The sequence below is a fragment of the Medicago sativa genome, chromosome 2 (genome assembly GCF_051527215.1).
Source record: "Medicago sativa cultivar Bolivia chromosome 2, Bolivia_mono, whole genome shotgun sequence".
Lineage (NCBI taxonomy): Eukaryota > Viridiplantae > Streptophyta > Magnoliopsida > Fabales > Fabaceae > Medicago > Medicago sativa.
Window position 1 is genome coordinate 6647250 of NC_140750.1, and position 72089 is coordinate 6719338.

Consider the following 72089-nt stretch of genomic DNA (forward strand, 5'->3'; position numbering starts at 1 on the left):
TGATCTTAATGCAACAGTTGAACGTCCAAACAGAAGAAGACAACTTTGAGGTTATGACAAGTGGTCATCAACCACAAGACAAGTTGATCAAGATCTTAAGCAATCAAGCAAATTCTTTAGTCAACACATTGTCAACAAACACATCATATGTGTGAAGCAGTTTAAGCCATCATTTTGACCTGATGATTATTTGTGTGGTCAGTCACCTTCATGCCTACTTGATTAATTGACCAAGCAATCATCTTGATGGTTGATATATTCAAATATCAAGACAATCATTTGGATCAAGTATTTAAGATCACGTGCCTAGCTCTGATTTGGCTTGAAATCTATTAAGATCTTCAAAGTACAAAAAAGTATTTCTCTTAGAGTATTTTAATAGAGATGTCACTTCAACGATACATTAGAGATGCAATAGATGCTTGTACATCTAAGTATGTATCCTTGTAACCACTATATCTCTTGTTGTATACTCCAACAAAAGGATTCTCAATGTTATATAAAGAGAAACTACTAGTTCTGAGAGTTGTTGTTGTTGTTGTTGTCGTAGTTATTGGTGTGGAAGTTATTGTTTCAATCATCGTTTGTGTGTCAAAACATCATATCCTTCTATGTGAACTCAAGACAACTAATGTGAGTGTTATAAACTCCTTAATTAAAAGATAGAGATGTGTTCTTAGTGAAATATCCACTCGAGTGAGAGTTTATCTAGATCATTTGTAAATCAATCAATAAATAAATCATAAGTACTCTTGAGCTGATACAAGATTGAAATTTTAACATTTACTCAAATAGGTTTATCCTCCTACTATGCCTTTGTATCAATCAAATACAAACTCAACCCCAATATTATAACCCTGCCCAGTAGTGGCAAACTGGAAAGTGAAGAGTGACTATAAACACTTAAGATAATCTCCATAGACTTTAAACATTGTTCCTCATTGGCTGTGAACTGACAAAGTACACATAGAAGTCAATATCATTATTAGGTAAACTTGTCATGGTCATGTAGTTGGGTAACTGGCATAGATCATCATGGTTGGGAAAGGGCAAGTGATGAAGTCATCATGGTCATGCCACAGTGTAAGTGATGTGAATATCATGATCTAGTAATCAGGTAGTGACGGGGGTAATGGATTTGCTAAGATTAATGTTTCATGAAATCTTGGGGTGGATCATAGTGAAAGAAGTCCATCTCGGTTGAGATTAATGTTTCATGAAATCTTGGGGTGGATCGTAGTGAAAGAAGTCCATCTCGGTTGAGATAACAATGACACTCTAGATTGGGACGACTAGACTAGCTATCAGGTTGAGAATGAACCAGGATAAATTTGATCCTTCTCTCTCCCTCTCTATCTTCTATTCATGTTTATGTAAAGTTCTTTATGGTTTAACTTCACCTTGTTTCTTTAGTTTTAAAATTAAATTAAATATTTTGATAAAGAACTATTATGTTCAACATTTTCTAAACAACTGCCTTAAAAAGGACTTAGTTAAACTTGGAAAAAGATTTTAAAATCATGAAACACAATTCAAACCCCCATATCTTGTTTTTCCATCCACCTTCAATGTGGAACCCTGGTAACGACAAGTGAGGGCGCATGCAGTGGATGCTAAATTACATATTATGAGGTTTTGGACCTCTTGAACTCGTTGCTAGTGTTTATTTGTGCAAATTTAAATTAAAGATAGAGATTTCGAGCTTGGTTTTTCCTTAGTTAAAAGCTCTTACATTCTAAGATTAAACTTAGTCACTTTTTTCACTCATATCTCACTATGCCTGAGCTCTAATTACCAAGATTGCTTAGAAGCTTAGAGAGAATCCACCCTAAATTTGGTAAAATTCAATGATCAAAGTACATTATGGACTCTTATCTATATTAGAAGGAAAAATAATAAAATTACATGCAACAAGCCAAGTGGCTAGAGAATCATGTTCAATAAACGCAAGTGTTATTCATGCAATAGACCAAGTGTATCACATGCAATAAGCCAGGTAAATCACATGCAACAAGGTTATGTGTCATCTCATCGAATAACGACAATATGTCAATTATAGACCCCACAGTGACTTGGGCTTGGATCATTGGGCTTGGTTCATTATTTATGCCTATATCATCCTTTATTAGTGTTGTTGCCCCTAGACCTCACACAAAACCTAGCAGAGTGAGAGTTAGTCTTCTCTTCACACACACTCAAAGATCTGAAGGAGATCAGTGAAATACTCATCGACGTTCGCATATTTAGGTAATCTAAAACCTCTAATCTTTCTTTTTTGGATCATTATTTGTTAATTTTGGATCATTATTACAAATTGTATAAAGTGTGTTTACAATTATATCAATTGGTAACAAGGCTTACTAGTGCCAATTGTGACTGAAAATTGTAATTCAGAACACAATTTCGTATGATGTTTTTTTATTGGTTCAAATCATGTTTTTAATAGTTGGCTAACAAGAACACGACATCAAAATCGTGTTAGATTTTCCTTTTTCATTTGATCTGAGCTTGTTTTCTCACAATCATTATTTGACTAAAAGTGTAGTTTACACATTGAATTTTTTTTTTCCTCGATCTCGTTTTCCACGCGTTTGAACAACTATGCAAATGAATTAATATTGTATTTTTTCTCCTGTCTGAATGAGGATAAAAATTTCAACATATGACATAGAATCAGGGCACCATATATGCGATTCGATCTATGTTGATCTCTTCTACCCTTTTTTGTCATATTGCCCATTTACGTTGATCCAAACAACTTGTTTGTGCTGCCATATGCAATCAAGGTATTTGAACGGTCGAGATCTGTGTTGGACCATTGTACCACAACAGAGGATCCAAATCCCGATAATCGTAAGAGATATCATAGCAAAACTATTGCCCATAAATCGGGTCGAAAACGACCCGAATACCATAAACTGTTTAGGGTGGATGAGTCTGAAACCAATTAATTTATATATTTTTAGAATGAATTATGTGATATTTTTTTTTGACAAGTGAATTATGTGATATATGTTGATATATTGAGCAATTGTTTATTTTTTGCCGTTGAATATTGTATTTGCATTATTATTTACTTCTTACATAGTCTCTTGATCATTGATTATTTACTTCTTATGAATAACTTTAGTCAAATTTTGAAGAGTGGCATGTCCATATAATATCTTGTTTTTTTTTTTTTTAAGTATTGATTATTGATGAGTGATAGAAATATAATGATAAATAGAAGGTTTCATATTAATTCCCTCAAAAAAAAAAAAAAGAAGGTTTCATATTAAGAAAGTTTTATTGAATTTGATAAATTTATTATAAAAATAGGTTTTTATTGTGCTTGTTAAACTCACGAAATTTTTTACTGCAAAAAAAAAAAAAAAAAAACTCATGTTGTTTTTAGAGACATCTGAAGATGCTAACAAATATACTACTTTTAAAAAGTTAAAAAGAATCTTGAAAATGATGCATTTAACGCTTTTAAACATTAAAAATTGGTTTTTTCTTCTATATATATACTACTGCTTTTTACTTCTTGTAAGGTGTTCAAAGGGGATTTTTTTTAGCACGGCCCTATTATAAATTGTAAATTATTCATTGTATTAGATGATATTGCAAATGAACTAGGTGCAAATAAATAAATATATTCACTAAAATTTGTTCTTTTATTTATATTTTATATGTGAACCCTTATAAAAGTACTCTTAATCCTCCTATAATGCTTTTTGGGTTATGCAGTTGTGGAAAAACTATATACATGAATTGATTTTTTATTTTTTTTGGGTAGAATATACTATGTGAATTTACATTAGTGATGGAAAATATACATGTGTAGAAGTAAAATAGACAATAAATATGCCTCCCTCGATTCAATCCAAAAACCTTAGTCCTTACTTTGCCCAAAATGACCCAAAATACTTGCAATTACTAACCCACCACCGTTTTCCAATCAAAAACTAGTACACACCCAACCCAATATTCTTGACTTTGAAAGTTTGAAAATCCTCCATCCCCTCAACCCCTATTTATTCCTATACAACAACCTCATCCATTAGAATAATCCCACACTTATTATTTCTACACAATCTCATTAATAACACACAACTCACTACTCTTTCCTTTTCTCTTTCCCTTCCCCCATGGAAATGTGTTAAAAGAAAGAGACAAATTGTTCAGATCACACACACTCCACACCTTTTTTTTCTTCTAAGTGATGAAAGCCCTAGCATTAAGACCTTTTTTTTCTCTGCCATCTCTGCACCAACAAGATTCCTAATTAAGTCCCCAGCATGTATTCTTTTCCTTGTTCCCTTTGCTTCTCATCCGGGGGGAATTTCCTTCTACTTTAAAACAACTTCTTTTTATTTTTTCACTTTCCCTCCCTACTATTAATGCAAAAGTAGTTTTCTAATCAAAAAAAGCTATACCTATTGTACTGCAAGGTATGGGAGACACGGTACTCTCTCTTACTCTTCATTCCCTTTTTATTTATTATTTCCCTTTCTTGTTTACTTTTCTCACAGGCGATTCTTGTTGCCTTTCTTCTATTTTTATATATTCCATATTTATTAGTATTATATATATAAACTTTTCATCTTTCATTTTAATATGTTAAATGTTAAATAAATTCTTATGCTTGAGTGAGAATATTAACTTTATACCACTAATGAATTATTGTTATTATATTGCAATTATAGAATTGGTGAAACGCACTAGAGGGTAGGTGAAGAGGCTATATAAGAAGGTTTTGTTGGTTCTGTGGGTTTCAGAAAGCAAGAGAAAAAAGCTTCTAGATTGTTTTCTCATTTTGTTTTTTGATATCTATCTAGCTTTCAGTTGATCATCAGTGATTTATCATCATCATAATTATGGCTTCATCAAATAGACACTGGCCAAGCATGTTTAAGTCTAAGCCCTGCAACACTCATCACCAATGGCAGCATGACATCAACTCTTCTCTCATCTCATCTGCTTGTCACAGAACCCCTTACTCCTCAGGTAATTATCTACATTTTCAATCTAACTATACTAATATTTGACTATAGAAAAACACTGATTCAACTTTTGTACGTAAAATATAGTTAGAGACCCTAATGTCTAATTTGTAACAAGTTATTATAGACATTTTTTTTCTTCTTCTTTGTGGAAATAGGTTGTGAAGAGAGAAGTCCTGAGCCAAAGCCAAGGTGGAATCCAAAACCAGAACAAATCCGCATACTTGAAGCTATCTTCAATTCTGGAATGGTGAATCCACCAAGAGAAGAGATAAGGAAGATTAGAGCACAGTTGCAAGAGTATGGTCAAGTTGGTGATGCTAATGTTTTCTATTGGTTCCAAAACCGCAAATCAAGAAGCAAGCATAAGCTTCGCCATCTCCAAAACCAGAACAAGAATCAGAACCAGAATCAGGATCAATCACCACAACAAAACCCTAATTCACTTCCTCAAATTTCTGCTACTGTACCTTCATCTTCTTCATCTTCCTCTGAGAAATCTCCACCAAAAGAATTAATACCTGCCAAAGTATTTTCCCTTGGTTTCCCTAACATCAATGATGTTGTGCCTAATTCTCCAACTGCTTCTGTGAACCAAAACCAAACATATTTTCAGCCTCAAAATGTAACTACCCTTCTTCCACCACCACAAGTAACTGCACCAGCTACTGAGACTTTCTTCTTCCCAGTGCAACATCATGGACAAGGAATAGTACTTCCTAACAATGTTACATCACAAGGGTTTTGCTTTTCTGAACTTTCCAACATGGTTCCTGCTCAATCACATGGTCAGCAACACCATAACACTGGTAATTGCACTACTAGTTTCCTGCTTAGTGAGATCATGAACAACCATGGTGTTAATTCCTCAAAGAAAGATCAAGAACAGGATAAGTCTGTGAAAATAATGCACCAAATCCCCCCACATCTGAACATCTGTTTGCCACCCGCCACAACTCCTACTACTGTTTTACATCCTACTACTTCCTCCACCATCACTGTTCAATCACCTATCATTTCTCAAGTGCAAGGTAATTAATTACATATATAGCATTTATTTACTTATGCAGTTACAGAAAAAGTTGAAATAATGATATATAGACAAAAATAAAATAAAATTTGACCCCAAATTATTTAGTTTCTTTAACACTACAATTCCACATATTTTCATCTCTAAATTTTTGTTGCTATTTTAACATGTATAGTATTCAAAACTTCTATTCTGCATAGTAATTTTTATTGTTTATATATTTTAAGAAAAGTTTTTATATTAACACATCTTGTAAGTGCAAGAGCAAAACCACAAGATCTTGACTAGTTTATTTTTTTATTTTTCTTTTAGGTTACTCCTATTATTTCATCTATATACTTGTTAATTTTACACCGCCTATAGAACCTAAGAACATAGTTTTTGAGATAAAAATGGTAATGTATGTATGGAAAAGAAGAGAAAGTGGGTAATAAGATTAATGTGAATAAGACGTGGTTAGTGTACCATGGTTTTTGGGTCACGTGTGCATGGCTCTATTGGCTTAAATATAGGCTTTAGTATTAGTTTGACTTTTGGTAGCTATAGTTAAGGTTTGTATTTAGACTTGCACATGAGAAATGATTGAGTGTATCTCAGGCATTGGTGAACCAGGTGTTGCTGCAAAATCAGTGGTGTTCATCAATGATGTGGCCTTTGAGGTTGCTTCTGGACCTTTTAATGTTCGTGCGGCATTTGGGGATGATGCTGTTCTTGTACATCAAACTGGTCAGCCTGTGTTAACAAACCAGTATGGTGTCACTCTTCACTCACTCCAGCATGGTGCATGTTATTTTCTTGTAAGCACGTAAACATACATTATTTTATATACTTACTTGTTTAGTTAATCTTATCAAATTAACCTTCTCTAATTTATTTTTCATATATTTTGTTTTGCAGATGTAGGGGAAAAAATGCTGGAGAGTGATGAGGTTTTAATGTATGGTGTTTTATTTGGTTGTTGTCTATTTTGATGACTTTCTGATTTCTTCTTTCTGTTATCTTATGTCATTGTACTATTGTGTTTGCTATTAGGGTTATTATTCAATAGAGGTTTATAGAAGAACACTGCTCATGAGAATGACTTCAGATATCTGTGCTGTTCTAAAGTATGGATATCATCATCATGACTTTGTTGACATTAATATGTAACTTTTATTTGCTCTTATATCAGTTTGAAGAACTATGTTTGTTTATTTATAGTATAATTACAATATTATGAAATTATATTATATGGAATTATTAGCTATATGGATGTGTTTCTATCACTAATTTTGCTATTCCAAAAAGATTATTATGAAATTTGATTAAAGTATCATGTATTTTTAATTTGGATCTAAAAAAATGTTATGGAGATGAACATTTAGCATTTTTAGTAAAATACTATATTTATTCCCTTTTCATATTTACAAATTCCATTTCTTTTACTAAAAATAAAGAAGGTTCATCTTTAAACCATATTAGAAGCACTTGGTATGTGTTTGTTACTGGTTTTCTTTCCTCTAGACGCGTGGCAATCCAAAAGCTACCTTTTGTAGCTTTTAAATTTTCACGTTAGAAGTGCATTAGGACGCGATATTTCTCAATTAAACGCCAACCCAAACACTACTGAGATTACTCAACTTGAACTAATCAACCATAGTTTTGAAGCGTAATTGAGATGAGTAATTAAATAGCAATATATTCACATTCCAATTGTTTTCAGAATACTACCACAATATGGTGAAAAGGGGTGAATTTCATAGAAGCGTTGTCACTGTGATTTAGGAAAATATGATACAAATAAAAAGTTATTAAATTTTTCTCCAAAAAAAAAAAAGATTATTAATTTGAGGGCCAAGTCTATATACTCTACTAGTAAGATATTGTTGTATCATGCATTTGTTTTTTTTTTTTTTATTATCATTTTTAAAAAAAAGTTGAAATGAAATATATTAATAAAATAATTGGAGTTCCGGCACAAGAAATACCAAAAGAACTAGGAAAAAGAGCATAGTTACATCAAATGACCAAGGTCAAGATGACGATCCAAAAATGAGAAAAACAAAAATCGTTACAAAAAGACTCCCAAACAAGAGAGTGGATTAAACCACACATATAATATAATAATCGCAAGCAAAATTGTTTATCATTTAATCAACATGTCTCGTCATATCTTACTTAATTTAATGGTGGTAGTAAATTTGTGCATGTACAAAACTTACCTCACTTGTGCATTATACATGAAACCACTCTAATTTGTTTATCCTATTTTATGAAGCTTGATCTAGAGGTTAAGTAATTAAATAAAAGCATTTTGATGCCTAGCTAACTGAGTTTAATCTGAATATTTTATACCAAAAAACATGTAATAATGGAAAATTTGAATTTTGGATTGTAAAACATATTTTGTACCCCTCCAAACTATCATCAACTTTGATCTAAGGCTTCACATAATATTGCCAAGCAAACCGTCCAAAATAAATGTGTATGTATCAATTTTTTTGTGTAATCCTCAAAGTTATAAAAAATATTGTTACTTCTCATTGACAATTTTTTTTTGTTGCTTCTCATAATGATTTTTATTTCCCCGCACACAATTATAATATATTTTTTTAGTGAAAGCAATTTTGTACTTTTTACTATTATAAATTAAACTTTCTTGGAGCATTTACCTAAAAATTAAAATGTAAACTAGTTGAATATAATTTTACAAGTTATCAGATTTTATGTGTTTTGTTTGATCAAAAAAAGGTGTCAACCTGTTATAGTGTATGGCATTTAAAAGCGTATGTAGTTAACACGAATCAGAAAGGTCTGACCCAAAACGGAATGGTACCAACGTTTTCACACAAACTGCCAAAATTTGTCTTCATATGAGGAAAAAAAAAGCACACTATGTTACTATGTAGTACGAGTATGTATGTGTTCACAAATCATTTCTCAAAAAACAATACTACTACAACTCAATAGTCACTGTTTCCTTTCCAATAAATCCAAGAATAAGAAGAGTTGTTAATTGTTGATGAGAGGTCACAAGCAATTCATCACATGGAATGGAACAGTTATGGATTGGTTTACGTGTTGTTTGATAACAACAGTGTTTTCAATCTCATGTTACCTTGATTTGACACTGTGATTTCGATATGTCGAGCAAGACTTCAGTTAATTTATATCTGTAGTACACTGAAATAATAACTTTTTACTTTTCTTCTAATCTATAATTATTAGATCTTTTTGTGCTATGTCATTCCTATCTTTTATGCAATGTCACACCCTATACATCCATTTACTCTCTTTCAACTGCATGAACCATCACAAAATTTAATCATGACCATGAAGAATTCAGTTGTTGATGGATAACTTCAATCATCTTTAATTCTAATTGGTAAACTCATATATATGATGTGAATGGTATTTTCTTTGATCTGTCTCTCTTTCATTTGTTTGGTTGATGGATGGAGAGGAAGCTTTGGTTGATCAGGGAATAAAAAGTATATATGTCTTTTGAAAGGAAAAAGTATATATGTCTGTCTAGTCATTTTGTGGTCACAATTTGATTGGAGCTAGATTCTTGTGTTGTTCATCATTTGTAAGATTTAAACAATTCATTATTTCATTTTCAGTCCACTAAAAATTTAATAATTATTTTTATATTTCATCCATCATATATTTAATAAAAACAATTAAATCCATAATTGTTTGGTTGGGACAATGCATAAAATATGCAAGGTCCGGGGTTCAAATCCCAGCCACTACCAAAAAATCCATAATTGATTGTTATATTAAAAAAATAATAAATGTATTATTTATATTAAAAAAATAATAAATGTATTATTAATAATGTGAATAAAGATTAGTAGTCGGAGGTAATTAGTGGTCGGAGGTGATTGGTGGGGGCAGCCGGAGATGGTGGTCAATAGTGGTAGGTAGCTACTGATGGTAGTTGTCGGAGGAGGAGGGTGGCCGTGTGATGATAGGATGTTTATTTTATTAAATTTTATTAAATTAAAATAGGTCGGAGGTAATTAGTGGTCGGAGGTGATTGGTGGGGGCAGCCGGAGATGGTGGTCAATAGTGGTAGGTAGCTACTGATGGTAGTTGTCGGAGGAGGAGGGTGGCCGTGTGATGATAGGATGTTTATTTTATTAAATTTTATTAAATTAAAATATATAATTTTTAAAACAATTATATAAAAACATTTTTTTTATATCCTTAAAAAAAACATTTTTTTTATTTTATATTTATCGAATAAATTTGTGATACAACGTAAGACAAGATATTAGATTTAGAAAAAATATTTGAAAATTAATATCCACCAATTATATTATTTCATCCATTATATTTCATTAACCCTTAAACCTTTCTCAACGGTTTCTATAGTTTTTTCAAGTCTTTCTCTGTCTCTAAGAATTTGATTATCTTCTTTCTGAACTAATCTCCTTAATACAAAATTTATAGATATTTTCTCTGCATGTCTAAACTATGTAAGCCTATTTTCCATCATCAAATTAAAATTTACCCTTGGTTGGAAACTTGAATCGTGTCATCACTCTAGGCGAAGAGTGGTTTGATTTGGCCTTTATTTGGTACTCCGGTTATAATATCCCAAGGAACAGTCACTTTGACTTTGATTTGATTTCTTCAATTGCATTTTCTAGATAAATGTTGTTCCACGCCTAAGTAAAGGCATGTATGCTGAGTCTCAAATTCTTTTGAATTTGTTGTTGAAAGGTTTGTTTCCAATTTTCCATCTTACTGAAATCCAAGATATAAGTAAATTCGATTGTGGAATCCTCTCATTTTTAAAATCGTATAAAACACGTAAGTCTATTTTTAGACACCGCAAAATATTCACCAATCTCTTTTTCTTTTTAGTTTAAAAAAGAGTAGAGATCAACATGGTTGGATCTAGCAAAAGAGATTAAACTCCTATGACGTAACAAAGTAAAGTTGACACTTTTAATGCATGACAATACAATTTTCCCTTTTATTGAATAGTGGGGATATGTTGTGAATTTGTGGTTTTCTATGTAATTGGAAGATGTTGTGAATTTGTGGTGGAGCCTGAAAGAGTTTCGGTGACAGCTGAGCTCCAGCTGAAAGGAAGAAGGGTGGAAATCCAAATATTAAAATTAGCTGTGTTCATCAACAATTGTCTGAACACATCACTAGGTTATTCCAGCAGTTTGAAAATTGAAAAAGAATAACAATGTGATCCACCACTTCTCATTTGAATATAATGTTATTTCTCATGGACCACCTCATGCTCCAAACTATTGCCAGCCAAATCAAATATCTTGCCCTTTTGGCTTCATTCCCCTTGACCAACTTCTCAGTCAACCCCAGCTAGTTTGTTTATAGCACAAAAACTTAGGCATAAATAGTTAGTACAAAGATCAATAGATTGTACACATTAATTGATATAAGATGGCTAGCTAGGGTGAAAAATGAAATGGGAGCTTGATATTTATCTAGTGAGTTTGAAAATTTGTTGAAATGAATTGAGTTAAGAAAAGTGAGATAGACATATTAGTGTCGAAGTCAGGAAGACTGTTTTTCGAAGTTTTTTTTGGGAAGAACTAAGTCTCCTACTGAAAAAGTTTATAAAGAATGACATTACCATTCCTGGTTTGAGTTAAATGATGAAATGGGGGTTTGAAACCTAGCAAAGGAGAAAAATGTCAATATAACATTTACTGACCTACTGGTAACATTTTTCATTCAACAAAGAAATTCCCTTTAAGTTTAAATTTAGTTCCTCAAATTTAAATATCATGGCATTGGTCTTTTTACTGTTAAACACGTGACATTATGTGAGGACTATGTGACCAATTAATCCTACATGACAACCATGTACTATATATTATTGATGTTCTAAAATTTCAAATTTCAGTATTTGTCTCCTTCACTTGTCTAATGCGGTTCAAGTCATGGAGAAAGAAACTGGCATACTTCATTGACCAACACTGCAGGAAATTATAGGACAAGTCAGAGTAGCATACTGTGTCGCACTATTTCCCCATTAAGAATTTGCTTAATGTCAACTCCAATCAAATAATCCAAAGATCATAGTTGTGACAATAACATCATCAAGGTAGATTAGAACACATGTAATGTAAGCAGTTATAGTGCGCCTTTGTACAAAGAGAAAAAAAGGTCAGATTTACCTGAGGAAAATCCAAATTGCAACAAAGTAGTAGAAAACTGGGAAATATTTGTATTATTAGAAATGAGATGAAAGGGTTTTTTACAAACCATATTGATCAAAATAATATAATCTTCATAAATTAATAGAGGCTTCTTGAGACTTGAGAGTATCTCATGTGAGCAATAATGTCATTTAACAAAACTAGTAGACCGTGACTCGAGTTTTGGTTAAATAGGTGAAGTTAAAACACAGAAACAAATACAAGATATTATCAATATGAACCAAACAGAACTACAGAAGGAGTTAGCACTTGATATAAGGCATTTAGGCTGTGCTTTAACAGCAAGTTTTAAGTATAATTTATCATGTGATCCGATAGGCTATGGATCAAAATATTGCAAAAAGGTTCATCGCTAAAATTTTGCCCATGAGTATGCTGTGTTGGTTAGACGAGGCTAATTATAGATTACTGATCCTCTGGTGCATCATTACATGACATATTATTGATCAAAATATAAATTAACTTTGCGATTATTGGTCCTTGGACCGGAAACCGGGTTTTCTAAAAAAAAAAATCCCATGATGATGGATAGCCGAATAGAATCAGGCTGTGACAAGTACAGTTGGCAAGCAAGGCAAAAACCACCACGATGAATGCCCACAACCACAATTTCCTGTACCTTTTCAAACTTCAAACTGAGAAGGACCAAAATTAGAACAATTGAGGCAGCACCACGAAACTAAGATTTGTCATAGAGAAGAAGAAACTTGAGCAATCGGATATGCTTCATGAATTTAGCTTGTTCAGCTAGCAGCGCTTCTATGTCAATCTACTCTACCATGATAAAATAAAATAACAATTATGCCATATTTCGATATGCTATATTTCGTCATGAATTGGTCTTTGGGCCGGCCTTCTGAACTCACAATGTCGATATGCTATATTTCGTCATGTAATGATAAAATAAAATAACAATTATACCATATTTAATTATTACAAATAAATATGTGATCACATTATTCAAAGTACAGCTGAGAAGTGATAATTTAAAATAAAAAATAAACATTTTACAATTAAATCATCAAACTCAATGAGTGAAGTCCAATCGTTCATTGGGCATACAATATGCCGAAACACGATGCTATGTTGATATGATTTTAACGATATTAAGGAGATTCTTGTACATGGAGTAAAACCTACATGCACTGCCTTACACTACATCACAAAATGTAAGTGCAGTATCAGAAGATAATCATGTAAGAATCTCATGACAAGTTAATGATCAGGCAAATGCTGGAATCACATAAATTGCTAAAAATCACCGGACTAAAGGTTACACCAAGAGAAACAGTGAAGCAAATCCTTGCTCAGAGCTCACCCACCCCTAACTTCAACAAATCTAAAAAATGCTTACTTAAGCCACAGAGACTTTTTGCTGGTTATGCCAAGCTACAACATCTTTATAAGCCAAATTCCCCCCAAAAATGTCCAAGGCACTGCCAACAGTAACATCCACATTATCCATTCCAGATGTTTTTATCCTCTCCAAATCGTCCATTACTGTCACACCACCAGCATATGTCACAGGAATCTGACAAAATAAAAATGTATCAATAATATGCACACCTAAAAGTTGACATTTGACAATAAAATTAAGAGTTGGCTACCAACCGGTGAGTGCTTTCCAAGCAGAGCTACAAGCTCTTCATCAATTCCCAACCTACAAGGAGTGATCATTCACTATCAGAAATATTTCAATGGATAAATATGGAGTTTTGTTTTTCACATTTTTTTTTCATATGAATTCTATCAATCTTGAACCAAGCCCGTGATTGCTAGGTGCATTCTTCAATTAAGATTTCACATGATCTATCAGAGCAGATAACTTAACATACTTCCACAGGACCTTGATTGAAGTACAAAATAAAGATTTTTTGTTTAAACAGCTGTTAATTCAACAAGACATAAAGATGTAAATAAATGCCAAATACAAAAACACTTCTTCTAATTTGATCTTTTCAAACATAACTTTTTGTCTCATATCCATTAGCTAATAACACAGCAAAATGATCTGAAACATTATCTCTATGCACTGCATGAATCATATGAAATGCTTCAATATCATTAACTAAACTACTTTGATGACATTTATAGATTATAACAGCTCGAGTTTGAATTTGATATTGTCAAAAGTCTTGATAAAAATACTCAAAAAGTATTTGATTAGTCCAATGCACTTAATATAAAACTTCAAATGAATTGCTGGATTAAAAAAAAACACTAGAAACACAAACGTTTTTTGATTAAAACTGATAGTCTAAATTTAACAAATGAAAGTAGGGGCCTCTGAAACATTAGAAATAGTGCAATGACCAAACCAAGAAACAAAAAACAGAACAAGCTACATACAGAACACTTTTCTATTTCTTTCTGAAGTAGATTGTTAATTATTCTATCAAATATGTATTTCTCACTCTCCCAACTAACTCAATAACAAGAATGGCTCCCTTGTATGCAATTATCTTAAGACATTAAAAGTTGTTACTTACTTCTTTCCTTCAACATCAACGCCATGAACCAGAAACTCATCAGCAAAGTTGGCAAGAAACTCCATTACTTTGGCATCAAGTGACACATCACTGAACTTCTGCCATCTATCAGTGACGATTGCATATTTACCTTCCTGAGCACTGGAAATCATAAGTGCTTAAAAAGAAATGTCCAATTATGATCAAATGCATTGAAGTATTGGGACTCTTAACATCATGAAATTGTTTTGAGGACATGTGAATCAAATTACGAACTCGTGAAACTACTTCTGGGTTATTGATTAGTTCCCCCCACACCATATTTTATGGCATTGCTCTTGAGAATTTGAATGCTTAGCCTGTTATTTTAATGTTTCATCTTTCTAATTTATTCATGCATAACCTTTTTCTTGAATGCAATTCACCTTCAAATATAAAGAAAACAATTTGTACCTTTTTTCTGCAACTGAGATCCAACACAAGCCTTTCTTTTCCAACAATCCGAACCAGATCTTTTAGCCTTTCAAGATCCATTTGTCCATTGTTGAATACATACTGTAATAATTGAATCAATAAATACATGGACGGAATAGCTTTCTATTAACAAATACAATAGCACATATTTTTCACAGTAGGTTGCGTAGTTACAGATCAAGATTGGAGAGCCAAGCAAATTAATGTACATTTCTTGCCGCTTGAAAAACATATGTTCTTTTCTTTGTTTTCATTTTTTAAAGTTTTCTCCATTACAGTATATTAATATATGTTCGAAGAAGGTTGGAGTAGTAAGACCTATCTATACACATTTTGTAAAGAATAGAAGAGAACAATGTGAATATTACTGAGAATAATTTCTAGATCAATGTGACCTAGAGAGAAAAATACAGGGTACAATCCCTAGGGCTGATTCAGTGATTTGAGACTCCCTTCAACTCTCCTAGCTCTGACTTATTTCCAGATTCGTCTAATTCTCTTCTCTCCCTCCTTATAACATCACATCCTAACCCCTTTAACCAACTAAGGCTAGCTAACTAACTATGATTGGCTAGTTAACTAACTAGGATTACCTATCATAAAAGTTGAATACCCAAAAGAAAGAGAGAAGGGATATAACTTACAGATGTCACAATGACATGGCTTGCTCCTTCCTGAATGTAACTCAAACAATTATCAGAATTTATTCCACCTCCAACTTGCAGACCACCTTAATTTTACCATTCATCCACAATAAGTTTAGTAGAGGAAAAATCTACAAGTTAGAAAGACATCATCAACCATGAAAATCAAAGAAAATGCCAAATAAGTCGAAGGCATTCTCCCAAGTTATATTGATAAATATAGTCATGAAGTCAGTCAAGGCATTTTCAAGGCTAACCGCTGTACAAAGTCCAATATCAACAAAAGGTCGCTAGTCCATAAAAACACCTGATAAAAGCTCTCAATAACAATCATAAAAAATATGTAATTTGACATTAGTCAGATCATTTATATAATGCAGCTTCTTCCTTTTCAAGATTTGGAGTTCAAATTTGATGCATGGTCATTGATCACTCTACAGAGACAAAAAAGGTGAGATGGATCACCTTACAGATTTATATATAGTCACTAAGTTTCTTACTTGTAGTAAAAGCTTTTAATTGTTCATTACATATGTGACATGACACCATATGATTAAGTGAAAGTGTAAGACCTCTGAGTTAACAACAATCAAGCCTTATTCCACTAAGCGGGGTCGACTTCATTGATCAAATTACGCCAAAGTGTTCTATCATAAACTTCTAGACTAAGTAGATCAAAATTAATCCTTTTTCAATAAAGTTCTAGTGGCATTTGTTAAAATTGATAACCAAGAAAATAATCAAATTTTTCTTCCACCTAGCATCACATACTAATTCTATAATAAATGATTGCACAAACATGAAACAGAAAAGTAAAAAAGTGGTGGAATCAAACTAGAATACCAGGATAAGCATGCAATGCCTCAAGAGAAGCAGCTTTACTCAAAGGATCAGCACCAAGCATGATAACATGACCACCTTTAAGTCCATCTTGTTTGTAAAGAGTAGCATATTCAGCTGCTGATTTATCAGACTCAAAATTAGTTATTGGATCTGACCCATCATCATCTTTCAAATCTTTAAGGGTTGACCCAACAATTTGTTTCACTTTCCCCTACAAAAAACACAATGACCCACGTCTTAAAATGTCATTCCCCTAAAAACCCACATGTAAAAACCGCTCTTTTTGTAATGAATTGGCAAGAAGTTAATATTGATTGAAAGGGTTACCTTGTGAATATCGATGCAGGGGCGGAATTGAACGGAGCATTGAATTGAAGGTGGAGATTTTCGTGTTGGTGAAGAGGAGGGAGGATTGAGGCGAATAAAAGGGAGATGGTTGTGGCGGAGGAATGGAGAAGATGCGAAGGCACCACCACGGATGGAAGGAGTGGAAGCAGGACTGCGCATTGAGTGATGATTGATTGAGTATGGTCAAACCCAAACCCGATCTTCGGTTTGAGTATGGTAAAATAACCACCCATTATGTGATTGGGTCGGTTTTAGGGGTGGCAAAACGGGTCTGACCCGTCGGGCCGGCCCGTTTGGCCCGCTATTTTTTGCGGGTTGAGTCAAAGTTTTGAACTCGCTTTTTATAGTTGGCTCGGCTCGTCTCGTCTCGTTAAAATACGGGGCGGGCACGGGGCGGGGCGGGCCGGCCCGCTTAACTCGTTGGAAACGGAACGGGCACGGGGTGTGGCGGGGCAGCCCGCTTAACTCGTGTTTCAATTTGTTATTTTGAGTCTTATTTTATGTTTTTTTTTATTTATTTTGGTTGTTAGATATATTTTGAGACTTATTTTATGCTTTTGGATTTATCTTGGTTGTTGAGTTTATTTATTTTGAAACTTATTTTATAATTTGGTTGTTGGATTTATTTTATGTTGCGCATTTGCCTTATTTTGCTATTAGATATGATGTTGAATTCGACAATTTGATAATTATCTTATTTTTCACAAATTTACTTGTTACCCATTCTTTTATATTTTTTTACGATAAAAGCAACATAGTTTTTTTTTGTAACAATTAAGTTGTAAAAAAAAAAATTTAAAAGTTTTTGCTTGGCGGGCCGACCCGCGAACTCGTAAGCCCGCCCCTAAACGGGGCGGGGTGAGATTTTGGACTCGATCACAAAATTTTACTCGGCTCGTCTCGTCTCGTTTTTAGCGGGCTTAGACGGGGCGGGCCTAAATGGGGCGGGCCGGCCCGCTTTACCATCCCTAGTCGGTTTAGGTAAACCCACTAATTTACGGTTTGGGTTAGATTGGGTAGTGGGTTACTCAATTTTTTTTTGGTAATATTAAATGACTAAATGATGATTCCTTGTGTTTTTCAATAAAAAATACTGAATTTTTTTTTTAAATTGTGTAACTTATTTTTACTATATTTTAATGTATAAAGATAATAAATGATAATATCAAATGATAATATCAAATGATAAATTTCTTCGTAAAATATTTGCAACAAACTAAAGTTGAATGACATAAAATTGTGTTAGTATCAAAATAACCAAAAAATGCAACATCGATCCGAAGTTGTAACTCCAACATGTTTTGATTTTAAATATTGAATGTTGTGTCAATTTTGAAAATTAGACTTGGTTTATGACCAAAGCATTTTGTATTCTCCTTCTTATCAATAAAAATAAAAATAAAAATGTTGACATTATTGGGTAAGTGGGTTTATTGGGTTTGTGTCTGGTTTTACCCAAAACCCATTATTTTTTATGGGTTTTTCATTTTTAAAACCATACTCACCCAATTACCCAACCCAACCCACTTTTTTGGTTTTTTTTTGTGGGTTTTCCGGGTTGACCCAACTCATGTACACCCTAGTCTCTCGCATCCAATTCATCTAGTAATTTTTTTTTTTTTGCATTAGTCAAAGTCGCTTGTATCAAAATTTTAAAGTAGTTCTTGATTGTTCACTCCATTAGTTGAAATATTCATTAACGCTAATTAAGGGGAGGGATTGAATTCAATTAGGGTGTGTTTGGTTCTAAGGAAAGGGAATGGACGAAGCTAGCTACACCCTCCAGTCACAAATATAAGCAAAACTCCAATTTTTAGGTTCATTGAATAAATGATGTATGCGGACTATTAAATAGACCATATACATAATTTATTGAATGAACGTAAAAAGTAAATTTTTATTTATATTTGTGACCGGAGGGTGTACCTAGCTTGGACACGATCCATGAAAAGATATTTAGGAGAAAAAACGAGTTCCAATAGTAATTTGTTGATGAAAGCATTGATGTACTAACTTTAATAGATCTGAGTCGTCAAACTTGGAAACGATGCACAAAATTGATTTATTCTTGGATTGCAAATTTAATGAGTCGACAAATTACAAAGTCTCCTTTACATTGAAAATGTTCTTGATGCCTAGAAAGAATTTAAGGAGAGGTTTTTCTAAATCAGATCGAATTTGTGTTGCACAATTAAAATTTGATATCAACAAACTAAAACAATGTTCTCAAGAATCGGAGAGCTAATGTCCTCTCCATGCTTGCATTTGTCCTTATCGATGTGTTTTGTCTTTCAATGCGCAACGTCAGAGATTTTAGACTAGAGGATCAAGTAAATCAATATTTCACTGGCTTAAATGATCAATTTTTTGTTTTACAAACACAACCCATTTCCCTCCTTTAACAATGTCTACATGAGTTTTTAAGATGAAAGTAAAACATTTTTAGAACCAGCTGTTGTTGATGAATCCAACATCCTTGCTAAAGCTCCAGATGCAAGCAAACCTTAGGAAATAGGAAAATGAGGTAATAACAGTTGAAACAACAAAGGCAAAAGTAGAACACATTGTGGAAGATCAACGAGCATCATAACAAAGTCCAGGTTCTATGTTCACTTAAGAATAATATGACAGTATCTTAGCTTTACTTCAACAATATGATATGATAGATCTTATAGCATAAATCCAACCATCACTGTTACTCATTTTGGCCATAAGCCAAATGAGAACTCTAGCTCAAGTATGAATCATTTTATGACCATATTTGTTCCTCCCTTACAATTTTAAAGAAAAATTGTCTATTCACTCTCGTTAACAATTTTTTTAAAGAAACACTTGGTAGGATTTTTATTTGGTGGCTCGGAATTAACAAAAAAGTAGAAGGGCAACCGCAACTTCAGCTTTAACAACCCCTGCACTGTCACAACTTCATCAGATTTAGTCACAAATACTATTGCCACGACCAAACATGTTGGTACAATTTTGTACTGGAAAAAACCAGCTCAAGTAATAAGGTTCAAATTGCAACATTGACACATTTTTCCGACCACTTTCAATAGAGTTGGTATTCATGCTTGTATTAGGGGTGATCAAGGACCATTTATGCTTGATAAAATCGAATGGATTGCTCCTATTCGCTAGCTGAACACTTAGAGCACCTCCAATGGTGAACTCATCTAAAGAAATTTTGTAGGTCCAATTAGAGCTCCACCATCTTGAAGCAATCCATTTATATTTTGCTCCAATAGTGCAACTCTAAAAAACCAATGCATGGTCCCACAATTTTAATTCATATTAATATTTTAATAATATGCAAATATCATTTTGTACCGGGTGTCAGAAAATAACACTTGATGAACGCTGCTTCATGAAGAGACGATTGTTACATGTTGTCAAAATATCATTTCTCGTCAAAATATTGCACAACTCCAATGGTAATTTGTGGAAAAAGTGGATGACATGTTGGCGGACGATGCTCAAAAAGTGTCGCTCGAAAGTGGACTCGAAGAAAGTGGTTCATGCTTTTCACATTAAGATGAAAGATATATCTGAATTTGGTCAAATCATAGGCAATGGTAGAAGTTCATTTAGTTTTTAGAGTCATGCTAACATGTGCTACACATATACACTTGGATTCCATAAATGCAAATATTTATTAAAAAAACATTAATTTTCAACTTTTTGAAAAATAAATTGACATAATTTACAAGTAAGAAATTTCACTTTGAATTCTTAACATATGTCTTTAAAACACGATTTTTGAGTTAAGATCATCTTCATTTGCTAAAAATAAATGGACAATACCATTTAGTGAGATATAGACACAAAAAAGTATGTAGTGGTTCTATCACTAAGTAAGTTCTACTACTATTAATTATTTTCAAACTTTTTTGTGTCTTTATCTCTCCAAATGAAATAAATGGAAAAACTAATAAATGGAGATGATCTTAACTCTTAAAACACATATTATACTCACATGTTAATTTTGTTATGAATGCGAGGCAAACCAATAAAATTGTTTATACTGCTTTTTTTATACAAGAAATAAAATCGCTCATACTTTAATACAAGTAATCTAAACTCTAGATAAGTCCAAATATTTATGATATTCCAATATGTGTTCAAATATCATCATGAATCAAATGCTATAAGGACTTGAGTCCAAAAATGATTATAATTAAAAGAAATTGGAAACACGTGATTTTTTGAACGAAAACACGTGATATTATTCGCTTTAAAAAATATAAATTAAAAAAATAATGATTGATATTTAATAAATATACTATGTTAATGTGTAATTGTTTTACACAGACTTGATAAACCAATTAAATTCATTATTATACGTACACCATCAACTATTAATTTATGAGGAAATTACACTCCTCTCCCTTCAAAGATGCTTGAATTACACTCCTCTCCCTTGTAAAGTAAAATTTATACTCCTCTCCCTTATAAGATGCTTGAATTACAACCCCCTCCCTTAATAATTAAATATGATCTACACTTTAATCTGAAGGTGAGAAAAACACAAGAAGGGGGGTTGAATTGTGTTAGATTTTTCTTCATTTCTCCTAAACTGAAGCACACTGATCAGAAGCAAAGTGAGACAGCTTCTGAAGTGATATTCAGGATCTAAATGCAGCGGATAAAAACAGAGAGAGAAGAAGAAAGACACAAAGCAATTATACTAGTTCCTTCCACAATTCGGAAGTAGTCCAGTCCCCTTTGCACTTCCAAGGAGAGTTCACTAAAATGTAATATCTTATTACAATTGCTCAAGCACACAGCAAGAGACTTCCTTTGCTCAAGCACACTTTGCAAGAGTCTTCCTATGCTCAAGAACACAATCAAGAGACTTCTATGCTCAAGCACAACTGCAAGAGACTTCTAATCAAACAAGATTACAAAGAAAAATGTTTGAGGTTGAACACTTAATATACAATCAGTGGTGTTCACAATAGAAATCAGATAAGACTCTTAAGACTTAAGAATTTCTAAGATATGAACTTGAGAAACAGAAATTCTAAGTGAACTTTGAATGCAGAACAATTTCAGCAGAGTTTTGGCACTTGTAAAATGTTGAGTCTTGTGTTCAGCATTACCAAAACCTAAGTCTTCACTCCTTTATATAGAGGTGTGAAAGAGACGTTGTGAAATTGTCAACACATCAAAAGAGTCGTTGTTGAAGCTTGATCAATCACCAATGATCTTTTGCCTGATATGGTTGTTGTCCTATGAAGAACCAATTTGAAATCGATTCCTATTGTGAAGGAACATTGTTGTAGGCAGAGCTGTATTCTGGAGCTGTTTTCTTGTCTTGTTGCGTGGACGCTGCAGAGTAGTGGAGATAGTGGTTGTACACTTCGTACACTTTGTACTCTGTCAACGCTTTTTGAAGATAAGCATCCAATGCCTTCAAATCCTCACAAAATGACCATTGCATTGTATTTCCAATCTTTTGCATTGCTTTCGAATCCAATAGACAGCTTTTGAAGTGTTAAATCTTGAATCTTCAGCTTCTGATGAGGTTGCTTCTGAGTAACTTGCTTCTGATGAACTTCAGCTTTTAATGACGTCATCATCTTCAGGAGCACTATTGACTTCAGGAGCACTTTTCTTCAGACGCTTTCAAGCTTCCTTTTCTTGATTCCTTAGCTCTCTTTTGTTCTTCAGAACCTTTATATGATGTAAATTTTTAACTATGGTCATGTACACTTGAACAAATATTAGCTAGTCCAATTGACAATTTTTAATACCTTGTTATCATAAAAAACTCTCTAAGGTTTATTGTTAAACACATTTTGTTCCAACAATCTCCCCCTTTTTGATGATGACAAACAATAGTATTTAAAATTTGATCAATTGTTGTTAATCTAATTAACAAGTTGACTTTGGGGTTCTGAGGTTTGTAAGCTCAGAGTCTAAGGTTTGTAAGCTCTAACTCCCCCTGAGTCTGATAGTCTTTAAGGTGAGGTTTGTAAGCTCCCCCTAAGTTCTATCCAAGTTAATTAAATTCATTTACGTGCAATAATATCAGAGCTTAAGAATAAAAAGAGATTATAGATAAGAAGAATGGTTCAATTAATTTTATTTGAAATTTGATACTCCTTCTTACGTTCAAAGCTTATACCTTTCAGGTAAAAATGATAGAAGTTTTTCAGAATTAATTTTCAAATAACATTAATGGGGCTCAGAGCCTTTAAATACTATCACATATACTCCTCCTTTTGTCATCAACAAAAAGTTTTTAAAGAAAACTTAAGACAAAAAGAGAAAATAGTTTAAAAGATAGTGAGAAAAACCAATAAGCATAGAGTATAAACTATAATCAGAATCTATAATCATATCAAAACATAATCAGAGCAGGAGTAAAAATTTATATCAGAGCAAACATATAGTAAAGCATAGTCATGAGATGATATATATAATCATAAGCAAAAAGAATTCACAACATAGATAAATGTCAGAAGCATGAAACAATAACATCAATAACCAACAAAAAACAAATAAACAACAGGGTGTGCATTCTAAGGGTTGGTTTGCTGTGGTTGCTGAATCAATGCCTTCAAGCTTGAAATTTCCTCAGTTTGCTTCTTCAGGAGCTCAGATTGTTGCTTCACAAAGTCTTCAAGTGCTGACTGCCTCTGCATGAGAGAATCTTCCTTAGCCTTAGATTCTTTCAATTTCTGCTTCAGCATCTTGTATACCTTTGCTTCCCTTGTTACATAGTCTGACTCTGAATAGAAAGGCTCATTTGCTAGATACAACAGTGGACCTCTAGCTTGCTCAGCCAAGTGCATATGCCTCGAAAATCTTCTTAATGCAGCAGCTTGGTTCCTTAGACATTTCTTGCTCACAACATCTATCAGGTCAGAAGCTTTGCTCTTCAAGGATATCCAACGGTCCTCATAGACAACAGACAGTGTTGGAACTCTTCTTAGTTGTACTAGAGATTGCATTTCTGAGTTGATCTTGAGTAACTCAGATTCAATGTAGTCAGATTCCAGGATGTCTAGGGGTGGTTTGTCAAGAATCTCAGTGTCAGATGAAGTTGATGGTTGATCAGAAACACTAAGAGTTTGAATCTGATTTGAAGGCGGGGGTTGATATTGTTCAAAATCTGGAATGGTTAATTGTTGAGAGGGTTGAGTGAAGGTTGTTTGCTCAAGAACGGTTTGTTCAGATAAGATTTGGCTAAAGCTAGTTGAAGGGGCCATTTGTGGGTTAATCTGTATGTTGGGTGGTTGTGGTATTTGTGAAGTTGAAGTCATTTGTGGTTCAGGTGGTTGTTGTTAGGGGCTTTCTGAAATAACTTCTTCATTAGAAACTGCTTCAGAAGCAACTTCATAGGCTTTTTGTAGGGTTACACCAGGTAGTTCACCTTTGTAGTGACTTTCTAGATTGTCTAAAACTATGGTGTCTTCAGTAGCAGGAGGTTTAGATGATGAGGGTTCAACGTGTGAGATGGTGATAGAGGGTTCTGAAATCTGAGTTACCTTGATTGAGTTATCAGCTACTGAGGTAGGCTCTGGATCAGTAGTTTGAGAAACAGATCCTGAAGCACCAGCTACTGATGGTACTTGAATCTCCTCCAGACCAATTTGAGCTTCCTCTTCAGCAATCTCTTCAACTTCACCAACAATTGCTTTTACCTTAGCAATCTTCTCCACGTAGTATTCATCACACTTATCTAACCCAAGAGCCTTGAGCTTTTCATCCCTTTACTGAATGTATTGTGCTTCCTTTTCCTTCTTCTCAGCTAACATCTTGGCAGCATGTTCTTGAGTCATTCTTTCCAAATCAGGAGTCATCACAAACATAGGACTCACAATCTGTGCAGGAGCTTGCTTCCTCTTTCTGGGCTTCTGCTCTTCTTCTTCCATTTCATCAAAAGCTTGTTTTATCTTTTCCTTGGTGATTGAGGTATCTGTTTTACCTCTTCTCTTCTTAGGAGCAGGAACAGGAGCGCTGTCATAGTTAGTTGCTTCAGACTTAGCAACTTTCTGTTTCTTGGCCTTGCCAGCAGCAGCTTCTGATTCAGTAATGACTCTGGCCCTTTTTCCTTTGATTTCATCAGGAGCAACTTCATCCTGAATGTTGGCACCTGATTCTCTGTCATGGGAAGCTACATATCCAGCCAAAACCTCATGATTATTCTCCTTTAAGATGGAAGGAAAATCCCTTATCAGTTCTGATTCAGCTGTGGATATTTCCATACCCTTTTCATTTTGAGGAATTTTCTTGATAATCCCCATATAATACAGGGTCCTGCTATTGATAATCTTGTCAGCAGTAGAAACATTAAAGCATTTATCAGATGTAGCCTTGGATCTCATCAGAATCTCCAGCATTTTACCTTGGTGGAAGATTTCAGACAACAATCTCCCACATGGTACTTGCTTTCTATTTTTGTTGATACCTTCTTTGATTACCCAGCACAGATGATGCATGAGGTATCTAGGGAGATTTATCTTCTCGAAAGCAGCCATGAAGTATATTGCCAGCTTGTGGTCCTGATTAGGTTGGTCAGACCCTCTTCCTCTCTGAAAGAAGCAGTCTGTGCAAAACTTCAGGAGCAGCCTGTGATTATTCTCCATATCCACAGACTTAGCATCTGGGTTTCCTTTAAGTAGTAAGTTTGTGTAGCTTTCCAACAAGATATCATTCTTGCTGACATCCCACTGAAATCTGCCTTTAGGAGCCACCCTGCATGCTTTGGCAATCACTTCTTCTGTGATGGTTATAGGAATACCTATCACTGCTGACCTTATTTCCGTACCCTTGAATGGTAAATCAGCATCTAGCTCTTTCTTCTTCTTGTCAAACCCAACAAACCTTTTGTCACTGTGAGGAATATCCAAACCTCTAGTCTTCCCTTTCAGACTTGAATCTCTTGACATAGTTTGTCTTCCTTCTAACCTTGCAGCTTCCAAAGGGGGCGCGTGTATAGTACATTCAAAGCTTATAATCATCATCGCCCTTTCAAGTTATACACCAATACAAATAAGCCACGTCAGAAGTTCTCAGAGAAACTGCCAAGTTAGTGGGCCAGGAGTTACCAAAAAGTAACTTCCACTACCTCTGCTATTCAGAAGCACAAATCCAGCTTCTGGACTTCAGATGCTGACGTCATCATCAGAAGCACATTTTTCTCAGAACCTCAATTAAGAGCTTCTGATGGACCATAGCTTCTAAATTGACTTCAGAACCTAAAATCCTATTCAGGAGCAAGCAAGCTTTAATCAGACACAAAATGCATGTTCAAATTTTTCTTTATAAAATCAAATCTTTCAATAGTTAAAGACTTAGTAAATATATCAGCCCATTGATTCTCAGTATCAATGAATTGTATATCTAAAATTCCTTTTTGAACATAGTCTCTGATAAAGTGGTATTTGATTTCAATATGCTTAGCTCTTGAATGCAAAATTCGATTTTTAGACAAACAAATAGCAGCAGTATTATCACAATAAATGGGAATACTGTTAGCAATAATTTGATAATCTTCCAACTGATGTTTCATCCAAAGTAGTTGTGTACAACAACTTGCAGCTGAAATGTACTCTACTTCTGCTGTAGACATAGCAATAGTTGCATGTCTCTTGCTAGCCCAGGATATCAGATTATCACCCAGAAATTGATAATTGCCACTGGTTGACTTTCTTTCAATTCTATCACCAGCATAATCAACATCACAGAATCCAACCAACTTATAATCTAAGGATTTCCTATAAAGGAGTCCAAGATTAGTTGTTCCTTTCAGATACCTGAAGATTCTCTTGACAGCTGTCAAATGAGATTCTCTAGGATCTGATTGGAATCATGCACACAAGCATACACTGAATAAAATATCTGGCCTAGATGCAGTGAGGTATAACAGGGAACCAATCATACCTCTGTACAGCTTCTGATATACTTTTGCTCTTTCATCTTCTTTGCTTAAGGTGCATATAGGATGCATTAGAGTGTTCATCGCTTTACAATCATCAAGCTTGAACTTCTTCAGAAGCTCCTTTGTATACTTTGTTTGATGAACATAAACTCCATCTTTGCATTGATTAATTTGAATGCCAAGGAAGAACTTCAGCTCTCCCATCATGCTTATTTCAAATTCATCCTGCATTAACTTAGAAAATTCCTTGCAAAGAGATGCATTAGTAGAACCAAATATTATATCATCAACATATATTTGCACAACAAGAATATCTTTTCCAAGGGTCCTTCTGAAGAGTGTTGTGTCAACCTGTCCTCTTTTAAAATCATTTTTGATTAAGAAATTACTTAGTCTATCATACCAAGCTTTTGGAGCTTGTTTCAAGCCATATAGTGATTTCTTCAGTTTATAAACATGATCAGGATGCTTAAGATCCTCAAAACTAGGAGGTTGTTTGACATACACTTATTCTTCTATGACACCATTAAGAAATGCACTCTTGACATCCATTTGATATAATATTATGCCATGATTGACTGCATAGGAAAGAAGTAACCTGATTGCTTCCAATCTTGTAACTGGAGCAAATGTTTCAGTATAATCAATGCCTTCTTGTTGACTGTAACCCTGTGCAACAAGTCTTGCTTTGTTTCTAGTTACTTCTCCTTGCTCATTAAACTTATTTCTGAATACCCATTTTGTTCCAATAATGTTCTTGTGCTGAGGTTTGGGTACCAGATCCCACATATCATTTCCTTGAAATTGATTCAACTCTTCTAGCATAGCTAAGATCCAACCATCATCTGAAAGTGCTTCATCAACTGTAGCAGGTTCAATCATTGATATCAGTCCAATCATAGACTCTTCTTGTCTGAAATATGATCTTGTTCTTCTAGGACTATCTTTGTTTCCAATGATTTGATCCTTAGGATGTGAAAACTTGTGCTTGAATTTGCGTTGGGGTTGAATAGCTTGCTGAGAGCCATCTTGAGCTTCATCAGAAGCAACTTCATCATGTGCTTCTGAGGTGGGTTCAGCTTCTGGACTGTCTTCAGATTCAGCTATCTGGTCAGGTTCTGGAGTATCTTCAGGAACCTGTATCTCTGCTAAACTTTCATCTTGCTTTGGAGTTTTATCTCCAATGTCATCAAATTTAACGTGCATAGATTCTTCAACACAGAGTGTCTCTGAATTATACATTATGTATGCCTTTGACCTTTCAGAGTAACCAAAGAAGATTCCTCTTTGGGCTTTGGCATCAAATTTCTTTAGGTAGAGCTTGTTATTCAGGATGTAACATGTACATCCAAATTGATGATAGTAAGAGATATTGGGTTTTCTTCCTTTAAAGAGTTCATATGTTGTTTTCTCCAAAATAGGTCTGATATAGATCCTGTTCTGGACATAACATGTTGTATTCACTGCTTCTGCCCAAAAATGTTTTGCTAAATTGTTTTCATGAATCATGGTTCTAGCCATTTCTTGTAAAGTTCTATTCTTTCTTTCTACAAGCCAATTTTGTTGTGGAGTTCTAGGAGAAGAGAATTCATGGACAATTCCATGTTTTTGACAAAAATCTTCAAATGGCTCATTTTCAAAACTCTCCACCATGATCACTTCTAATTTTCAAAATCTTTGTTTCTTTTTCAGATTGAATTTATGTGCAGAATTTACTGAATACATCACAAGCAACATCTTTACTTTTCAGGAATTTTACCCAAGTCCATCTGCTATAATCATCAACAATGACTAATCCATATTTACTTCCATATAAGGATGCAGTACTGACTGGTCCAAATAAATCAATATGGAGTAGTTCTAAGGGACTGGAGGTTGAAACAATGTTTTTAGTTTTAAAAGATGTTTTCACAATTTTTCCTTTCTGGCATGCACCACAGAGTGCATCTGAATGATAATCTATATCAGGAAGGCCTTTGACAAGTTGTAACTTACTAAGCTTAGAGATTAATCTCCAGTTAGCATGTCCCAACCTTCTGTGCCACATCCATTTCTTATCATTCATTGACAGAAGGCAAATAACATTCTGGTCAACCAGTTCAGAAAAGTTGATTTTATAGACATTTTCCACTCTCTTTCCCTTGAACACAATGGATTTGTCTTCTTTGTTGATTACAGTACAGATGGCTTTCTCAAATAGCACATTATAACCATTGTCACAGAATTGACTGATGCTCAATAGGTTATATTCAAGCCCATCTACCAACCATACATTATTAATTGAGGTAGAGGAATTACCAATGGTTCCTATACCAATGATCTTGCCAGATTGGTTGCCTCCAAAATTCACATTTCCTCCTTCTTTCATTGTTAGGTTGAGGAACATGGACTTCTCTCCTATCATGTGTCTTGAGCAACTGCTGTCTAGGTACCATGATTTCCGCTTTGGCATTGCTCTTAGACATGTCTGCATTTTTCACAAGTTTAGATTTAGGTACCCATTGTGTTATGGGTCCTGGAAGGTTAGTACTGGAAGCTTTACTCTACACTTCTTGTACTTTAGGGTGTGATTTAGGTTGCTTCTGATTAACCATCACCTTAGGTTTAACACCTTTTGATTTTGGTATTTCAGAAGCAGACACTGTTTTGTTCTTCTGAACTCCAGACTTCAGGATTTTAGATTCTGGTTTCATCAGACTCTGAGGGATAGGTTCTGATCTCTTCAGAATCCTAATCTTTGAGGTTTTGGGTTCAGAGTTAGTCACAGCCTTAGACTTAAGATTCTTTGGCTTTGATGCAATCTTAGCCTTAGAGTCAGGAGCTTCAGGTTCTAACTGAACTACACTTTCACCTTTCACACCTTCAGGTATAAAAACTGTTTTTAGTCATTCCTTGATGCATTCACAGCAGGATTTAAGATTGGTTTTATTAGTTTTCACTTCTATAAAACCAATTCCTCTGCCATTGTTCTTGTAAATGCTATAAATCATAGAAGCAACTCTGGTTCTGTCAATGCCAGACATGATAAAATCTTCAAGCGCAATCTCATGGTTGCTTAAAGGTTTTCCATTACAATTTTCTTGTAGCTTCTGACACAAGAACCTGAGCTTGTCTTCATAAGTTTTACAAATGAAGTCAAAACCTCTAAGTCCTTCTTCAGAAGCCTTCAGATCCAATAAAGTTGATTCTTGTTGTTTCATTAAATCAACATATTTTTCTTTTAAATCCTTCAACTCATTGGTTCTTACTTCAAAATGTGTAAGGAGTTCTTTAAGAGACTCAATCAACTCTTCTTTGGGAATTTTAGAACATACCTCATTTTCTTCTTCTGAGTCTGATTCTGATCCAGCTTCTGAAGTTGTTGTAGCTACTAACCCAACAACTTTCTTTGCACCTTCATCAGCTTCCTCTTTATCTGATCCAGATTCACTTCCCAAATCATCCCACGTGGCCATTAAACTCTGTTTAATCTGCTTCTTGAACTTTCTTGGTTTGAAAGTTGACTTCTTTGACTTGTCCTTTGACTTCTCTTTCTGAAGATTAGGGCAATCAGCAATGAAATGTCCAGGCTTCTTGCAGATGAAGCAACCCTTCTGATCTTCTTTCTTTGAGCTTCTGGAGTTACTCCTTCTGGTAGAAACTTTCTATTCTTCTTAGCCAGATACAACAGTCTGTTGGAAAGCGTAGTCATCTCAGCATCATCTTCTTCAGAATCTGAACCAGATGGTTCTTCTTCTTCATATTCAACTACTTTGAGAGCTTTTGATGACTTGCCTTTGGATGGAAGAGCTATTGATTTACTCTTCTTAGTAGACTCATGTTCATTAAGACTTAACTCATGAACTTTGAGAGAACTAACAAGATCTTCAACACTTAAAGTGTTTAAATCTTTAGCTTCCTCAAAGACATTCACCTTTGGTCTCTATCTAGCAGGCAAACTTCTGAGTATCTTGCTCACATGATCAGAAGCAACATAACTCTTCTTCAGTATTTGTAGTCCAGAGACTAGGGTTTGAAACCTTGAGTACATCTCCTCAATAGTCTCATCATCCTTCATCTTGAACAACTCATACTGATGAACCAGCATAAGAGCCTTTGCTTATCTGACTTTCTTGCTGCCTTCATAGTTAGCACAAAGAGAAGCAAACATTGCTTTAGCAGTTGACTTGTCACTCATCTTTATATATTCTGCTTTAGGAATAGCAATGACAAGTGCTACTCTGATAATATGATGCTTCTTGTAAGTCTTCTTCTGAGCAGGAATATGTTTCTTTCTATCAACAGTAGCTCCTTCTTCATCAAGAACCAAGTCATCACCAATACCTTCTTCAAGTATGTCCCATAGTTCTTCATCTAAACTCATGACATAGTTGTAGAAGTTGGTTTTCCATCAAGAAAATTCTCCAGGGTCTCCATTGAACTTAGGAATCTTTCCTACGCTGAATTTCTTGTTGTCACCATTGTAATCATGAGCCACAACATTATGATTATGACCAGATCCATTACCTGAAACAGATTCACCAAACATGTTTTTCTCATATCTTGGACTGTTACACTGTTAGGTGTGTTATCAACAGAACCAAGGCTCTAGATACCAATTGAAGGTGAGAAAAACACAAGAAGGGGGGTTGAATTGTGTTAGATTTTTCTTCGTTTCTCCTAAACTGAAGCACACTGATCAGAAGCAAAGTGAGACAACTTCTGAAGTGATATTCAGGATCTAAATGCAGCGGATAAAAACAGAGAGAGAGAAGAAGAAAGACACAAAGCAATTATACTGGTTCCTTCCACAATCCGGAAGTAGTCCTGTCCCCCTTGCACTTCCAAGGAGAGTTCACTAAAATGTAATATCTGATTACAATTGCTCAAGCACACAGCAAGAGACTTCCTTTGCTCAAGCACACTTTGCAAGAGTCTTCCTATGCTCAAGAACACAATCAAGAGACTTCTATGCTCAAGCACAAGTTGCAAGAGACTTCTAATCAAACAAGATTACAAAGAAAAATGTTTGAGGTTGAACACTTGATATACAATCAGTGGTGTTCACAATACAAATCACATAAGACTCTTAAGACTTAAGAATTTCTAAGATATGAACTTGAGAAACAGAAATTCTAAGTGAACTTTGAATGCAGAACAATTTCAACAGAGTTTTGGCACTTGTAAAATGTTGAGTCTTGTGTTCAGCATTACCAAAACCTAAGTCTTCACTCCTTTATATAGAGGTGTGAAAGAGACGTTGTGAAATTGTCAGCACATCAAAAGAGTCGTTGTTGAAGCTTGATCAATCACCAATGATCTTTTGCCTGATATGGTTGTTGTCCTATGAAGAACCAATTTGAAATCGATTCCTATTGTGAAGGAACATTGTTGCAGGCAGAGCTGTATTCTGGAGCTGTTTTCTTGTCTTGTAGCGTGGACGCTGCAGAGTAGTGGAGATAGTGGTTGTACATTTCGTACACTTTGTACTTTGTCAACGCTCTTTGAAGATAAGCATCCAATGCCTTCAAATCTTCACAAAATGACCGTTGCATTGTATTTCCAATCTTCTGCATTGCTTTCGAATCAAATAGATAGCTTTTGAAGTGTTAAATCTTGAATCTTCAACTTCTGGTGATTTTCAGCTTCTGATGAGGTTGCTTCTGAAGAACTTCAGCTTCTGATGACGTCATCATCTTCAGGAGCACTTTGTCTTCAGGAGCACTATTGACTTCAGGAACACTTTTCTTCAGACGCTTTCAAGCTTCCTTTTCTTGATTCCTTAGCTCTCTTTTGTTCTTCAGAACCTTTATATGATGTAAATTTTTAACTATGGTCCGGTACACTTGAACAAATATTAGCTAGTCCAATCGACAATTTTTAATACCTTGTTATCATCAAAACTCTCTAAGGTTTATTGTTAAACACATTTTGTTCCAACATAATCTATTTAACATAAATAAATATATTTTTGCTAAATAAAAAAACATAAATAAATATTTTTATGATATATTTTAATTTTGAACCACCATTTAAGAAAAAGTAATTAATTTCTTTATAATTGAAATGTCAATGATAATTAAATTTAAATACCTTGCTATTGATTTTTTAATTTAGAGTATACAATTAACTTTTAAATATCCCTATTTTATTGTCTTTAGTAATTTTTTACATATTTTAATTTTATTTTGTGTTGTTTCATATTTTATAATAGGGTTTAAAACTACATGTTAATGAAATTGTGAATAAAAAATAGCGAAAAACATGTATTCAATTTTTTATTATATTAAAATAAACCCGTAATACAATTTTTTTCGAAGTGTATTAAATTATTATTATTTTTGCTAGATTATTAGAAATAAAAAAATATTGAGGGAGTCAAGTGTAGATTTTAACATAAGAGGGGAGGAGAATGTAATTCAAACTTCTCTTAGGGGAGGGGGGTGAAAGTTTTCTAATATGTTTTGAATAAGAGGGGAGGGGATTGTATATTTTAACATAAAAGGGAAGGGAAGTGTAATTCATGCATCTTAGAGGGGAGGGGAGTGTAATTTACTCTTAATTTATCATATTACTCACTTTAATCTCCAATTCAATAAGCAAATTGTCTATCTTCCTTTGCATCCAGAAAAATAAGAGGAGAAGGACACTAGGTAGATTTATTTTATGATGTTCCTCGTCAAACTTAGAAGAACTTTATGCAATTCAAACTCAACTTTGAATTGTATTCATTTATTTAAATAAAGAGAGACATTGAAATATTAAAATTATCATGACTAAAAAACAATCAACACCAAACTTGGTTTTGTCTTCCTCCATATGGTTCTGAAATGAAATGTTCCCTTTTCTTTGGTCATGATTCAAACCACGTGTGACTATCGTCTATGAGGCTCTAATCTCCTTTGGTTGAATAATAGACGAACCCCTTATTCATATTTTTAATTTTCATTTTAGTTAAAAACATCTTCCAATAGGAGATTAAATAGCTTAATTAATTTGAACTAAAAGTTAAAAAATTATAGGTTTGAATTTGCCAAAAATTTACACGTACAAATGTGAGATCCGAATTCAACCTCAAGTGAAAGTGTTTTGTTTACAACATCAACATTTTCACTTAAATAAAATTTTACAAATGAAAAAAAAATAATGATTGATAGAAACATTAAAAATGAAGTCAAAAACAAGTTGTGATGAAAAGTCAAGGAGGAAGACTGGTGCAAGACTTCTAGTAACTGTGGGATCCAGCAGCTTTTAAAATCCTACAAATAATGCTTTCAAATATTCAATATCCAAATCGCTTACGTCACCCAACTAAAATGAAGGATCCTAGTGATGCCCTCAATGACATCGTTTGTCAAGTTGGCATGTAGAATTTAAGCAACTAGATGCTGACTTGTCCCATCCCTTCGTTTTGGCCATCTGTTTTCGGCTTAATTGCAAGTTTACCCATCCCAACTTTAAGCTGCTTATCTTATTATATACAGATTCTACGTAACACTCACTAATATATACTATGAAATTTGTTAACAAATTGCATTTCAACATAGAAAAATATGGGAATTGTTAAGTTAGACATTACAACTAAGATTCAGCCACTGATACTTCTATTTATATATGTGAGTTTATAAATAAAAACTACGAATTTTTTTCTTTATCCAAATCTCTTTATTTGACACATCACCAATATTAAGAATTATTTTGTCAATTAGCTGTAATTTCAATAGAGTACTATTTAGTTTAACTTCTCAAACACACTCCATCAATGTATGTATTTTTTTTTTTTTTATAGATTCTGTATTAACCATGTCCTTTTGTAACAAAAAAAAACCGTGTCCTTTTGATCACTTTAAATCGAACTAAATCCATTGATATGATTTGGTTTTATTAAACACTGAAAACCGAATCAATGTTGATTAGGTTGGTCAGGACATTTTTTTTAGCTAAAAATGGAACAAAACCGAACCTTTACATTCTAACAAAAATGTAATAAAGTGACACAAAACCTTGTTTTTTTTTAAACAAGGTTTTGTGTCACTTTATTACTCGCTTACAAAAGATTTTAAGCTAAATTCTATAATTGATAAAACTTTCGGTTAAACTGTATATCCCAACATTGAAAAATTGAAAATAAACAAACAACTATCACAAACATGGAAGTTTCTTTAGCACTCAAGAGTAAAGAAGCTTTGTGGAAAACATGACTCAAGTTGGAATTAATTCTTTCTTGTTTAATCATACATTAATAAGTTTTTAAGGTTTCTTTTAATTTGGACCACCTTGAGTTTGGGTTGAAATTGGACCAGTTGAATATAGACAATTGATGTAGTAAAATTTTAAACTGATGATTGAGATTGGAATTTTGGAACTTGATGTCTAAGTTGTGGTTATGCAAAGACTTATGTAAGTTTAATTGCACTGGATTGTTTTTGTCAGTTTGTGAAATAGCTCCTCGCTTGACTCAAGGTCCACCCTCTCTCGTCCAACTTCTCTCTCACGTTGGGTTGCAAGTTGCAATTTCAGTTTTATTTTTAACCAGACCACCACAAACTCCCTCTCTAAAAGGTTCATTGCAACTGATTCATCTGATGAAGAAATGATTTATTAATTAAAAAAAATTAAAATTTCCATCTTCATATCTATGGGGATAATGGGAAAGGAATAGTCTCTCTTACAATATTTTTCAGACACATCATCTTTCTCTTAATGGAACCTGGGAAAAAATGTACTATTAATTTATTTTGATAGAATACATAGGAGAATTTTTGTGTGTGTAGAATACATGAGATGCTTGTTAAAAAAAGTGACACACAACAATATTGCTTTTTACCAACCCATCAATTAGAGATTCAGTTGGTATCAATTTAAACAAATTTTGACAATTATTGTTATTATTCTCCAATTCTAGATCTTTTGTTTCTTAGAATAAATTGTAATGATTTGATAAAAGAAAGGTGAAAAAGTAAATGATTATGCTAAGATGTAGGTTGTGATAGTGGTGAAGAGATTACAAAGATAATTCAAGAGAGGGTTTATGTGAGTGAAAGAAAAAGAAGAGAGATTAATGTAAAGGAAAGGAAGATGATAATGAAGGTTTGGAAGCAGAGAAGTGGGAGGAAAGAGTGACAGGGAGAGAGGAAGAGAAAGAGATGGGATAGTGTGTTGTTCTCCTACACATATTCCTTTTAAAAAATTAATAAAAATTACTGGTTGTAACCTCCAATACTAGGTTATTTAAGTGGTCCAAATTGAACCAAAACTCAAAGTGGTGCAAGTTAAATGGACCCAATTTTTAATATCAACAACAACAAAATTTAAGGGGAGATATATATATATATATATATATATATATATATATATATATATATATAAGAGCGACTTGTTGGTTGAAGGAAGTGAGTTAAAAAGTAGAATGATAAGGAGGTTGAAAATTTGATTTTCACTCTACTAACATTTTTTGTTTTAAAAAAAGAAATTTAAATTTCTATCCTTGCAAAGAACAATCTATATTCTTAAAATTTGAATCAAAATTCTTCAACAATGTGTCATGCAATGCCACTATAGCTCTAGAATGTATTGAATCTACGAACACATTCAAAATGTCTCTTTGGTTAATCATTTTATTTTATGGATCAAATTAAAAAAACAAAAAACATACATGTTTCCAAATTAAGCTAACTAACAAATTACGCATGACCCTTTCAAAAAAAAAAAAATTACGCATGACCAAAATAATTGATCAAACACTTATATGTATTTTCTTTACTATTTTGATGCATTTAAAAACTATAGTAATAATATCTACTAACATTGGTCGGGTTTAGCAAATAAGCTAGAATCCCACAACATGATGAATTAAGTTCGAATCATGATAAAAAATATATATTTATATTTAGTATATGATACACCTTAAATATGAGTTCATTTTACATATTTTGTTCATATTCTTTCACTAATATATAAAGACAAATGATAACATATAAGATGTTGAATTTATCGATAAATATTTTCAAAATACCAAATTTTTTTATAATTTTTGCTAATAGATAATTAAAAATATTTAATGTTAAAATTATGCATCTTTATTCTATATGTTGATCATTCGTTTTGCAAGGGAGGAATTATTATGATAGCTTTTTCCACATTTTAAAGATCAAAACTACTACTTGGCAAATTAAGTGCAATATTGTAAATACGAGGAAAACTCATGGCAATAATAAACATAGTGAGAGAAAGAAATTCCACTTTCCTTCGTGTTCCATAAAACCTTCTTCTGAACCACGTAATATTCTACGTCCCCACATTTACCAAATTGTTATGCTTCTAGATATATAATGCAAAAGTCTATAACCACTTGACACAACACAACCTTCTCAAATCCCAAGTTCCCATTCACTCCTTAAAAACCATCGCAACACCAAAGAAACAGACATAGCCATGGTTTTATTTTCACAATCCCAAACAGAATTTCCCTTAAACGAGAATGACTCACAAGACATGGTCATATACCAAATCCTAAACGAGGCTAATGCTCTAACCAACACATTTGTACCACATAGGAACCACCACCATCAAGCTATGTTGAGTGGCTTAGAACCAACAAAGACTATTGCCAAGAAGCACTATAGAGGAGTAAGGCGTCGTCCTTGGGGGAAATACGCGGCGGAGATTCGCGACTCGGCTCGTCATGGAGCTAGAGTATGGCTTGGAACTTTCCAAACAGCTGAAGAAGCTGCTATGGCTTATGATAGAGCTGCTTTCAAAATGAGAGGTTCAAAAGCTTTGCTTAATTTCCCTGCTGAAACTGTTGCTGCAGCTTCCATGCAAATGGAATTTTCTAATTCTAAGCTTAACTTGAATAATCATCACGATTCTGAATCAAGTGCTAGCAGCTAGGATCCAAAGCTGAGATTACAAATATGTTAAAAGGGTCCTTGATATTTTATTCTTCTTGTATAAGTTATTTTTGTAATTTGTTTAGTGTTTGGGTTATTTGTTGTTGCGTCTCTCATGAGTCCTTCCTATGTCTCTGTATATGTATGAAGATAGATTAATGTTCTGCAAATTAAAGGGAAAATGTATGCATAGTATTAGCATTGATGTAGCAATTCAAAGTTAATTTAAACTTCTGAATGGAGGATGAAAATATTATTTGATTGATATTTAAGCTCATATTGGAGAGTATAATGTTATAATTTTTTCTAATATTCTGTGGGCTATAATCAGCTGTGTGTTTTGGTTTATTAAAACGGGTTGATGATGTTTAGGTCCAATAAATATGATCAATTGATAACAGATTTTTGGACATCTAATATTGATTTGTGTAGAAACACCGTGTAAGTCTGGTCACTAAGGCCTATGGTGAGTGGTAGTTAGGGTTGTATGGGTATCTAATCAATCCAATTTAGAATTAGTTGTCATTAGGATTGATATGTCATTAGGTTTTCACACAGATTAAGAAAAATGTATAAATGAAGGGAAAAGTGGAATATATTGTATTGGAAATGATAAAAGTAGTATTATTTAGTGTTATATTGTATTGGGAATGATGAAAGTTGTATTGAAAATTGAAATGAGTCAGTTATTTTGGGACACTTTTTTTTAGAAAATGTGTCAGTTATTCCGGGACGGAGGGAGTACAAAATTTGTCTTTTATTAAGGGTAGTAATATTATATATAAAGTCAATATTTGATTATATTTGAAAAACTGAATAATAGTAATGCATTATGACTATTATCTAAACTAAGAGTTACAATTTATTTATTACTTGCAAGAATTATTGTTGTCTAATATTTGTCGTTATCAAGCACATGTCTTTGAAATTTGTTTCGCCATTTTGTAAAATTTGACCAAACTTCTCTCTCGAACAACTCATTGCAAAAATAAAAATAGTCAAAAAATCAGAACATGCCTAAGGTGTGGTTAGACGTGAAAATTATACATGAATTAGAAAGAATTATTATGTGAAGGAAAATGTGTTTTTTTTGTTGTTGTTGAAAGAATGTGAAGGAAAATGTTGTAAAAAAAGACTATTCCGAAGTGGTCCGTCCACTCTGCATTTTAGGCCCTTTTCCAAACACACAATAAGCGGTAGAGAGTGATTACTAACAAGATCCTTATATAGTGACCAAAATCAACTTGAATGAAAATGAAACAACAAGGGAGTAATTGATAACAGTTTCATGGTCTTTTTTTTAATCACAATTTCTTATGTAACCATGTTATTGCTACAAAGTTTACACTGTCGATTAGTTTTTCTTTTTTTAAGAGAACCATCGACGGTCTTTGTTGGGGTAGAGAGAACTTGTTTGGTACACATGGCGAGTTCTCGTCTTCTAATAAAATTTTCTTCATGTGCATGAGTAAGAGATCAAACTATCGATCCATCCACTGTTGGTTCTTAATCACAATCTTTATTGTACCTCTTTGTAGTGATCCAATATAATTATGCATGTTTTCAAAATATTCTTTTTTTTTTTTTGGTACAATGTTTTCAAAATATTCTAATACACTGTACAAATACAAATACAAATACATGCAATACATGCAATACACATTCCTTACACTAACCTCATCAATATTTTGTCAAAGAAAAACCGTCAGAAATTTCTCCTTACACATCTCATAAAATTATTATTAATTTTCTCCTTCATCCTTACTCGTTTTCTTAGATTTCTACCATCTCTAAACAAGTTTTATGAGTCATCACATGATGATGATTAAGAGCTAGCATTTGTAACCGTATGGAACAGTATATGTATATGGCAGCAGTTTGTTCATCTTCATTTTATACCAAACCATCAATTCCAAAGTTTGATAATACATAGAACAAAATTTACAAATATAAAAGCAATAAATAAATAAATTGCTATTAAACTAACAATCTAATTTGTATTTCTGTCAAAAAGATGAGAGCAAACTGTCCAAGTAATCAATTCCTAGGTCCTGAAATACAAAAATATCATTTTCTAACATGTCTTCCAATTCCAACGCTGCCATCTTTTTGGTTGCAGGTTCTTCAATATTCATCACATCAACAACAAATTCTCCTCTATCCCTTAATCCTCTCTTCCTTGAATCCAATAAACTTTCTCTCTTTGTAACATCAACAATTCCTTTCTTACCACATCCTAAAGCATTTATATTTCCAACACTCTCAATTGGGAAATTAAGACATGCTTTTGAACCTCTAATTCTCAAAGCAGCTTTATCATAAGCTAAAGCAGCTTTTTCAGCTGTATCAAATGTACCAAGCCAAACTCTTGCACCTTTCTTTGATGAATCTCTAATTTCAGCTGCATATTTACCCCATGGCCTTCTCCTTACTCCTCTATAATGTTTTTCAACTCTTTTTTTCTCTTTTCTCACACCATCTTCTTCTACCTTTTCCTTTGATTTACACACACTTTCAATTTCCATCTTTTTGTTGCATGAAAAATCTTCTTTATTGCTTATTGCAGTAATTGGTAGAATATCATCTAAAAGCTCTTCCCAGTAATCTGCTCCCATTGATATCCATCTTCCTAAACTTGGAAGCCTTTGAAGTATTTCCATCGAACCGTCTCTTTCGCCAAGATTAGGTAATTCTTCCCACGGCTTAGAACATTCTGCTTCATTTCCATTTGTTCTTGCATCATTGCTGGTAATTTTAGCCCATATATTCTCAAGAATAGACCCTTCAGAAGTTGCATGATGATCATTACTATTGTGAATGTGAATATTTTCCATGTTGGTATAAACACATAAATGAGGAATTAGAGAAATAGATATCGTGAGTGAAGGTATATAAAGCTATATATGTGTAGTGTGAAGGGTATTTGACAGCTAAGGTTTTGCTTTAATTTTTGATTAAATGTCAATGAATGGAAAAAACCACCTAGGAAACTTGTGTATTAATACATTGACCACCTATGTTTATGGAGGATTTCAGGATTTTTATCACTAAGACATGATTTATAAAGTGATTTGTACATTTTTTTATTGATTAGCTCTTGACTTGTGTGCTTGTTCAATCATTTGGAAGTTTATCTAACACGTATATTTTGCATATTTTATGAGTTGAATTTGAATACATTCCTCAAATACATTGATTCATACATACAACATTATGAAGCAAGAGGGGCTGATGGATTTGAAAGCTGGCAAGAGCCAAGGACTTAATTGGTTGCTTTCTGTTGGAGTTCAATTGGAGTCTTTATATAATTATGAGATTGACATAATTTTTTTTTTTATATAAAATAAAAAATTTAGGTGATTTAGATTCCGGAACTCACTAGGATCGAGATAGACCTCATGACTGATTCGGCTATAAGAGTACTTAGAAGTTAGAACATAACTAATTTAGTGTAAGTTAAATTTAACCATTGCTTCATCGATGCATGGTAATAGTCCTTCTAACTAGTTAGAAATCCATTGCATAATTACACTGAAATTACTTGAGAGTTAGCCAAAAAATAAAGAGACGAATGAATGGTTAAACTACTACTATAAAGTTGTTTATATCTTACGAAAATGATGACTTAACCACAGATTATCATTTAAAAAACTTTGACCCTGGTGAAATTTCTTGAGCTAAAAGAAATAATATACTAACGCTAGCAACTTTATTTTTGTTATTCTTTTTATTTTATTTCCTTTTGACATTACTAGTTCGGCTAATCCTAGCTTCCTATGCATGTAATCCTAGTTTCCGGAACACTCCCATATGCATGTATACACGTTTTTGTTGCTGAAGATTTTTGGTTTAAAGAAGCATGTTCCTAACATTTATTTATATCATGTGAGGGCAACTGCTGCATAGATTTTTTGGCCAATCTCAGGCGCTCTTTAAGGTTAGGTGTGACCTTTTGACATGCTCCCCCATCGAAGTTGGAGACAGTGTTGAGGCTTGATGCCCCAAACTGAACATTGTTTGTAGGGTTTTCTTTCTTTTTTTCTTTTTGCTTTGTCATTCTACCAAAAAAAAAACCCCTAGCTTCATATGCATGTAATTAACGATTCCGCCTCATTTTTTTTTTTGAAAGAAACGATTCCGCCTCATTGTTCTCAAGGTTCTTACTTACCAATATTGGTAGAAAATTAAAAAAAAATGTGTTTGATTTGTCTAAGCTTAATAAATAGACTTATATCACTTGATCAAAATGAATAACAAAGCAGTAAATTCAACAATACCATGAACCTATTCCAAATCAAAACAATTTGGCGTGAAACAATACACAAGGAGAATCATCAATTTCTTAGAGATAAAGAAAGGTGAGGTTGATTAAGGAAGTGTTCAAGTGATAGATTAATAGAGAGATTACTATTATTAAAAAAACAAGCCACACGGTTGGGTCTTTAATACAGCTTTATTCTTGGAGGACTAATTAATTAGAGGCTTAATTAGTATTGAAGCAAGCAAAATGCAACGTGTGCTAAATGCGGCCCTGCGTCCATGGTTCTATTCTATGAACCAAAAAAATAATGCTATTAAGAAATGACAATGGAAACTTGTGGCTTTATTACTTATTGAGGGATAATACTATCAATTTTCATAGCATTGACATGGCTAATTCCAAATTGCGTGGTTTCACATCAAAATCCCAATGGAATATACTTCTCATTGTCATGGGTGTAGTATTTCCGTGTTGGGCCTTGATAAAAACTAGCTGAAAATTGCTCTCCTCCATTTCAAAATTCCCCGTTCCTTTGACTTAACGGAAGTTAATTCAGTCTCAACATTTTTTCAGCGGTAGTTAATTTATCACCCTAACACTTTTAAGATCCGTTGACCCGATTTAAAAGGTAATTAAACCGATCTAAAAAATGGCAGCGTGAGTTAACTAATATTTATTTTAACCGTTGAGAGATTACCTTATCTCACCCTTTATATTTATGTAACACCACACATGATTCCTAAAGCTTACTTTTTGGATATCATAATTTGTCTTAGAGTGTGTTTTTAATAATATTGAATAATAATATCAAAATTAACAAATGAATTACTCCACTATCTAAATATGTAGAATTAGTGTGTTGTTCAAACTCTCCTAGAAGTGACATCAGAGCCGAACTCATCTTGATGTGGGAGCATGAGTATGATCATTATATTGGATAATGTTATAAAATGTAGAAGACTCATACTAGAGAGATTAGTCGACATTGACAATGAATGAGCTAAATATTAGATATATAAGATAGGTAACTCATGTACTTATTGTTTCAAGATTTTAGATAACTCATGGTACTAAATTAATTGATTTAATATCCATACCCAATCAATATATGGTTGGTTTGACTCGTAAGAGACACCGACGCCTTATACAAGTTGTTGGGAATTCGATTTTTGTCTTTTGTATTGGGGAAGACAATTCGATTGAAAGAAAACAACCTATGTGCCAAACATATCGGAGCACTGATTTTGTCCCTAATCAAAATTTAACTCAGTAGACTACTAAAAGAAGTACTGTAGTGCTGATTTTGTATGATTTCTTAAGTGAATTTAATTTAATTTCTGAAAAGAGGGGAAAAATAGAGTATTACTTTTCCCACTCTATATCATTCTCGCACGTCTGTGTTTTTTTCCAAAAATGCCCCTGTAATTTTCGAATTTTAGAATCCCAAACTGAGTTTTTCCTTTGTTATGGGGTGAAAAAAAATGAGTTTTTAACCAATTCTGATTTTATAATCCGAAAACCTCAAAAAATAAGGTGCGTTCCTTGATTTTTTTTCTTCTTCTTATTATAGAATCTAAATACCCCCTAAACACCATTTTTTCAAGGAAAAACAGTTTGGATTATATAATCCGAACTGTATAAGCACAATTTCTGAACATGTTTGTAACATGGATAGTCATTTTAAGGACAATATTAATCTTTCTAACCCTCATCCATCTGTTTTGGGTTAGCAGTTTTTAGGCAAAAATTCGGGTTTTAGGCTACTTGATCGGATTGTTTCTAAACTTCTCCAAAAAATTAGGTAAAATTCAAGGATCAAAACTCCCTTAGGCTTTGTTTGCGAGTTTTGAGGGGAAGGAAAGGAAAGGCTAAGGAGGGGAAGAGAAGGAAAGGGAGGGAAGGGAGAAAGGAGGGAAAATCTTCCCATTGTTTGGGAGTTAAAGAAACCAACAAGGAAAGAGGATGGAGGGCTTATGTGATAATTTTACTATTTTACCATTTTTTTTCTCTTAAAATCAATACATTATGTTATACTTTGTAATTTATCTTGTAAATTATAATTGGAATTTTGAATTATTATGAGGAAAAAATTGTTAATTTGTATGTTTAACCCCCCCAAACCCCCCAATTTGGGGGAACTTTAAAATTGGACAAATGAAGCCCTTCAAAACCCCCCAAAACCTTTCCCTTGTTTTTTTAAAACTCGCAAACAAAGGTTTACCTCTCCACAAGCCTTTCATTTCCCTCCCCTCCCCTCCAAAACCCAACTCGCAAACAAAGCCTTAGAAAATTTCGAAAAAATTTACATTAGTTTCATTTGATTTTTAAATTTTTTTGTGGTATTTTTATATTTTTATTTGATAGATTTTTAGCATTTTTTACTTTGTGTTTTTTGTTGTTTTTAAAAGCAAAATTCAAAACTCCAGAAATGAGAGATATTCTGATTGCTGATTATACGTAAACATATTTCGGATTATAAAATCCAAATTAGTGAAAAATTATTTCGGATTTTAAAATTCGAAAACCTCGAGAACATTTTTAGAAAAAAAATAGGACGCACAAAAAATGAGTAGGGTGGAAAAAATAATAGTCAAAAAAATATAACGTTTTCAAATTTAAACACCCAAATTCTCCGATCCCATTATCAACTAGTTCATCTCTAATGGAATTGCTCCCAACACCCCCAGCGTTACTAGTATCGTCCTCATAGGTTATTTTTCTACTTTTTTTTTGATATTATATGTCATGGCATATCAATATCATTTAATATATGTCATGGCATATCAATATCATTTAACCAGTTCCCCCGGGGCACCGGTTAATATTTCCTTTAATATATTCATTTATTTTTCTGCAAAAATATCTCTTTTGAAAATTAGGTTTTATTTTCTTATTTATTTTATGCTTCGATGCTTAATATATAAAGGATTAAATATATATTTTAGTTGTCCTCGTGAACTTAGCTTGATTGGGACAATGCATAAAATATGCAAGGTCCGGGGTTCAAACCTCGGCCACTACAAAAAAAAAAAAAATTTAGTCCTTGCATAATCAAGAGCTTTTAGGCTTTTTGTTTAGCCTCTGTTCAATTTTAATTGAACTTTTAGTCCTCTATATATAATGTTTCAATTTATAAAAATAATCCTTATTTTAAAAACAATTCCTATAAAATGCAAATAAAATTCCTATAAAATGCAAATAAAATTGAAAAGAAGATACTTTTAGTCCTCAAAATAATTCCTATAAAATGCAAATAAAATTGAAAGCTCGTGATTTTATAGGGATTTAAAACATATTTGATCAATATATAAAATATTATTTCTATTTGTTAGTTTAGAAAGTACTAAAAAAAAATTAGATTTAATTGCACTTTTGATTGATCTACTTCATCACGCTAAAAAGATAGTCCTCCCTTTTAAGTTTAAACTTGTTGGTCCTCAAATACTACATTTGTTGTAATTTTGGTCCAACTTATATTTTTGTTTTAAAAATATTTTTTTTTTTTGTCTTAGATGAAGTGGTAAACCACTTAAATTAAACTCGCACATAACTGTGAGGTTCTAGGTTCGAACCCGGGTCACGACGTCCGACCTTGTAATTTCGCCATCTGCCGGTTGAGCTAGGACTTCTAGACTAAAAAAAAAAAATTAATCCTTCAAAATGGTATTTTTTGGTCTCAAAAAGGCATTTTCTATTCAAAATCAAATTTTGGGAAAAAAAAAATTCGATTGTTAGAGTCAAAATCTGGATTGAGAATAATTGAAACAAATGAGATACTTGAAGACCGACAATTTCAATTTTAAAAAATGAAACCATTTTCACAAGTTGAATAAAACGGGAGGACCAAAAAGTGAATTAAGCCCAATTATCTCTATCTTGAAATATAGGATTTTGTTGAGAAATTTTCTTCTCCATTGTTCTAGGATCTTGTCAAACTTTAAAATCATCGATTATTTTTATCAAATATTCCCTACTAGTTATGATAGGGATGGTTAAGCTAAGCAATAATCTCCTAAAGAGTAAACTTAGAAGAAAAAAAAACTCACACAAAGATCTGAAGTTCAAATTCGGGTAAGCATAGAAAATATATACAACCCAACAATCTTGTGATCGTCAGTTGAACTAAGTCTTATGAACAAAGGCCTACGGTCTAACTTACGTTAATGCTAGACCATAATTTTATTTTAAGTAGAGAAGACTATTTATCTAATAATATTAGGCTACATACCATGAAAAATATCTTTTATGCATACCAGGCCAACTTGTGGTCTTACTTAAGTAAATATAAATAATATTTGTTTGATATGATTATTATATTATATTTTGTATTTTTGATTGTAGTAAATTTGTTAACTTTTTCAGTAATAAAAGATTATTACTCAATATTAATTTACACCTATTTAAATGTATTATTATAAATTAGAATTGAAGCGAAATATCGTGTGTGTGTTTATATATAGTCAAATTCTCAAAATTTTCATGTTAATTATTAAAAGAAAGTTTAATCTCATTTATGTATTTGTTGATTATTCTATTTAAACATGTATCACTATATTTTTTCAAGGGGACTGCTAACTCACGACCACCTAGACATGAAGAAGTGAGTTAACAAGCCTACTCTCACTTGTTTTTTTACTAAAAAAAATCACTTTCTAAAATTTTTACTAAAAAAAATCACTTTCTAAAATTTTAAGTCTGTTTTAAATAAAGGGCTTTTCTGTAAATGTCCTTCAAACCGTTTCTGTAAAATTATATAGGCTCGTTGTTGCATGTTGTGTTAATCTGCCGTTGAGCACGGTCCTTAATAAAGCCAGTTAAGTCTTTCATTTTTTGAAGCAAAAACAAACTAAAGTCTGAATATAATATACACACACTTAAGAATTACATAAAAGATTAACAAAAAAATTACATAAATGAATAAGCATGTTTGGGAAAAAAATATTAAACCATGTTTCTGTAAAATAAATAAATAGATGAACGATTATTATTTGGGAAAGAAAATGGTTCCACCATCATTTTATTTCTCTAACCTTTTCCATTCGTTTTGACATACGGTGGTTTGTATTGCCGAGACAAAACCAACGATCATGACATGAATCTCGGAACATGGTCGAAAAAGGATTCCTCAAGAGCACCATTTTATAAAACTACATTATTGTCCATTCATTGAGGTACTATTTTTTTAATAGATATAGTGGTTTTTTGTCAATAGCAAATGAGAGTGCTCTTGTTAACTTACTCTTTCACGTTTGTAGGTGAGAGTAAGTTTGTAACACCCAAGACGTGGCTTTCGATATCCCGCCAGTTGGATACGAAAGGTTCCCACCAGTTGGAACGGGCACTATCCGTAAGGATGACCTCATGTTAATAAGAGGAACCGAATCACATCGAAATGAGAGGGATCCAGAGGCCGTGTAGGTATGGGACTACATGGTTGAAGGAAGGCTTATAAGAATTGTTAGGTACTACCCATATCAACAAGATGCATCTTCTTTTCGGTAGCTCATTCCATAAGAACTCCACAGTTAAGCGTGCTTGGCTTGGAGTAGTACTAGGATGGGTGACCTACCGGGAAGTTTTCCGGTAAGCGTGCGAGTGAGGACAAAACACGCTGAAAAGACTCGTGTTGGTTTGTGGGGTTAGTCGGCAATCCTAAAAGCAGTATGGGATGTTACAAAATGGTATCAGAGCAGACCTCTCCCAGTACGGTGTGGTTCGGGGACGAACCAGGCGGAAGCTGGTGGGCATGTAACACCCACGACGTGGCTTTCGATATCCCGCCAGTTGGATACGAAAGGTTCCCGCCAGTTGGAACGGGCACTATCCGTAAGGATGACCCCACGTTAATAAGAGGAACCGAATCACATCGAAATGAGAGGGATCCAGAGGCCGTGTAGGTATGAGACTACATGGTTGAAGGAAGGCTTATAAGAATTGTTAGGTACTACCCATATCAACAAGATGCATCTTCTTTTTGGTAGCTCATTCCATAAGAACTCCACAGTTAAGCGTGTTTGGCTTGGAGTAGTACTAGGATGGGTGACCTACCGGGAAGTTTTCCGGTAAGCGTGCGAGTGAGGACAAAACACGCTGAAAAGACTCGTGTTGGTTTGTGGGGTTAGTCGGCAATCCTAAAAGCAGTCTGGGATGTTACAAAGTTAGCAACCCTCTTTCTTCACATATGATGTGAGTAGACTTTTAAAAATGTTAACATGTCATATTAAACTTTCAAAATGTTAGATTCATGCTAAAAAATAAGTCTGTAACACTAAAAGTCAGACTCAACCCTAATATTTTTTTTATAGATCGAGATTCAAGTATTGCAAAGGTTAGCTTGGCCGAACCTATTATAACCCCTAACTGGCACTATCAATTTTTTTAATTTAATTCAGTAAATAATTTTTTTATTTAGCGACGAATGTTATATTATACAATTAAGTTGATTTAACATTTTCTGATTATCACATGATTTAAACAACTTGCTCTCTATATTAAAAGCTTATGATATCTTGTTTCAGTGTTTCACCAACAAAAAAAGCTTATATGTTATCGAAAGAATTTATTGGGTATACGAGTTAGCTATCCATTGGTCCTGTGGAGTCTAGATGTATTATGGGCAAATGAGAATGGGAGGTTATTAAATGCAAGCTGTCAAATCCACCCTAGTATAATCCTTTTATTTTAGTTTTTTTTTTCTTTTCTTTTCAAAGATGATATAAATAGATTAAAAACATACTCCTAATGTAGTTTTTTTTAAATAAAATAAAATTGTATTTAGTTCTTTTTATGCGATAATAATAGATAAATTAACTACCCAAATTAATAAGCATGTAATTTTTAAAGTAATGCATATGAATTCTAATAATTTTTTTAACTCATCTTAACTTTGATAAGAAATTGATCAAGATATGTTTTGTTTAGTAAATTTTTTTTGAATAAAATTGTATAAAGTTCTTTTTTTGTCAAGTAGTTTAGTAGCTATAAATTCACCCTATAAGATGGATAAATGGAAAATATGAGGTTCGAACCCTAACCTTTATATATTATAGGCAATATTCTTACTAATTGAGCGATGCTCACGGGGATTGGGGGTTTTATTATTTGAGAATATATATAATATAGCCAAATTAATAAAGCACACAATTTATATAGTAATGCATATGAATTATAATTTTTTATTTTAATTAAAGTAGATAATGCAAGATGAAAATTATCAATGCATCAGAAATTAGTTGGATTTGTTATCTTATTGTGCTAACCGAAAATGTGTGAAAGGTAGGTGTGGAAAGTTTGTGTTGTGAGTGAATTATAATTTATTTTTATTTTAAATTTAAAAAAAGGTAAAGAAGTACTTGTACTAAATAATATACTTGATTGTACTTTTAATCCTTCTATTGTATTAAACTCACGAATATAGTTCCACTTTTTTAAAATTGAACTTTTTAATTATTCTATTTTCGTATGTGTTTGCAGTTTTGGTCTCAACCCATGTTTATTTTTTCAAAAATGGTGATTTTTGATCCAAGAAAAAGGCGATTTACTGCCTCAACATTGAATCTAAGGACAAAGCCACTATTGAGACCAAAATTCATATTTTTTTATGCAAAAATTCATCATTTTTTTATTTAAAAATATGGATTGAGATTAAAATTGTAACGAATGTTAAAATTATTGGGAAAAACCCAAGTCCCACATCGGATAGACAAGACTCTTGAGAAGAGTTTATAAAGTGGAGGCAATCCTCACCTTACAAGCCGGTTTTGTAAGGATGAGTTAGGCCCCAAATTTCAACATGGTATCAGAGCTTGTCGAATTCAAGGGCCACCTACCTATTCACGCACCAAGCCCAAAGAGTGCTGGGCGTGAGAGGGGTGTATTGGGAAAAACCCAAGTCCCAAATCGGATAGACAAGACTCTTGAGAAGAGTTTATAAAGTGGAGGCAATCCTCACCTTACAAGCCGGTTTTGTAAGGATGAGTGCAATCCTCACCTTACAAGCCGGTTTTGTAAGGATGAGTTAGGCCCCAAATTTCAACAAAAATAGAGGGACAAAAAGTTCTATTTTAAAAAAGCAGGGAATAATTTTGTGAGTTTAATAAAATAAAAAGTGCAATTGAGAGAAAAATATAACTATAAGTCATGCTAGTTCAAATAGTATTTCAAAAGTTATAAGTTAGAGCAATAAACTTGGTTATCAAACACCTCTCATATGATAGAAATTTTTTACTAGATCAACATAAGATACTATGTTCTAATTACATGTCGTTGTTTGACCATGCACGCTTACACAATCTATTTTGATCATTGTTTTTACTAATATATAAATACAAATGATAATATTTAAGATGATGTTTGATTTGTCTCAATAAATATTTTGAAAATATCAACTTTTTATAATTTTTAATTATAAATAATAAAAAACATTAATGATCAAAGATGTATATTGACATATATGTATTGATTGACTGTAACATGTATTTAAAAAGAAAAATATAAGCTAACTTCTTCACCTTATCATAAATCATAATCTAATTGACAGCCCATTCCCAACCACAAAATCAGTTTGATGTGGCTTAAGGTAGTATCACATGCATAAACAAATATTTATGCACACAAAAAAACATGCATAAAAGAATTTGTACCTGGTTTTGGCCCGTGTCCTATCATTCTGCACGATAGTTGTTAGTACTTTTGCATACATACATAAATGGCAAATTCAGGCATTTATTTCAGTTACATTAATAATATGAATTTAATTATGATATTTTTTGTTGTGATAATGCATAATATATGTAAGGTTTGAGGTTTAAACTTAATTATGATATAATATCATCGTAAAATATTATACACCATCGACAAATAACAATAAATGATTTGATAGTTATAATTGATTAACATTGGTGTAAAGAATTTTACACTCATCATAATGCATATTAGTTAAACCTTAATAACATATACTCTTTTCTACTCTCAAAAGGAAGAATTTCTTTCTCTTCTTTTTGTTCATTTTTAGCTGTTACTTTTTTAAGATTTTTTATTAGTTTATTATTTTAGACTTCAATGCAATATTAACTACTGTTTTTTTTTTTTTTTGGTACAAATATTAACTACTGTTTTATCATTAATGATACCTTTAAATATTTAATGCAGAAAAAAATAGGTAGAACGAAATGATTAATAGTTTTATTTTAAAGAATGAAATGATAAATAGTTAAACGAAAATACTATTTATCACGAGAGCATATTTCACGAGTAATCCCGACACACCTAATAGCTGACTCTTTAATTTTCTGCCGAAAAGCCGGAAATGCTGAATGTCCCGAGGGAGTTTATCCCGAATTCATCCCTAATGCAATTTTTTGCTGTCCACCATTTATGCATGTATGCCGCATTTTCCGTAACAGTCAAAAAGCCAACATGCTGCTTCACAAAATCACACCTCGGGATGTTTTTGCAAAAAAAGAAATCGGGAAGTATAGCACTGCTCATTTTCTGCAGCTGTTGTATGGTTAGTGGGGCCTTTTTTTTTTTACCATTGTAATTAATCTATCGTGATAAATTCGTTATAAATTCTCTCGTGATGTTTAGCATCACATAGTTACAAGTATTGTAAAAATATATAAATAATTTTATCATAATTAAAAAAATTGATTGACTTTATTAATACTTATAAATAACCTTCAAATGACAACTGAAAACAACACTAAAATTTGTCATTACCTTTTTGTTGCATTTGTTCTTGTTTTGATTGGGGCGAATTTAAGAGTTCATTGCGTTATTTTCAATCATAAAATTTTACATTATTTTTTGACAAACAGTGGCAAAAAATAATTCTTACTTTTCTTTAATACAAATAGTTGCAAAAATCAAAGTGCAAACAAGATAATATATATTTAACAAGCATAAAGTACGTGTGGGATTAAGTTATCCAGAGAGGAGAAATATGTTATAGGTGTATACATAAATATGCAAAGTTAAGTCCTGATGTGGACAATTGGTACTCTTCCATGTCCTTGGACAGCTTTGCCTCTAGTTGGCAACTATCTTTGTCTATATAAGGTCCTTTTGGAGAGAACCATTTAGGGGCTCACTTTCGAGTTTGGAGCATAAATATATAAATATAGAGTAAATCATATATAGAGAGTAAATATTTTTATTTGAATTTGAATTCAAGATTTTCAACTTTTTAACCCTTAATTCAAACTCAATTGAGTTACCGAACCCCATACACAGAGTAAAGATTATAAATTATTAATACCAATGTAAATATTATATTTTTTTTGGTGGTGACCGGGATTCGAACCCCGGACCTTGCACATATTATGCATTGTCCATACCAATTGAGCTAAGCTTACGAGGACTAATGTAAATATTATATATGAGAAGAGATTAATTCCTATAACTTTTTACATGTGCATTTAATCAAATAATACTAAGTAGATATTTTAGAAATTAGCTTTAAAAAGGGTATTATACAGGGATTTGATGCATGTATAAAAAAATTACACCGTCGGTGTATGCAAATTAAATTCTTTATATGATTATTTTTTGCCAAGGAGGCATTAAGTTGATAGTAACGAGACACTAGAATCCTTTATTTTGTTTGAAGTTTTCAAATTTTTTGGTTGTTGTTTAAAGTGTTGTTCTTAGGGATATTTGTCCTCTGCAGACTTTGATCTTACCATATATTTGACATTTCTTTAAAAAATAATATATGTTTGGCATCAACTTATAATAGTTTGTGGTATGTGATGCATTTTAATTTGATACAAACTTCTTTTTACCTCTTAAAAAAAAGTCAAAAGCAACAAATAAGCTACAATAAAGTGCTATGAGAATTACGTCATTCATCATTACTTCAATCTTGCATTGCATGGGATAATTTCTGTCGTTATATATGATTGCTTATGTGGCAATTCATATATCCAATCTCCCGCAGCTATAATTCGTTGACCATATGCAAATTATGCACACTTTTGTCTTATCTCTTATGTGCCTCATAATCAAACCTCAAGCACAAACCTTACATATACATTATAAATAAAGGTATGAGTATATTTATTTGAAGAATAGGTATAAATTATAAATAATTATAAACTTTAAGTTTTCATACAATTTTTTTTCTTCTTCTTAATTTTTTTTTTTTGGTAGAAAAAGAGGGCTTACGCCCAAAAACGAAAAAACACTAAAGAGTTACACGAATATTTCTAGGCATGCAAGCACCAGAAATGTCATCACAAATGAGACTTAAGATCCCACTAGGAGGAGTCTCCATAACATGAATGTTAAAAGAGTCCAAAGAGAAGCTAAAATTAGCCATCCAATCAGCACTTTTATTTCCCTCCCGCCAGGTATGATTGAAATGCACCTGCCAGTTCAACTTTAAAAGGTCTTGTATGCGGCGAATCAAGGTGGGTGGGTTCCCATTAATTTTCACTTTCCTTGTGATCATGTCAACCAAAGTTTTTGAGTCACTTTCCACTTGAAGATTGTGGAAACCTTGTCTCCAAGCAAGCTGCATTCCCAAGTACATTCCCCACATTTCAGCACAGAGAGCATCACAGGTTCCAATTTTTTGTGAGTAGCCTTTAATCCATCTGCCATCTGAGCTTCGAAAGAGTCCACCACACCCAGCAAGACCTGACAAATCTTTGTATGCTTCATCACAATTAAGTTTAACCCACCCCTCCTGAGGTCTTTTCCAACCAACGAAAATAGTGTCACATTGGCGAACATTAAGAGGATGTTGCGTGTATTTATCCATATTTTCAACCATCTTGAGAATCATGTAAGTGTGGTCAGTTGGACGTTGAAAATCATCCTCAAAAATAGCTTTGTTCCTCCATATCCATATCTGCCAGCAAGCCACCATAAAAATTGTGCTCCATTTTTTATGCTGAATACCATGCAATTGATGATTGATATTCTTGAAGATCCAGTCCCTGCAATCAGAAGAAGAAAAAAAATTAGATATTTGATTCGAAGGGACTAACCTTATCCATATTTGGGTTGCTAATAGGCAATCCCTTAACACATGAATAGTGGTTTCAACATCTTTGTCACATCCAGAGCATATGGGAGAAGCTCCAACACCCCATTTACTCCTACGGTAATTAGTGAGCAACCGCTCATGAGCCGCCATCCACATAAAAGTTTGAATTCTATGTGGTTCTTTCCAACTCCACAAGGCCTTCCAATCTCCCTGAATGGGTTGAGCTCTAGAATTTTGAGAATCATAGGCACTTTGAATTGTGAAATCCCTAGTGTTGGTTCCTCCCCAACCAATGTTGTCAAGTCCATCAGTGTCTTTAGGTGCAGGGATAGCAAGAACCTGTAAAGCAAAGGTAGACGGTAAGTTAGAATTAAGGAAATTAAAATCCCACTCTCCTGAGGGGGTTACCACGTCCCTCACATGGAGAGTTGTGTCAATAAAAGTTTGATTAGTGATGGACATAAGAGAAGTTCCACTAGGAGTCCATTTATCCATCCAAAAATTAATATTGTTACCATCGCCCAGCTGCCACACAATATTTTGCTGAAATTGTTCCCAAATATCTGTTAAAGCTTTCCACAAAGGAGAATCATAAGATTTAGAATCTATGGCTACCCTAAGATCTTTATTCCTTCCATACTTACTATAGAGAACCTTACACCATAGGTCATCAGGCTTGGTGATTAGATTCCAAAGCATCTTCATAAGAAAAGCGTCATTCATATGATGAGGTCTCTTAATGCCTAGGCCACCCTCATTCTTAGGAAGACAACAAATGTCCCATCCCACAAGATGGGGTTTGCGAGATTGGTCAGTGTCACCCCATAAAAAGCTCCTTTGAATTTTTTCCATCTCGTTACAAAGGATTAAATATGCGTATGGAACCCACATTATGTGTCTCATATGTTTTTTGGTGGAGATTAACTAGCCTCGACTAGTTGTAAAATAATCAAACAAGATTATCCAAGTTCGATATATTGAAATTAGTCTTTAGTCATACTTTATCTATATTTCGACTAAATTGGGACTCAAATCAACCCACTTTTCATACGAACCCGAGGACTAAGATAAAAACCGAGAGAATTAGGGATGTCAATTTCCATCCATACAAGGGAAATCTATGTAGGAACTAGCCTGTTTGGGCCTTGCAAAAATAAACATTTTCTATACGGTGATAGGGGTGGGGAAAAATTCCACAAATACATGACAAGGACGGGGATCATATAAACTCCTATATGTGAGATCCCTGTCCCGGAAATGTCAAAATAAAATTCTTATGAATATATTCTTTTTTAAGGAAAAATATATATTGTATGTCTAATATTTTAATAATTTTAAATATATGCTATTTTTATTAAGTTGAAAACTTATTGTGCAATCTAAAACTATATATATCTTTTTTTCAACATAAATTCAACTACAAAACTCGTTTACACACACATATATTTCAAATTTGTTGAAATTACTTAAGTACTACTTCCTCCGTCTTAAAATAACGGTCGTTTAAAGTTTGTGTACGGTTTTTAAAGAAATGATTAATTGTGTTGATTTCAATGATAAAATTAATATCGTTTACTAAAATATCATTATTAATTGTAGTTAGTATAGTAATTAAGTTAGATAAAATTCAATAAATAAGGGTATATAATAGTGGAAAAAATAAATAAATGATGCATTGATATTCTAAAGTGATAATTATTTTGAGACAGAAAAAAAATGATAAAGAGACAATTATTTTGAGATAGGAGGTACTATTTTATGAATTATGGAGTCTCTGCAAGGGAATCGTAGGATGTATGTGAGTGAGAAAAACTCCTCGAAGTGGGAAATGAGGATAAAGACATAGAGTAATATGGATGATATGCATAGACGGATACGAAAAGTTTTTTTAATTTGTGGGGGCAAGATCATATACTATACATATTTATATAGAAAGCAATATATTGTAAGACATAAAATAATGCCAATTATCTTTAATAAAAGGTTTTACATTGCAAAAACTATACCATTATATACTTAAAAAATTGAAGATAGTTAATTCTCTCTAAATTATAATTGGCTATGTTTTTATATTTTTAAATTATTGTATAGTTTTAATATTCAAGACTTATTAAAAAAGCATGTTTATATAAAAAAAATTGTACATATTATCACACAAAGTATCTATACTAAAGAGTCCACCGACAAATACCTAATTTTTCGAGCATCTACTCTTCTAATTATGTGGCACAACAGACATTCAATAGAAGTCCTGAAAAATTGACTACAGACATCGAACTGATCATCACTCTACTGTTCATCTAATGTGCATGTTTGTGCCCTTTTATTCTAAAAAGGAAAAGAAAAAAAGAAGAAGTGCATATTTGTATACAACTAATGGGAGACTCGTGCATGCACGGGTAGTTTGTGTTTTAATTTTTTGATAAATTAAGCACGGGTAGGTTTTTGCTTGAAAGAATATTGTACACATTCTAAGTTAAGAATAAGTTAACAAAAATGATGAAAATAAATATGTTATATAAGATTTACATAAGTAACCCTTTACAAAAAAGAAGATTTACATAAGTAAAGAAAACACATAAACATTCTTTTAAAATTATTATTTACATATTTATAAAATATAAAAAAACGTTATTAATATTATCATAAATGATATTTGAACACAGATCTATGGACAGATAGGAAAGACAACCGTATCCTACCGTTCACGTATACTTCCTTCGTCTCAAAATGTAAGCAAAAATTTGTCAACAAAAGTTAATGCATATGGTTCAAAATTTATTCTAGATACATCAACTTATATTAATCCATTTTTATTTACATTTTGGACGGAGGAAATACATGTTATTATTATTTTTTAAGAAAAAACAAAAAACTGTACTCACTCTCTTCTCTCACGTCAGGCACCAGCTACCACCCTATCATCAATCACCACCTCCAATATATTACCGGTCACCACCACCATTGTCCTCCTCCATCCCCAATCACAACACCATCGTCCTCATCCTTCTCCTTATGTCTGATCTTTATCGACATCTACAATTTTTTTTTTGTTTCTCACTAAACCACATAACAACTTTTTATCTCAAATAAAAATTATCTAAAATACCAAAATAGATTTTTATAAAAAAATCGTATAAAACAAAAAAGTGCTCACAAATATTTTTGTCAGCAAGACATATTACACTCATCACCTTGTTTGCCCATCATATATAAATGACAAGCCACATATTTTTATGAGTGTGATGTCAAACTTGAAAAATAGTCGATTATTATAATTTTTAACTGTGATTCTCTCTTTTCGTCAAACGATTGGACATAGGAAAGAATATTGTCTATTGATTGTAAGTTTCTTAAATCCTCAAAAATATATAAAGTATAAAAGTTATATTGTTTTAGATTTTATTTATTTATTTTTTTTTGAAGGAAGATTTTATTTTTTTAGAATTAAACTATGAAAAACATAAGTAAAATGAAAGGTATATAAACAAAGGCAAATGCGAGTAAAGTGAGCAGTTTAATTGATTGTGTGTGTCACATTTGCATGTTAACATTGCAATAATGGAATATATTTGTAAGCATTAAGACAAACAAATTTTAGATATGTGTCTTATCGTTTATTAATTTTTTTTTTTGAAAGGGTGTCTTATCATTTATATACTGCTCAAGGCAATTTCTTTTTATTATTCTCTAGGAGATTTATTACACATTTGACACTCAAACAAAATACGCCTAGTTTAAATTATTTTTACAAAGTCATCTAATTATAACTCATCACACACAGCTTTATTTTATAATTTCTTAAAAATATATAACAACAAGTGAATACATACTAAGATATGATTATATATAACGTTATAAATCTTCTTCTCTAAAAAAAAACTTTATAAATCTTCTTTAAAAAAAAAAACTTTCTAAATATTCTTTCCAAATTATCTTACTTGAACCTATTACTTATAAGAGGTAATAGCCATTCTAAAATTGGTCAGAATGTATTTATATTCAGCTACCCTAAATAATAAACATTGAGCTACCCTAAATAAGTTCAATTGCAAAAATTAGCACAAATAATAAAGTAAAACAATCACTATTACATGATTGATAGATTTATTTGTATTTGTTTGATACTTCCGGTCTCAATAACAACTATAAAGAAACCTTTTTCAACAATAAAAATCATCAAGACAATAGTCATAGACAAATTAAATAGACAATGAGTTTCTTACAAATAACCTATTTATTTACATTTGAAAAGACATTATTAATTAATCTATTATTAAACAGACAATAAAAAGACATTATTAATCTATTATTAAACTGACAATTATGGATGAAATTGGGTTCTTGAAACGCATTTTGTCCAACGTTTCTAAATAGCGATTTTTATGTTAAGTCCCTAAGATTTGTTAATTTTAGTCTTTAATTTTTTGTTAGAGATTAAATTCAAGACTAAAAACACTTTTTTTAAATTTTTTTTAAAAAAACTGAATAATTTTTTTAAGGAGTAAACCTAAAAAATTATAATTTATGGGACTAAAAAAATATTTTTTCCTTAAATTTAATATGTTTGTTTTCAAAAAAAATTCTTCCTTATAGTTAACCCCTGCGTAAATTTTTTGCGAGCTTCGTTGCTATTCGCAGTTGTGCAAAAAAACTTATAGATCTAGATAAAGACATCTTAACTGTATAACATATTCACGCATTCAGAAATTAGGATTACTATACATTTGTATGTTGTTTTAATTAATGTTATATACTAAAACTTGGACTCAACTTTGTTAATCCGATCATTGCCTTATCCTAATATAATAATATAATGCAAATAAACATTACTGCCGTAGACTAGTGAAAGATCAGATAGAGTTTGGCACTTCATTCAAACGTTCATCTAACAATATAAAAAAGGCGCTTCTACGGTGCACTCAGGAAACTGACTTTTTTGAAAAAGTTATTTTGTTTAGTCAATGGTATAACTATTGATGTCACTTCAACTAGTGTCCTGCTGGTGGACCACTCTAAGACTAAACTTTACCTTATTATAAATCAGTCTTCATACAAAATATTAAGGGGAATTTCAATCTTAGTGCACAAATGAGAATCTATGTGTTGAAGGCGAAAAGTAGTATGAAGGAGGATGTGATGATTTTTTAGAATTTTCATTATTATGTTGTTTTTCGAAAAAATTGAAGAACATTAGTTTATAAATATTTAATTTTTAGGATTTCTAAGAAAATGGGGGGTTGTGTTAATTGAAGGATTCAAATCTTGTGAAAATCGGTTTAACTTCACCAGAAAAGTCATTCTCATAACTTCACCATAGAATTTTCCTATAAAAAATTGCAATTCCATGCCCTTTTATATTAATAAAAGAAACCCATGTATACTCGTTAATTATGTTTGCTAGCTATAAAAGGATGCTTAATTTAATCCTTTGATTTTCAAGAAGAAGACAGACACTCTAGTAATTACAAGTTCGGTGAAAAGCTAAATAAAGGTTGATCAATCATAGTTTCAATTAGAATTTGGTCTCAAATTTTTTACTGAAATTTATTCCCCACTTGGATATCTTTGGATATAAATATCCAATATCACCTAATTAATATATGTGTTACGGCTGTAACAAAGATAATTAAACTTTAGGATATATAGATAGATATGGGTATTGTCATACGTAAGTTGATGCCTGTTTTTTTGTGCATTTTTATGAAATAAAGTTGCGTGTATATAGTAGTTTATATTCTTTTGGCAATATCTTTATAATAGTTTATCATATTCTTTTGGTAATATCTTAATTAAGCACAGCACAAGACCTACAAAGATGAGCATGATTAATGCTATCTAAATAGTATTACTTGTCCAATTGAACTAACTAGTATGGAGCCCGTGCCAAGCACGGGTAAAAAAACCACTATTAAGAAAATAATTTAGTCACAATGAAATTAATAAAAGGATGATGATTCATTGTTAGAGTCATTTTAATCACAATGTGACGAACTCAACTTTGAATCCCGTCCTAAGATACGTAGACTTTTTTTCTCATTTTTTTTTTTTTTTGATAAAATAGTCTAATGGCTAGATTAGGTTCAAAACTGAATCCCTGCATCCGACAATGCATTGTATCTACCAACTGAAATATGTTCACGGAAACTATTTTTGTCATATTGTCTTACTTGTAAAAAATTATTCACGTCCCTAGGGTTTTTGAATAGTAATTATACTTAAAGAATATTAATCTTTTTAAAATAAAAAGATGTTAATTATATTAAAAAACTTTATTCATAAATATTCATCCCCGTGTATAAGGTTTGATTTATATAAAAACAAAATAACGTTGTTAATTTTTAAATAAAAAGATGTTAATATTTTATTTCTACTAAAATATAAATTCAAGATTATTTTATAAAGTATTAGTTACAAATGGGATTGAGTCTAGTTGATTAGTTGATTGGTGGAAGAGTGTAGGATTATTCAAACCTTTGACGCTTTTGAACCTTTCATTCTTCTTCGGGTCCAATGGTTAATATAGATGAGTGATTTTAATGGAGGGAAGGGAAAGGATGAGAAATATTTTAATAGTTAATATAGATGAGAGATTTTAATGGAGGGAAGGGAAAGGATGAGAAATATTTTAATTTTTTTTGTGGTGGTTGGGATTTGAACCCCGGACCTTGCATATATTATGCATTGTCCCAACCAACTGAGATAAGCTCATGAGGACAAAAATATTTTAATTAAATATATGTTTGATTTAAAAGAGGAAATATTAGGGACGGGAATGAGGTGGGAAAATCTTAGCTAAATACATGCATGATTCATAAGAGAATATGAGATTTTAAAACTAAACTACCTCTTTATCCTTAATGTCTTTAATTTTAATCTGACTTCCTCTTCTCCAATGTTTCTACCTCGCTTATTCCATCCCTCGTTCAACTGTCCTCTCTTCCTTCTCTCCCACCCATCATGCTCTCTCTCTCCCATCACACACCGCCACCCTTTCAACTTCTTTTGATCATGTTGTCCTTTTTTTTATTTTGTTCCTGAATGATTCCAAAATGTGGATTTTTATTTCGCTCATATTTCAAAAGATAGTTGCTACTTATTATGAAATATTCCAATTCCAAACTCTGAGAATGGCAAATTGATCAGCCTAGTTTGGCAAGGCAATGGACTAAAACGTGTTGTGCTCTCTTCAATTGTCTCTTTCCATTACAATTTGAGCAAGTTCTAGGACAATTTGTATGAACAACATGATTTTCTGATAAGTATTAATTTAGCCACCCCTTATCAATAATATTTTTTTTAAAATCAAGAGATATTGTGATTGTTGGTTTAATAATATAGTTAATATCATTTTTGTTATTAAGCTTTTGAATGAGATTTAATCTTATCCTTGGATAAGATAATTAAGGAACTTGCAAATCTTGGTAACAGGAAAAAACAAAATAGATAGACGTTGTTGTATCGTTAATTCATAGATGGCATATAGATATATTGCTCATGGTCTTTTTATACAATGCAACCATTGCTTAAATCTACCAAATTTGTCAAATTACAGGCAACCATTTAATAAAATAGAAACCACGATGAAATTCTAAATATAATATGTTTGTCTCACATTTAAAATGATCGATTGTACTCAAACTTAACTTTTAAAATGATTACTATAATGGTACAATTTTATGATTTAAACTGATTATTTTAGGTCTAACTAAAAACTACTCTATATCAACATTTTTTTATATTAATTGATTATAATTTATAAATTAAAAAATTGCCATTTTAAAATAAGTACTCCTCCCATACAAACAAAATTTCCAGGAGAACTTGTGGGAACAAATTTTTGTCAAGCTTTATTTATCTTTGGCCAAACTCAAATTACCATGGCCCTTTCTATATGAACTGGAGGGTTAAAAAAAAATTGTAACTTATAAATTCTCATACAAAAATTTCCTTTTTTGGTTATAATAAATTATAAATTCATACGATTTTATAATTGCACTACCTCACAACGAATTTATAAAGATTTTGTACACTGCTAACACGGGAGTGGTTATGGTGCATAAAGAAATCCTTACGCACCGTGCATAAATCCTAACATAATTGCTTCCTACACCCCCCAAGCGCAAAAACAAACTGAATCATCACCGTCATTCATCATCATCACCACTGGATTCTTCAATCTCATCATCAACACCGTCGTTCATCATCATCACCGTCATCATCATCGTACCGGAATGCCAAAACCATTTTGTTGTGGAAATGGTTTCTGTGAGTTGTACTCCAAACCCATTTTGCTATGGAAATGGTTTCCAGAATCTTCAATCTCATCATCAACACCGTCGTTCATCATCATCACCGTCATCACCGTACCAGAATGCCAAAACCATTTTGCTGTGGAAAACCATTAGATGTACTTAATGGTTTCCAGCAGTTGTACTCCAAAACCATTAGATGTACTTAATGGTTTTCTTTGATCCAGCAGGGTGCAATTGAAAACAGAACCGCCGAAAATCAGTACTCTATAAAGGTACGATGAGCTTCGCTGGTGAAATTGGAAACAGAACCGCCAGAAAACAGAATCGGAGGAGTAGCGGTGATCGGAGTAAGCTTCTGTTCAACTTCAATAACTGAAGTTTTAGTTGAAACTGAGCCAGAAACTGGTGCAACGACAGATGGAATAACATCGGGAACTTCAACAGAAGGAGAAGCAGTGGCCGTCTCCGTCACCGGAGTCGGAAATTTCTGTTCAGCTTCGGTCGTCGGAGAAGGAAGTGTTGGAACAATCGACATTGGGAATGATGGAGCAGTGGTGGCGGAGGAGATGCATGCACGGCGGAAGAGGACGGAAGGATTGGTGCTGCAACGGTGACAGAAGTTTGTTGCGGTGGAGACTTGGCGATGATGAAAACGGTTAGAGGAGAGAGAACAAAGATAAGAAATGGAAAATTCTAGAAGGAAATGAATTCAATTGTGTGTAGAATGGAAAAATTGAGTTTATGCATGGTGCATAAGGAAATGACTTATGCACCATAATTTTGCCCTGCTAACACGGGTCTCTTACAATTATAAAAGAAATTGAATGCTAATTTGGCTATAATAAAATTTTAGTAAATTATTACTAAAAGAAACATTGTTTGTCGAGGGAAGGAGAATATAGACCGATTGAAGCACTCCCAGATAGATAAAAAGAAGTTAGAGAATTGGTCTCTTATATATTTATGGTACTAAAGATGTAGATGAATAGATAAATTATTGCAAGCAGGAACAATTGGCTGACTACAATGTATTGGTGAGACAATTCTTTATTTTTCTTTGTCGCAGTAATATGCAACACTTTATATCATATGTTGCACGAAATTTCCAATGAATTGTAGAATCATGGTAAATGAGAGCAAAAAAATGTACTTCATATTATATACATAAATCAATCATCTCTTTTTACCATGATAACACTGATTCTTCTTTAAGAAATCAAATAATAATTCATTACCAACTGATTTCTAAGCACAATCAACACTCTGGAAAAAAAAAATAATACATAAATTGAATAATCAATTAACATGGTTAAAATAATAATTTGGAGCTGCACTAATTATGATATTCCTTGAACTTAATCAAATTTTTCTACTCACCACTCAAAACTTCGTTACCCTATATGAAACCTCAAACCCGAAAATAAAATGACCAGATTCATTAATAAGTTATATGTTAAAGGTATATTCTAAAAAATCATAAATTTAGTCAATATGTTCTACATTTCTTAATTTTCAAGTTCTATCAAATGGAGGTTCAGTTTAAATTAAAATAAATTAAAAAGAATACACGAATGTAACTTAGCAAACTAAGGAATAATAAACACAATCATGGCACGATACAGGTTTTGCACATAAGAGTTTTTTAAAAAAGAATTTGATTGTAATAATGTTCTAGTGAAGGTTACTTGGAACATCTATAATGATAGTAAACTAAAAAGAGTCTTTAAATGGGCCTCATATGTACTCATAACTTATTTATACCTTTTTAATGAGAGAATTGAATAAGGAATCGATGACTCCAATGGTAGTAAACTAAAAATAGTCCTTAAATTGGTCCCACTAATATGTACTTTAATGTGTGCATTTAGAAAATTAATAAAAAGAAATTGAAAAGAGCAAAAATCACATGAATTTGAGATAAAGAAATTGAAAAGAGCAAAAATCACATGAATTTGAGATGGTGAGACCGACTTTTATATATACTCTTTCTTATTATGATTGTGGGAGCCGTTATTCGTTGAAGAGATAGTCCTTACATAATTATCGATAACTAACAAATACCCATTTTTTTCTTCCTCCTACGGGGTCCTTAATAGATTGAGGTCCTTATCAAGTAAATGACTCTCCATTGAAGATGCTCTGTATCCAAATCACATTATCATCTCTATTTCCCCCACGCTATATTTTTAATCCCATATAACATCATATAACACCGACCCTTAAAATGTGATAGGGTACACAAAGGCGGATGGTATAGTCGCGTTTGGATGGCCTTGGATAGGCTACCCAATTTTCTTTGGTTCATTTAATTTTTTCATAAGTTAATGTATTTTTATATTTAGCTATACTAATAATGTGGATTTAGTTACCCCAAGTAGTTTATTTGTGAAAAGTATTAGTAGACATATGTTCCTTTGTTTTTACCAATCACATATTCACACAAAAATATAGACGAAAAATAACTACAGAATCCAATACCAAACAGAGCAAGTCTTCCATAGTCACAAGACTATGGACACAAGTTTAAACACACTCACCTTCTTAAAAAAAAAAAGTTTAAACACACTCACATAAAAGCAAAATATAAAATTAACTTTATCATTACTTTTGAAATAATTAAAAGAATAAGATGTGGAATTTATATTTTGTGAGTGTGCCTAAAAATTTTGTATTTGGGCTTGTGACTATCTAAAAATAATCCTGCCAAACAACTATACCCAACAATAATAAAATAAATCAAGGGGAAATATAAATTATACGAAAAATATAGAGCATGGGACTTTCATGCACGAAAGTGAAAGAAAAAATCAAAACAAACCGGAAGTCAAACATTATATATAGAGGGAAAAAGTAAAAGCAATAGAAGCTCTGGAATTTATTTTGGTAGAGAAGAAGAACCCAACATTAGAAATTAGAAAGAAATATGATGCGGTTTGCTTTCACCTAGTCATTATTTAAGGTATTACAAACATTTAAATCCCAAAATTAAATGCCAATAAAAATTCTCATTTACTTTTGAATATTATAAAAGCCAGATTTAAAAAAATTGAGATTCCTTTAAAATTTTGTCAAAAAAAAAAAGTAATTACTTTAAAGGGGTAATTAAATAAATGGTCCCTATAAATATTCAGAATTTTGTTTTTAATCCCTACAAAATAAAATCATACTTTTTAGTCCCTATAAAATTTTCCATCAATTTACTTAGTCCCTAAAATGCTTAAGGAAAATGTCACAGGGACTAAAAAGTGTGATTTTATTTTGTAGGGACTAAAAACAAAACTGTGAATATTTATAGGGACTAAAAACTTAATTAACCCTACTTTAAATTATTTATAATATTTACGTTACATTCTTTTTATAGAAATATTTCTTTTAAATTCATATGAGTCATTAATTGTGTTTTTTTAATTTATATTAATTTGTTTTAGTTTAATTAATGGGTATCATTAGAAATATGACACATATGATTAGAACCTTGAGGTTAAGCCACATAAAATTAGACATTAAATATTTGCTTATGGATCCCTAAAAAAAAAATATTTGCATCTACATTCTACGTTTTTATCACGTTGTAGTAACTTTGCTGAAGACAATTTTAAAAATAAAAATTTAATGGATCATTTCCATCTACTTTAAAATAATATTTACATGGACCATTCTCAAAAAAGATAAATGATTGAAATAGTAAGATTGAAGTAACAACATTACATTATACCAAAAATACAATTAAAATATTCAAATTTCACAAAGAGAAACAATTCGAGATTCGAAAATGAAGACACAAAGAAAAATTTGGCCAAGAACATTGTTTTTTAAAAAAACAAATCAAGATTTAAATAAATAATTTTTTTTCTAGATTTCAAAAAGATGGTAAATTTTTAATTTAAATTTTTTTTTTGTAAAGAAAACAAAAGAGACTTGGCAGCATTCCCTTGATCTTGCGGAAGACCATATATTATTGATGGTCCTTCTCTGCTTCTAAGGAGTTGCCTTATTAAGAGGTTCATAGATCACTCTTCTCTCTTCTCTACTTCTCTATGATTTTAAACATAAACCTTCCACCTTCATTCTCTTTTCTGGTAGAACTCAAGTTGTGTCCTGTAATATGTGTCAATATATAAGAATTAGATAGATATAAATGTTTGATGGAAATTTTTTCAAATCACAAATCTTAACCTGTGTGGAACTAAAAATCCTGTAATATGTGTCAATATATAAGAATTAGATAGATATAAATGTTTGATGGGAATTTTTTCAAATCATAAATCTTAACCTGTGTGGAACTAAAAATTCAGATTATACTCATGCCTAGTGATCATGCAATAAACCAGTATTTGAAGAAACCACGAAGTTAGATATTGAGTTACACATTACCCTTTTTATTGTCTTTATCAGACTTATAGATGAAAGTACGACACACAATAGTGTGGATTTTGTTGGCCCTATAAAATGTGATAAACAGTTTAAATCATAAGATATAATATATAGATAGTATTAATATTCACCTAAAAGTGTGGTTTAATCCGTAATTATATCCAAAGAAAATTAAAGGGTGGTTGTCGCCGGACACAACTCGGACAAAACACACACAAATAATGAAAACAACAACATTGGGTACACAAAATATCAAAAATATGTGTAGAAAAAAATATGAAACAACAAACATCCCTTGTCAATTGGGTTAATTTCATAGATGATTTCGATTTAGGGTGGTATATCTAGTTGATTTAATATAAAAAAAAGGGTAAAGAATTCATGCAGAAAAAAATAAAGATGGAAGGTTTTGTGAAACGACTTCAAAATTGTGTAAAAACTATCAACAACGTTTGCATTATATAGTAGAAAATTATGGTTTTGAAGGGAATTGAGCCATTTCAATTTTAGTAATTCGAAATTGCCATTGAATGCAATCATGTAATTATGGTTTACATTCAAAAATAATGTAATTATGGTTTACGTTGACATCGCACATTGAATGTAATCATATACACATTGCTTGCTTTTTTTTGTAGACCGAAAATAATGTAATTAGGAGACCGAAAATTACTTTTTTTTGTAGACATAGGAGACAAAGAATTATTATGAGTGTTAATGTATTTAAAAAATTCATTTCATATATTAATTGCTGCTTATTTTGTTTTGATTTCATTTTTAGAAGGTAATAGAATTTAAAGATACTACTGTATTTTAATAGTGTTGGTCAAAATATGAAGTTCGTTCATTGCTTTGATGACAATTGAATGCGGATTATATCTTGTGATCTCATTTAGTCAACTATTCTAGAAAAAAAAAATGCAATATGATCATGATCATATAACGTGTCACAAAAATGTAATATGATTGGAAGCCATTAGAATGATGACATTGAGAATTAGCATTAATTACATTACATAGCATTAATGATTTATGAGAAAAAAAATGTCTTTAAAAGATGACATGTGTACTATTTGAATAGAGAACCTTTGAAATGTTTATATTGTAGATTATGCTAGGATACTACATTTCTTGCACATCTAATTGGTCTCACCTTATAAATCATGTGGTTAATTATATAACACAGGTTGTTGAGAAAAAAGCTGTCATATATACACAAGGACACACTTAATTTCCAACTAATTAAACACACACTAAATTAAGAAAAAATCCTACTAGTATCCACTTTAAATTTGTACTCCCTCCGTCCCATATTACTTGACCTAGTTGACTCTATCACGTATGCCAATGCACAATTTTAAACTTAAATTTCTTTAATAATCTAGTAGAAAAAATTACGAAAATTTGATATTTTGAAAATATTAATCGAGACGAATCCAACAACATCTTATATGCTATATTTTGTTTTTATATATTAGTAGAAAAATAGAGTCAAAGCATGTTACATGAATAGTACAAATATTCTAAATAGGTCAAGTAATATGGGACGGAAGGAGTATATGACTCTGTTTTGATTTAATTTTCCAACTAATAAAACATACTCTAAATTAATGAAAGAACATATACACGTGTTAAATTTTTACTAGCATGGACACCCGTGCCAAGCACGGGCTAGAATGTCGTTATATTTGATGGAGGGAATATTGTGATGTATCAAGTGTTACTTAAAATTTTAGATGGAGTTTTGGTTGTATCATTATCACTTGTGTGGTTTCTCTTTATCCAAATTGTCGATCTACATCAACGTAGGCTCCCACAGAAAGCCCAACGGTGGTATCACATCCGGGTTCGACGTTGTGGGGGATCGAGAGTTGTTCTTGGTGGTGGACTACACACACAAAGATCCTAACACTTAATGGAGAGATGTTAATGTCTCAAGTGTGAGTTAAAATTCCGTATTGTATGCAAGAGTAGATGTGAGAAACATATAAGTGAAATGACTCATATACATAATGCCTTAAGACTTTGAAAGAAGATAGGATGTGAATCTCACTTCTGTGATTGATCTTAGCTTAATGTGATAATACAATCCATTGTAGGATCCTAGCTTAATGTGATGATTTGTTTCGTTATTTTTTGAGTGTCATTTGTTTAATTTTTCATCTTAAATTTTAGTTTTTGAATGTGATTAGCTTTCATGCACAAAAAAAATAACCTTTGTCATTTCAAATTCCTTCACTTATGGTATTTCATGGGATCTTGCAATGGAAAAATGTATATGTATGATGAGTTGAAAAAATACATATTCGTTAGACATTTTAAATAGATGTACATATTTTCAATAAATCTAATATTTTGGTAGCATAATTGCCCAGTAATATTCAACTTCTTCAACAAATCCATAAAATCACCAGCAATTCATTATGTTTCCTATCCTCTCACGGATAAAACGCACACTCCTTATTTTTTTTTCTCTTTTCATTTCCATCAAGTTCAAATTCATTTTTAATCTTCTTATCTTTTATAATTTACTTTATCTCTTCTCATGAAAGAAAGAAACAAACACCCCTCTATGAAATTGCCGCCAACCCACTTTTTTTTACCATGTCGTGTCTCTGACCTTATGTGATATCTCACCAGATCACATACATAATAGTCTCACACTTAAGGGAGAGATGTTTATGTTTCATATGTGAGCTAAACTTGTGTGCAATAATATACATTGAGTAACATATAAGCAAGAAAAACAATATACCTAATGTCTTAAGATTTTACTCAAAGATGTGATGTCAATCTCACTTGTGGAGTTTCTCATAGTCAAATGTGATGGTCCAACCCATTGTAGACTCCCTCAGAACTCTAAACATTATAGTGAGTTAAACTTGTGTGCAATAATATACATTGAGTAACGTATAAGTGAGAAGAACAATATACCTAATGTCGTAAGATTTTACGCGAAGATGTGCTGTCAATATCACTTGTGGAGTTTCTCATAGTCAAATGTGATGGTCCAACCCATTGTAGACTCCCTCAGAACTCTAAACATTAAATTTTTTTATTTTTTTTTTTTTAGTTTTTGAATTTCATTTGTTTAACTTTTTATATCAAGTATAAGTTTTTGGATGTCATTTGCTTTCATACAATTTTTTTATCCAATCAATATTATATCAAATGCCTCCATATTTGGTCTTTGGGTGAACGAACATGCGAATGGAAAAATACAAATGTGTTATGTTGAATTGAAAAAGTACATGATTATTAAACATTTTATAAAGATGTAGCGTTTTTTTTAACCGAGTCTATTTTTTGGTGAAATATTTAATCTTAAATTTCCAACACTTTTTAACTGACCCATAAAATTGTCAGTAACTCGCTATATTTCCGATACTTCCATGGACAAAACACACACTATTTTTTTCCCTTATCATTTCTTTCATGTTCAAATTTCTTTTCATATTCTAATTTAATTTTATTGTTGCTAAATTTATTTCTCTCGTTTCATGAAAGATGGGAACACAAATTTCCCTCCGCAAAAACACCATTAATCCATTTTTTTAAACCACGTTGTGCCTTCGCCTAACCTTATTTGACTATCAACAAATTACAGACGCATTGAGTCTCACACTTTAGAGATATATGTTCATGTGTAAATTGTGACTTAAAGTTCCACATTATTGGATGCCAAAGTAGACGTTGAGAAACATATAAGTAAGATGACCAATACACCTAATGCCTTAAGGTTTTGGATAATGATGTGATGTCAATCACAATTGTGTGGTTTCACTTAGCCTAATGTGATAGTCCAACCTACTGTAGACACCCTTAGAACTCTCAACATTACGATAAATGGTTTCGTTAGTTTTGGGATGCCACTTATTTAATTTTTATATCAAATTTATGTTTTTGGGTGTTGTTCACTTTCATGCAATATTTTTTAATCAATCTCTAAGATATTAAATTCCTTATCCTTTGATCTTTGGTGGAATTTAACCATAGATAAACACTTAAGTGTTATGCTGAGTTAACAAAATATGTGCTTAGTAAATTCTTTATATGTTGTTGCGTTTTTTTACCCGAATCTAACTTTTTGGTAAATTAGTTTTTTTTAACGCAATCTAACTTTTTGGTAAATTAATTACACAAAAATCTTCAACTCCTTCAACAATTTCATAAAATCACTTGCAACTTACTTCGTTCTTTATAAGCTCATGGACAATATACACAATTCTTATTTTTTGTAATCGGTATCAGTTCTCTCAATCTCAAATTTATTTTTCATCTTCTAACTTCTTTGATCTCTTCTCATGAAATAAAGGAACAAAAACACACTTTCAGTAAATTACCATTAATCTACCTTTTTGATCATGTTGTACATCGGTTTGACCTTATTTGGCTATGTCACGTAATTACGGACACAGAGAATGTCACACTTGAGGGAGATATGTTATCGTGTAAAATAAGAGTTAAAGTTCTACAATGAAAGGAATAGTAGATATTGAATAAGATATAAGTGAGATGACTCACAAACGTGTGCCTAAATAATTTGGGAGAAATTGTGGTGTTGATATCATTTGTCTAGTTTCTTTTAGCCTAATGCAAAGATACAACCCAATGTAGGTTACACTTGCAGTCCCGAAATTATGATGATTTGTTTTGTTAGCTTTTGAATGTCATTTGTTTAATTTTTTTTATGTTAAATATTATATTTTGGAAGTCGTTCGCTTTCATGCAATTTTTATTTGTCAATGCGATAACTTTTTTTTATTTAACCTCTATTATTTTAAGTTCCTTCACTTTTAGTCTTTAGTGGGATATGACAAAGGAAAAACGTTTATGTGTTATGCTGAGTTGAAAAATACATGTTTATTGTACATTTTAAATTGATGTGACATTTTTAATGAGTCTAATATTTTTGGTAGAATAATTACTCAGTAATATCCAACTCCTTCAACAAACTCATAAAACTACCCACAACTCACTCGTTTTCCTTGTCATTTCTTTCCAGTTCGAATAATTTTTCTAATTTAATTTCTCTCTTCTCATAAAATAAATGAGAAAAAAAAACACATCTCTATGAAACCACCACCAAGCCACCTTTTTTACCATGTTGTGCCTCTGACCTTATTTGACTATTTCATCATATCATAGACATAGAGAGTCTCACGTTTAAGGGAGAAATGCTAATTTGTCATGTGTGAGTAAAAATTCTATATTGCCAGCAAGATTTGATATTTATGAAAATATAAATGAGATGAGTAATATACATATTGTCTTAAGGTTTTGTATGAAGATGCGGGGTTTCTCATTTTGAAACACAATACCTTGGTATATGTTCCTCATCAATATTATTGGACATCCAACTTTACATCTTAATTTGTGGTTTGAAATATGCAACTGTTAATATCATTCAAGAACTCAATTGAATACCATTTGCTTTGTAGCTTTTTATTTTGGTCAGATTGACAAA

General features: G+C 32.2%; 4 protein-coding genes across 10 annotated transcripts; 2 read left to right on the plus strand and 2 right to left on the minus strand.

The window, feature by feature from the left end:
• The first annotated feature begins 3966 nt into the window (after positions 1-3966).
• Positions 3967-7208, plus strand: LOC146944009 (WUSCHEL-related homeobox 9-like). 6 transcript variants are annotated; one of them, XM_085742389.1, is made up of 5 exons: positions 3967-4447; positions 4821-4989; positions 5144-6016; positions 6628-6812; positions 6913-7208. In XM_085742389.1, exons 2-5 carry the CDS (start codon positions 4860-4862, stop codon positions 6916-6918), a joined length of 1194 nt encoding a protein of 397 aa, XP_085598515.1. In that variant the 5' UTR covers positions 3967-4447; positions 4821-4859; the 3' UTR covers positions 6919-7208. The 6 variants fall into 6 exon arrangements, with proteins under 6 accessions (XP_085598515.1, XP_085598514.1, XP_085598512.1 ...); XM_085742388.1 differs by having other exon boundaries at positions 3968-4447; positions 4689-4989; XM_085742386.1 differs by having other exon boundaries at positions 3981-4447; positions 6613-6812.
• A 5899-nt stretch (positions 7209-13107) lies between these two features.
• Positions 13108-17159, minus strand: APG10 (Aldolase-type TIM barrel family protein). Of its 2 annotated transcripts, XR_015025796.1 has the most exons (8): positions 16960-17159; positions 16633-16843; positions 15790-15875; positions 15125-15226; positions 14693-14826; positions 13815-13863; positions 13318-13734; positions 13108-13250 (listed from the first exon to the last, which is right to left on the minus strand). XR_015025796.1 is itself a non-coding variant. In XM_085742390.1 (7 exons), the coding sequence occupies exons 1-7, from the start codon at positions 17137-17139 to the stop codon at positions 13558-13560; spliced, it is 939 nt and encodes a 312-aa protein (XP_085598516.1). In that variant the 5' UTR covers positions 17140-17159; the 3' UTR covers positions 13108-13557. The 2 variants fall into 2 exon arrangements, 1 of the variants encoding a protein (XP_085598516.1); XM_085742390.1 differs by having other exon boundaries at positions 13108-13734.
• Positions 17160-37160: 20001 nt separating this feature from the next.
• Positions 37161-38005, plus strand: LOC146944011 (pathogenesis-related genes transcriptional activator PTI5-like). Its single transcript, XM_085742392.1, has one exon. It carries the CDS (start codon positions 37283-37285, stop codon positions 37739-37741), a length of 459 nt encoding a protein of 152 aa, XP_085598518.1. The 5' UTR covers positions 37161-37282; the 3' UTR covers positions 37742-38005.
• Positions 38006-39514: 1509 nt separating this feature from the next.
• Positions 39515-40676, minus strand: LOC146944012 (ethylene-responsive transcription factor ERF094-like). Its single transcript, XM_085742391.1, has one exon. It carries the CDS (start codon positions 40572-40574, stop codon positions 39747-39749), a length of 828 nt encoding a protein of 275 aa, XP_085598517.1. The 5' UTR covers positions 40575-40676; the 3' UTR covers positions 39515-39746.
• Positions 40677-72089: the final 31413 nt, after the last annotated feature.

Coding starts and splice junctions, on each gene's coding strand:
- LOC146944009 (XM_085742386.1), top strand. CDS start 4,860: ATGGCTTCATCAAATAGACACTGGCCAAGCATGTTTAAGTCTAAGCCC. Junction 4,990..5,143: donor CAGAACCCCTTACTCCTCAG/GTAATTATCTAC, acceptor TTGTGGAAATAG/GTTGTGAAGAGAGAAGTCCT. Junction 6,017..6,612: donor TATCATTTCTCAAGTGCAAG/GTAATTAATTAC, acceptor AGTGTATCTCAG/GCATTGGTGAACCAGGTGTT.
- APG10 (XM_085742390.1), bottom strand. CDS start 17,139: ATGCGCAGTCCTGCTTCCACTCCTTCCATCCGTGGTGGTGCCTTCGCA. Junction 14,827..15,124: donor ATCTCAGTTGCAGAAAAAAG/GTACAAATTGTT, acceptor TCCAGTGCTCAG/GAAGGTAAATATGCAATCGT. Junction 13,735..13,814: donor TGCTTGGAAAGCACTCACCG/GTTGGTAGCCAA, acceptor TTATTTTGTCAG/ATTCCTGTGACATATGCTGG.
- LOC146944011 (XM_085742392.1), top strand. CDS start 37,283: ATGGTTTTATTTTCACAATCCCAAACAGAATTTCCCTTAAACGAGAAT.
- LOC146944012 (XM_085742391.1), bottom strand. CDS start 40,574: ATGGAAAATATTCACATTCACAATAGTAATGATCATCATGCAACTTCT.